The 72,089-nt window shown below is 45.9% G+C and overlaps 1 protein-coding gene across 1 annotated transcript; it reads right to left on the reverse strand.

Annotated features, from left to right (window-relative positions):
• Positions 1–15,174: 15,174 nt before the first annotated feature.
• Positions 15,175–17,778, reverse strand: LOC139831828 (uncharacterized). Its single transcript, XM_071821175.1, has 3 exons — positions 16,665–17,778; positions 15,961–16,226; positions 15,175–15,561 (listed from the first exon to the last, which is right to left on the reverse strand). Exons 1-3 carry the CDS (start codon positions 17,776–17,778, stop codon positions 15,175–15,177), a joined length of 1,767 nt encoding a protein of 588 aa, XP_071677276.1.
• Between the last annotated feature and the right edge of the window lie 54,311 nt (positions 17,779–72,089).

A 72,089-nucleotide genomic window follows, 5' to 3' on the forward strand; every position in this document is an offset into this window, starting at 1 on the left:
TTCGGTAACAAAGGAATGTGATGCACCGGAATCAAAAAGAACTTTGGCGGGGGTGGAGTGGACTAGGAACGTACCCAGCACAATATCAGGAGATTCTTCAGCTTCTTCGGCATTGGCATGATTCAGGTGTCCTCTAGCAGTATTAGCCTGCTTCTTAGGTGGGGGCTTCCTCCCGGTTGTAGCACGAGCTTGGCCTTGATTTGGTCTTGGTGCATTGGGGCGTTGAGCCGGGTTCATCTTGGTGGGGCATTCAAGAGAGAAATGTCCAGGCTATCCACAAGCGAAACATCCTTCTCCTTGAGGGCGAGCATTCGGGTTGTTGCGGGGGTTGTTGTTGAAGTTTCCTCCTCCAGAACGAGGCTGCACAGTCTGGCGGTTGGTGTTGTTGTTGGAGGGGCGATAAGCGGGGGTTGGTGCTCGCTGAGGCTGGGGCGCCGGCCTTGGTGGAGGCTGGCCGCGGAACCTAGCATTGCTGGGTCCACTCTGCTGCTGCTGCTGCATCTTGCGCTTGCGGGTCTCATAGGCTGCCTTGCGCTTTGACTCCACCATGATGGCGGCATCCACCAGAGATTCCAGATCAGGGTAAGGAACGGCCACGAGAATACTCTGAATCTCCTCATGAAGACCATTAAGGAAACGGTCCCTCTTCTTCTCATCAGTGTCTGTGTCCTGAGGTGCATATCTAGCCAAGGTGTTGAACTTGTCCAGGTAGTCGATCACACTACCATTGTTCTGCTTAAGGTTGAAGAACTCATCTCTCTTGATCTTGATTAAACCGGAAGGGATATGGGCTTTGCGGAACTTAGCAGTAAACTCCTCCCAAGTGATCACATGATCTTCAGCTTGCATTGCCTTGATATTCTCCCAACAAGCTCTTGCAGGTCCGGCGAGAAAGTGAGTTGCAAGAACCACCTTCTCATTCTCGCCTACAGCCGCGACTTCCAAATTGTTCTCGATTGTACGGAGCCAATCGTCCGCATCAAGAGGGGCGGTGCACTTGGTGAATACTGGTGGATTAGTATTCTGGAAGTCCCTAAGCTTGGATCTTGGGCCGTCTTCACCATCACCTCCATTGTTGTTGTTTCCTGCGGCAAGCTGCGCAATATTCTGCAGAGCCGCAATGTTTGCTTGACTTTCAGCGCGGGCGGCCTGGCGGTCTTCCATAAGGATACGAAGGATTTGAGCCATGTTGGGTTCAGGTGGGGGTGGAGGGTCATTCTGGTGCGCTCCGCGGCGAGTGTCAACCATCTGATGAGATGAAGACATGAGACAAAAGGGAACAATTTTGATAGGCGAGTTCTTTCTAAGGGGGAGGGGTGTCATGATGCATAAAAACTTGTTGAAAAACTCGAAAGATAAAGAAAGCATGAAACCAAAAGCAACCATCATCATAACATAGTCATCACCAAAAGATCAAAGTTCACCACATCAAGGTCACCATAGGACCAACATCGTTCTACACGATTACATAAGGGACATCATACATAACTAGCGATGGTGCAAGCGCTCAAACTAGTCGTCGTCAAGGATGATGGTGTCATCCTTGGTCGGCGGCTCCTCAAATGGCGGCTCCTCGGGGTCTTCCTCCTCGGACGACTCGCGAGGGGTAGAGGGTGCTGGCTCTTCTGGCTCATCATTGATGAAGTTCTGGTCATCCTCATCTTCCTCGCTCGGGTTGTTCCAATCATAACCTTCTTCGTCCATATAGTCATCATCGTCACTAAGGAGGGCAGCATTCTCCTTACGAAGGTCCTCGCCATCATCCTCCAGCTCCTCTATCTTAGTTTCAGCCTCGCGGAGTGCCTTCTTAAGGTGTGCCACCTTCACCTTAAGCATGTACTTGGCCTCTCTTGCCTGAAGCTTGAGCTTCCGCTGGCGACGAGCTCTCCTCCTCATCTCCTCAAGGTCCGTCTTGGTCTCGTCCAGCTCATGCTTCAGCATCTCCTGTTCCATCCGGCTGATATCGAGACTGTTCTGGGTCTTGCCGAGGATGAACTCCATTTGGGCAGCGTGGCGTCCGAGGGGGCAGACGTACGGCACAATGGTGGGAAGGCCCTCCTCGTCACGCCGCCCAAAGTGAGCATAAGGGAGGTTCTTCTCCTCGAGCTCGGCGCGGTGGTGGTAGGTGAGGCGTGCAAGAGCCGCCTGGAGCGCACGGATCAAACCGTCCTCCCACGTGCGCTCGAACAGCTGGATCTCGAACTCCGGGAGCTACTTGACGTGGGAGCCCCGGATGATGCAGACGATCATCCAGGACAAGTCCCCGTCATGAGGCTCCATCTGCCCGCCCTTCACCTCGGGGCGGAGGCGACCGACGGCGTGACATACGTCGATCAGGGCAGTCTCAAAGAGGAACAAGGGCTGCGACTCTCCCACCTGACGGCTCCGAGTGTACATAACTTCCTCCATCTACACAAAATTTTAGGGTTAATACTGGTAGTAATATGATAAGTGTGCAAAATTTTAAGGTACATAATATAAAACAATTAAGATTAATGCAAGTAGTTTATCTCTAAGGAGAAAAATTTAGGGGAGAGACTAGGCATTCTTTCAGCTTAGAGTCATCTCGTTTTTGATATTGAAAAATAGTTTTGTCCTAACATTAACGTCCATGCTAACTAAGGCTTTCCCTAGAGTCAGGATGGCTCTGATACCAGCTCTGTGGCACCCCGGACCAACTGTCCGAAATACCCGTTATGCATTCACTCATGATCCCATGATCAGTGTAACATGAGCACATAACCGAACTGATAATCAGAGTTACAACATCCATTACATAGTACCGAAATAATAAATAGTCTTACAAACGGTCTCATGACCAAGTCTTACACAAATGGCCACATCGGGCTGAATTCAAACATCCAAAAGCAGCGGATACAACCAACTTCGTCGGGCCCAAGTCATGCCTTAAACCCTACAGGAAGCTGACCGAAAAACGTCCTAAGTCGCATAGTCGTCCTGATAACCTCCATCATCTTCAAACTCCTCTTCTTAGTCTGGCCAAGTAAATAGCCAGGGACAAAGCCGTGAGTACATTTTGAATTGTACTCGCAAACCATTTACAAAGTAACATATCAAGGAGAACAAGGTACCGAGGACTAACTAGGAGATCAAGAGGGAATGACCACTTATACAACAAGAATAAGTTATGGGGAAGAGAAGAAGTGTTTTGAGTGGAGTTAGCATCTCAACTTCATGGGTGAAGGAGATGAGAGATTATATCTAGGACATCACTACTAGACTCATTTTAGGAAGATCTTTCACGACATAAACACTTAGGAAGGGTAGGCCCAATTTTTATCAATTCCTCTCCGACCACCTCATTGTGGTCATCAACCATTTTTCCAGTACTCCAAGTACTCCAACACAAATCCCGTTTCTGCTCTTTGTCAAACATTTTCATAAACAAAACACATCAGGCTAAGCAACAGCCAATCCAACCGTCCATGACCGCGGACACGGCTATTCGAATAGATTTAACTCTGCAGAGTGTGCGCACTTTCCCCACAAGATCTGATAAATCCGCCGGGATCATCCCCGGGCCATCATACGAAAGTATGTGGGTATCGGATAACCAGTCGAAGCCTTTCGCCCATTGTAATTAGCAAGAGGTCCTACCCTATGGAGTATGTACCTCCCCGGCACCGTGACATCGCACCTCCTTTTGAGCGTGGCTCCACCGCCAAGCCAGGAGACCCATAGTGTCTTCCGGACGGGTCAGCCCCGAAGGCCTCCCGTTATACTATTGTCCCAACCTCGACAACCCGGACTCGGGGGTAACCGTACCCTTGTATAGTTATGCGGTGCCTCATGCTAAAGAGAACAAACGTCGAGCTAAGCCCCGTGCCCATGTTGGAGTAATGTGGTTGCGCTAGTTTGTTGTCATGGGTGAGTACTTAGGCGCCAAAGTTTTCGTAATATCCCAACCACTTTCCCATCCCCATCGTTTTTACCAAATCATTTCCTTTCTCAAATTCTCACTTGGGCTTAACGTTATACCCAAGGTTTTAATAAAAACTTTTACAACAAGGTAAAACCTTGAGGGTTTTCCCAACCTAAAGTTTATGTGTGAACTAAGATGTATAATAGCATAATGATTGCCATCATAACATGAGGGGGTGTCAAGGTCGTCCATACTCCAATTGAGCATGAATGGAGATGATCAAAAGGTAGAGCAATTTTAATGATATTATCCCAAGTGTTTACTAGAATTAGGGTGTCAAAAGGTGGTGAAACGTGATTCACATACTTAGAGTAAGTACGCAAAATATCGAGAGGGGACATTACACACTTGGTGGCAAGTATGTAAAAGAATCAAATTAAGCAAACCCAAGGAGACGCAATAAATCAAGAGACTGTTGACTGCCAAAACCCACCGGCGGGCAGCGACGGTCAACACGGTAGAGCCGGGAAGAGCCTAGAGCTGCGGCTGGCTGAGACCCCTCCGAGCGACGGCCCGCAATGCTCTTCTGGTCACACGTCCGATGCGAAGTGCAAGGGCGTGCCACCTGACCTATACCTGGTCAGGAAGGTGATGGGGATGCCTCGCTTAGTTTCCTGCATGGCATACACGTAAACATTAAATACGAGCCTCGATCGGCTCTCAGGTTATCCTGTGAATCGGCTCAAAGAGCCGATTCACCCATGATTCGTACGGGGTGCACGAATATATGGTGATCCTGCTTGATCAAGATAAAGCTAATGAGATCTAAGACGATTTAGGGTTTTCACCGCATAATCGGATCATCCTACTCCAGGTTGGGCCTCGCGGCCACGCACGGTGATCGTAAGCCGACCCTAAACAAGGCCTAAAAACCAACATGAAGTTGATCCTCGGAACATCCTGTTTAGGACTTGCGAACGCCACCCTACGTGCCGCTGGATCCTCCACCCCTTTGTAAGGCCTAACTATTGCAGATGTTAAACTAATCCTTGCAGAACAAGGAGCAATCGTAACGGATCAGATCTACTAAATAATGACCAAGCGGGGCGCCGCCCCCACACCTGAGATAGATGTGAGGGCGGCTAGACATGCAAGGGTTGCACTACGTAAGCATATTATACGAAGAACTATGCTAACCCTAACACATCTATGATAACTACGTTGCTCGCCATCAAAGACGCTTCAGTACGAGCAACGCATGAACAACGTGGGGCTTGTGCTGCCTAGATCGCAAGATGCGATCTAGGCAGCATGTCGCTTACCTGGTAGAAACCCTCGAGACGAAGGAGTTGGCGATGCGCCGAGATTGGTTTGTTTTGGGTTGAACGTGAGTTGTTGTTTATTTCATAAACCCTAGATACATATTTATAGTCCGTAGACTCTCTAATTGTGGGAATAGTCCCAACCGGGCACGGGCCCAAATCTAACTACATCGACACGTATCCTACCAAGTTACAGATACACGGGCAAACTAGCCCAAAGCTGATATAAAGGCCGATTCACGTATATTCTTCAATATATAATCTTCAAGTCCACCTTGATCGCGGCCCACCTCTGACTTGGTCAAATTCTGATGATAACACATGCCCCCCTGGTTTTGGAAATGACATTTCCAAAATCATTACGCCTTTCTTTCGTCGGGTCATGTCGTGGCAGAGCAAAACCATCGCAGCAGCTTTCATCATGACAATTTACCTTCCCAACTTCTCTGCACGATTGACAGTTTTGGCACCACCTCCTCGGAAATCACCACAGCATTAAACTTCCCCGTCCCCTTTATTTTTAACCGCGTCGAGCGGTTTGCTTCTTCATCCTCTTGTTCCGCAGTAGCCGTCGGCCAAGAAATCTTCTCCTTTCATAGCCATGTCATCCTCTTCCTCCTCTTCCGTTTCTCCCCAATCTTCTTCTTCAAGCGAGTCGATCCCAGAGCACAACCAGATTGAGGCGTACAACCGGCGCGCTCCCAAGCATTGGGACCAGCGGGAGTGGGACTTCGATTTCGTGCCAGAGGGCGAGGACCTCGTCTGGTCAGATGGGGACATGCCCCTAACTGACGGGGAGGATGACCTCCGTTTCCTGATTGATGGAGAACTGGGGGCGGAGAGCAACAACGACGACCCTCCCTTCCGGGGTAAATTCACCTCCGTCACCAAAGAAGAAGAAGAGGATGATGAAGACGAAGACATCTCCTCCAACATGAAGAAAGAACAGGCGAACGACACCTCCTCCGACGAGCCGCCGCCAAAGCGCATCCGAGGCTGGGCTTGGTCAGACGAGGACGATGATGATGACGGGGAGGAAGAGGAGGAGGATGAATCCTCCTCCTCCATCGGGTATCCGCCGACCAAGCGCTTCCGCTCTTGGGCGGACAGCGAGGATGATGATGATGACGAGGAAGGCGAGGCTCCGGCCAAGGGCTGGGGCAGTAGCGACGAGGAGCTTCCTGGGAGCAGCGCCGACGACATCGACGGCGGTGATGACGAGGACATCGACGACTAGTAGAATAGGACCAGTAGTAGCAGTGCACTAGGCACCAGATCCCTCTTTTGAGAGCCATCGGCTCTTTCTTGCAAAGCCGCTCCTTTGAATTAATGGAAATGGTTCTTTCAATTCCCCTTTTAATCCAATCTCATTCCTTCCGCCTATCACGCCGAGACCGATAGCAATGTATCGGATTTCTTTTCTTTTGGACGCCCATGAAGCCGGACTCTCATGTCGATTAGCTCGTAGGTCAAGAACGCCTCAACTTCAGGCTGCGATTTGGTATCTGACCATAATTTTTCGCAATCCATTAGCCGATGATGGCTCATCGGCTATTTTGAGAATCCAACCCCTTTGCAGCGACAGGACAATCCAAAATCTGCAAAAGCCGACGGCCTCCTTTCCTGATTCCTCTCCATAGCTTCAGCAATCTTCTTTCACAACCGGAACTGCTTCCAGAGAGGATCACGACGCAGGATCAACCGATGCAACTCCAATCGGTTTCTTAAGAACCAAATATCCATGTGGCCCGTTGCCCCCCGAGCCTTTCTCAAGGCAAGAACAGTAGTGAGCCAACCACATGTGCCACCATTGGCCTCTAAAGTGTAATGCAGAAACAGCCGATTCTATCAAAATCGGCTTCCCAGAGAATTTTCAAAGGCGAGCTTCCTTCCACTGAACGCCGATGTCGTAGATGAAACACCAAACTGAAAACCATCCTGGCGAAAACGTGAGCCTTGAGCACATAGCCAGTAGGTCTTGGTCTTGTGTAACTGTACTAGAGTCGATGGCAGCGCATCGGCTTTGTTAAATTTTTTTGTTATTGGCCGATTTTTTCCTATCGGCCCCCAGTATTTTACTGCACACATGTTCACTGCACATGTTCATCTGATTAGGTGCCCCCCGAGCCGAATCTGTCAGAGAACGGCAGATATCGGCTCTGTAACTTGCGCGTCGGCTCCTGATGAGATCAAGGACGAACACAAACAGAACATGTGGTGAGGATAATTTTGGCCGATTGCCGGAATCGGCCTCCATGTCGATTGAAGCGCTCCGTGAAGGTTCTGTAATGTCCCTTCATAGATTTCTTGGGGCCGATCCCAGGGATCAGCCTCGCCTTGTTTGCTCATTGGTTTAATCTTGCTATTCGGTCAGGCTGGATAAAACCAACCCAACCTCTGACTTGATGCGCCTGCTGTCGTCCACCTTGAGTGCATCGTATAATCGTGGAGCACTAAGCTCTGTCGGCAAGACGAGCACCATGTTTGTGCCAGCCGATGTTTCATCATCGGCCTTCTTTTGCTTGGGACGCCACTCCATTTTCCGTGGACGACCCTCTTCGTCCAGGGTTCGCTGAACTTTTGCAGCCAGATCAGGTCGTGCCTTCCTTAGCGTATGCAGGTATAACCTTTCGGCTTCCTCCAGGCCGCGCAACCGCTGAACCCTGCGTTTTTGTGAACGGCTGAGTCCGTCAGGGCACCACCTTGGACGGTGGTACCTGTCTTCTTCTTCTTCTAACCCCTCGTCCTCGGAATCTTCAAGATCTGCCCATCGAGGGGACTCAGCACGTTTGCTCTGTGGCGGGAGAGGCCCTAAACGCTCGAACACAGACACGTTGGCTGCCACCTTCTTCTTCTTGTTGCATTCTGGGCAATTGCCGATTGTGGGCAAACGGCTAATTCCTGAATCCCAGCAGTGTCTGAAGAAAGGGCAGTCCCAGTGTCTGGCGTTGTCATCTTGCTCCCTTGACCTGTCCGTGGCACGGCGCTCGTGCTCCTCCTCATCGCGATCATGCCGACGATGTCTTCTGGCTTCTCTAGTCAGACGATCTCTTTCATCATCATAGTTGGACCGTCGGCGTTGGTCGTACTGACTCACATATTTGTTGAGGAGGTGATCAGAGAGAGGTCGTTGGTATCTTATATTCTTCACCTCTCCCTCTGTGATGTAGCGCTTGCCATCATGATGGAGCCGATCGCGTGGAGCGGCCTCTTCTGTGTCCTTGTTATGAGAGCAGCTGCCCTCATCTCCATCCTTGCCAGAGTGGTTCCCAGGTCCTACCATGTTGATGCTGAACGAGGGACCTGGCTGGCAACCCTTAGGGTAGGTGACTTCCACCATGTTAACGGCGGGGAAGGGTTGGGTGTCGACCTTCATGGCGTACTGGTTGAAAATTAGACGCCCCTTCTCTATCGCCGCTTGGATGTGCTGACGCCACACCCTGCAGTCGTTGGTGGCATGGGAGAGCGAGTTGTGGTATTTGCAGTACGGCTTTCCGTTCAGCTCTTGCGCCGTGGGGAACTTGAGACCTTCAGGAATCGTCAACTGTTTCTCCTTGAGCAGGAGGTCGAAGATTTGTTCAGTTTTGGTCACGTCAAAATCAAATCCCCTGGGCGGCCCTGGTGGCTTTACCCATTTGCAGGACACGGGGGTTCCTCCCCGAGTCCACTCAGCCACTGCTACTTCTTGGTCTCCCGCAGGAACTTCGTCTTCCTCTGCATCGACCAGGACTACTGCACGCTTGAACTTGTCTTGGTACAGGTCCGGGTGGCGCTGTTCATATGCTGATAGTTTCTGAACCATGTGCGCCAGCGAGGGATAATCTGCTTGGGAGGCCATGTCCTTGATTTGTGAGGCAAGGCCCGCTGCTGCCAACTCGACTGCTTCTTTTTCAGTTACACGAACCGAATAACATCGGTTCCTCAGATTTCTGAAGCGCTGGATGTATTCTGCTACGGCTTCTCCACGCTTCTGACGTACTTGGGCTAGATCGGCAAGGCCAGACTCGGCAGCGTCTGAGTGATACTGCATGTGGAACTGCTCTTCCAACTGCTTCCAAGTCTGGATCGAGTTTGGTGGCAACGAGGTGTACCACCCGAAAGCCGATCCCGTGAGGGACTGTGAGAAGTACCTCACGCGTAGTGGATCCGACACTGACGCCGTTCCAAGCTGTGCCAAGTATCGGCTTACATACTCGATGGAGCTGGAGCCATCCGTTCCGCTGAATTTGGAGAAATCAGGGAGCCGATACTTAGGTGGTAGTGGGACCAATTCGTAGTCGTCGGGATACGGCTTGGAATAGCCGATCGTCCTTCTTTTCGGCACCATGCCGAACTGGTCCCTCAGGATCGTGCTGATCTGATCCACGGTGCTGGCTGTGGGAGTGGAACTCTGAAGATTTGCCGGAGTGGCGTACTTAGCCAGCCATGCTTGCTTTTCTGATTCTGAGCCAACTGCAGGAGCTGCGCTCTGGAGGCTCGTCGGGGTGGCGTATTTTGTTAGCCACGTCTGCTTCTCGAGCTCTATCGCTGACGTTCCTCCTGTCTTCCCGGAAACCCCTGATGTCGCGGCCTGGTTTGTGAGAGCCCAGTTACCGCAATCTGGCACATACGTGCACATGTACCCGTGAGGGATCTCCTTGGGTGCCTCCTGCAAGAACTGGCAGTCGCTAGGGTCGCCGCCGATCTTGTATACGACGAATGCCGGTGAAGCCGGCACCTCAGCTGGTGCTGCCAACGCATATGGCAGCGGCGGACGGGACTGGAGTGGCAACTCTCCTTGATGCGTCCCGAGAGCTGGTCCTGACGGCGAGTACTGGTGGCTCATGATCTCCTGGATCACGCGCAGAGCGACGCGCTCCAACACGTTAACCAAGTTTTCAGAGTGGCGGTATAGCGAGTGAGCCACCAAGTAGTTGATCTCCTGCCGCAGGCCCCTGGTGCGTTCCTCCGACGGGGCAGAGAGGTCTACCCCATCTAGTGCACCGTTAGGTGAGAACCCCTTCCATCTGATGCCATGGGAACGGGTCCTGTGGAAGGAGCCGATGAGGTCGGCTTCGAGGAGTGCTTTGATTTCGTCATGCTTCTTCTTGAGCTCCTCGGTCAAGTCATCGTACGTGACTGGCGTGCCGTCCGCCATCTCAGATGTAGATGGCGATGTGGTTGATGTAGAAGTGTGTCCCACCGGGCGTGCCAGAATGTGTTGACTGCCAAAACCCACCGGCGGGCAGCGACGGTCAACACGGTAGAGCCGGGAAGAGCCTAGAGCTGCGGCTGGCTGAGACCCCTCCGAGCGACGGCCCGCAATGCTCTTCTGGTCACACGTCCGATGCGAAGTGCAAGGGCGTGCCACCTGACCTATACCTGGCCAGGAAGGTGATGGGGATGCCTCGCTTAGTTTCCTGCATGGCATACACGTAAACATTAAATACGAGCCTCGATCGGCTCTCAGGTTATCCTGTGAATCGGCTCAAAGAGCCGATTCACCCATGATTCGTACGGGGTGCACGAATATATGGTGATCCTGCTTGATCAAGATAAAGCTAATGAGATCTACGACGATTTAGGGTTTTCACCGCATAATCGGATCATCCTACTCCAGGTTGGGCCTCGCGGCCACGCACGGTGATCGTAAGCCGACCCTAAACAAGGCCTAAAAACCAACATGAAGTTGATCCTCGGAACATCCTGTTTAGGACTTGCGAACGCCACCCTACGTGCCGCTGGATCCTCCACCCCTTTGTAAGGCCTAACTATTGCAGATGTTAAACTAATCCTTGCAGAACAAGGAGCAATCGTAACGGATCAGATCTACTAAATAATGACCAAGCGGGGCACCGCCCCCACACCTGAGATAGATGTGAGGGCGGCTAGACATGCAAGGGTTGCACTACGTAAGCATATTATACGAAGAACTATGCTAACCCTAACACATCTATGATAACTACGTTGCTCGCCATCAAAGACGCTTCAGTACGAGCAACGCATGAACAACGTGGGGCTTGTGCTGCCTAGATCGCAAGATGCGATCTAGGCAGCATGTCGCTTACCTGGTAGAAACCCTCGAGACGAAGGAGTTGGCGATGCGCCGAGATTGGTTTGTTTTGGGTTGAACGTGAGTTGTTGTTTATTTCATAAACCCTAGATACATATTTATAGTCCGTAGACTCTCTAATTGTGGGAATAGTCCCAACCGGGCACGGGCCCAAATCTAACTACATCGACACGTATCCTACCAAGTTACAGATACACGGGCAAACTAGCCCAAAGCTGATATAAAGGCCGATTCACGTATATTCTTCAATATATAATCTTCAAGTCCACCTTGATCGCGGCCCACCTCTGACTTGGTCAAATTCTGGTGATAACAGAGACCAAGGATGGCAAGATCTCAATCAATAACATAGAGAACAAGGGATCAAAGTAAATGGCTTGCCTTGGCTGGCTAGTCCCTGGTCTTCTTCAATACCTTCTCCAAAATCTTCTCCTTCGGCTTCTCCCACGTTCGTATCTAACGTCGCGAAAAATAAAAGGGCAACATACAATCAACACATAACTCAAGAATCAAGTTTTAAAAGTATAAGGTAAAGCATGCAGGGGTGTATGTTGTATCAAAGTAAAAACATGCATTGGCCAAATTTATAGGAAAAAGGGTTGGGGGGGGGGGAATTAAATAACAACAAATTTTTAATGAACAACATTTCATGTGACACACCATTTTTACAAACGAACCAGAATTATTTCTTACAGGGACCCATATTATTTTTTTGAGATGGACAACATTAAAACAAGATCATCACAATTGGAATCAGTCAAAAATATTAATTCTATGATTTTAGGACTTTTGTGGAGTATGCAGAATACATAGAGCAAGTTTAATACACTAAAATTCGTATAAAAATCCTAAAAATATGAGGTCAGTGGCATGTGAAAGGTCTTGAAAATATCTTTCTAACTTCACTGGTTTCATTTGATTTCGAATTTTAGATCACAAGTTATAAGCAATTTGGTTCACAGGTTTTAAATTCAAAAACAGAAATGTTAACTTTATTTTCAAACTGGAAATGGGCGGGAAGGGGTTTTTGGGCCGTGCTGCGTGCGAAACGGGCCGGCCCAGGAGAATTTGCCACGTCGGCAGGAGGAAATAAAGAAGAAAATTAAAAGAAAAAGGGGGAGGCCCGCAGCGGGCCAGGCCTGCATGGCCACGCTGGCCTGCATGGCCCATGCAGCCGTGGGATGGAGATCGGATGGCCTAGGGCCATCGTCTCCATCTCGCGGTGCTGGGCACGCACAGGCGGCCGGCAGAGGCGGGGCAGGGATGGCCAGGCTTACCGGCGACGGCGGAGGCACGGTGGCGGGGTCGAGGCGGGTCGGGGTCGTCGCGGAACGGGGCGGGGTCGGCTTGGGCGGCGTCCTGCTCCTCCTCCCTGCTTCTTCCCGACGGCGACGCTCCCGCGGTGCTCCACGGGCAGGGCTTCGCGGCGACGTCCTCGGGCAGGTCTGGGGAGAAAAAGAAGGGCAGGGTGAGGTGCTGCTTGGCCAGGGGTGAGTGAAGAAAAAGGAGGGAGAGAGGGGTGTCGACGGCGGCGGCTCGGTGACCTTGGCGGTGATCGGGCGGGGCTCCGCCGTGCAGTAGCGAGCAGCAGCCCAGAGCAGCGCCCTGGGCGCTCTCTGGAGCATCTGTGGAGGTGGGGGAAGGGAGTGGGGAGTGTGTGAGGGTGGAGGAGGGGCGCGACACCCTTTTTATAGGCGAGGCAGGGCAACGGGCGGGCGTCAGGCGGTGGCGCCGGCCAACCAGCGCGCGAGGGCTGGCGTCATCGCGTGGGGCCGTGATGATGTCCGCGCGGTGGCGTCAGCATGCGGGGGAGTCGAGGCGGTCGCGCGGTTTCCGAGGCGCGAGGGAGGCGATCGAGGCGACGCCCTGTCGCGTCGTCTGCGTGCGTGCGCGCGTTCCAGAGTGGGGGCGTGGGCTAGGGTTTTGGGGCGAGCTGGGCTGCTCGGTTTTGGGCCAGAGAGGTAGCAATGTATGAAAAGTTTTTGTTGGCCCATATTTTTTTTAAAACTAGAAAATATGCAGGGTTTGAAAAGTGGGTTGTGACAGACCTTCCCCCCTTAAAAGAATCTCGTCCCGAGATTCCGGATCTAAGAGCTAAAGAGATATGGGAACTCGCTCCTAAGATAATCCTCCCGTTCCCAGGTGGCTTCCTCCTCAGAATGGTTACTCCATTGCACCTTGAAGAACTTGATCTTTCTTCTCCGAGTGACCCTTACGGCTTCTTCCAGGATTCGAAGTGGTTTCTCGCGGTATGTTAAATCCTGGTTTAGGTCGATAGAGCGGTGGTCGATGTTCTTGAAGACCTCGGGCTTGTCAGGTACTTGGAGGCATTTCCGGAGTTGGGAGACATGGAAGACATCGTGAAACTCAGACAGTTCTGCGGGTAGCTCCAGTTGATATGAGACTTCTCCGCGGCAACCAAGGACCTTGAAAGGACCAATGTACCTTGGTGCCAACTTGCCCTTGACATGGAAACGTTGCATTCCTTTGAGAGGGGTGACACGGAGGTACGCAAAGTCTCCGCTGTTGAATGTCACTTCTCGGCGTTTGGGGTCAGCGTAGCTCTTCTGGCGAGATTGAGCAGCCTTCAAGCGATCTTGGATGAGTTGTACTTGTTCCTCCGCTTCTCGAAGTATATCAGGCCCGAACACTTGACTTTCTCCAGTCTCGGGCCAATTGAGAGGGGTGCGACACTTGCGCCCATAGAGTGCTTCAAACGGTGCCATCTGGAGGCTGGCCTGGTAGCTGTTATTATAAGAGAACTCCGGAAAGGGGAGACAGTCTTCCCATTTTGTCCCATAGGCTAGAACACATGCGCGGAGAATATCCTCTAAAATCTGGTTTACTCTCTCAGTCTGTCCTCCGGTTTGTGGGTGGTAAGCTGTGCTGAAAGAGAGCCTGGTCCCTAAGGCCTCGTGTAACTTGCTCCAGAATCTAGAGGTGAACTGTGTGCCGCGATCGGATACAATTCTCTTGGGAACTCCATGGAGACTGACAATCCGAGAGATATAAAGGTCTGCCAAGAGATGTCCATTGAAAGTAGTCTTGACGGGAAGGAAATGAGCGACTTTAGTCAGTCGATCCACTATGACCCAAATAGAGTCATGTCCGCGGCTGGATCGGGGAAGTCCAGTGATGAAATCCATTCCTACTTCTTCCCACTTCCACACAGGGACCTCTAATGGCTGAAGCAAACCTGCCGGGCGTTGGTGTTCTGCCTTGATTCGCTGACATACGTCACACCTAGCGATGAAAAAGGCAATGTCGCGCTTCATCCCATGCCACCAGAAAATCTCCTTGAGATCCTGGTACATCTTTGATCCGCCAGGGTGAATGGAGTAAGGAGTATTATGAGCTTCCTCCAAAATCAGGTTCTTCAGTTCAGGGATAGTTGGTACACAAAGACGTCCATTGTACCACAAGATTCCTTCTCCGTCCACGGAAAATCCAGCCACTTCCTCTTTGTCCATACGGCGTTTGATACCTTCAATACTCTCATGACCTTTCTGAGCTTCCCTGATTTGATCCCGGAGGGTCGGCTTAACTTCCAATGTGGCTAGAAAACCATGGCTAACGAGTTCCAGGCCGAACTCTTCAAACTCTTGGTATAGCATAGGTTGTTCAACTTTGAGACGGGCATTCAGCGAACATGGTTCTCGACTAAGGGCGTCGGCGACTACATTCGCCTTCCCAGGGTGATAGTGAATACTCAGATCATAGTCCTTTATCAGCTCTATCCATCTCCTTTGTCGCATATTCAGCTCCCTCTGAGTGAATATATACTTGAGACTCTTGTGGTCGGTGTAAATGTCACACCGATTTCCGATGAGATAATGACGCCAAGTCTTGAGTGCATGGACTACGGCGGCTAATTCCAGATCATGGGTTGGGTAGTTCATTTCATGTGGCCGCAGCTGTCAGGAGAGGTAGGCAATAACCTTCCCTTCTTGCATCAGAATGCTACCAAGTCCGAGCTTGGAAGCGTCGCAATAAATTACAAAGTCCTTGGTGACATCAGGCATGGTGAGGATAGGGGCAGACACAAGACGCTTCTTGAGTTCTTGAAAGCTGGCTTCGCATTGTTCTGTCCATTCAAATTTCTTACCCTTCTTGAGCAACATGGTCATGGGCTTGGCGATACTTGAGAACCCTTCGACAAACTTGCGGTAGTAGCCTGCCAATCCGAGGAAGGATCTCACCTCGGTTGGGTTAGTTGGCGGCTTCCGATCCATGATAGACTTGATGAGAGAGGGGTCGATGGAGACTCCTCCAGCGGACAGGACATGGCCAAGAAATCCAACTTCCTTGAGACAAAACTGACATTTGCTGAATTTAGCATAGAGTTGGTGCTTTCTCAAGGTTCCCAAAACGAGTCTTAGATGCTCTTCATGTTCTTCTTCACTCTTGGAGTAGACTAAGATGTCATCGATAAATACTACGACGAACTTATCGAGATAATCCATGAAGACTTTGTTCATGAGATTCATGAAGTAGGCTGGAGCATTGGTTAAGCCGAAGGACATTACGGTGTACTCAAACAATCCGTAACGGGTGGTGAAGGCTGTTTTGGGGATATCCGACTCTCGTACTTTGAGCTGATGGTAACCAGTACGGAGGTCAATCTTGGAGAAAACTCGGGCTCCATTCATTTGATCAAACAAATCTTCGATCTTGGGAAGGGGATATTTATTTTTGATGGTCACCTCATTGAGTTTTTGGTAATCCACGCACAGGCGGATGGTACCGTCGCGCTTGTCCACAAATATCACGGGAGATCCCCATGGCGAGGCACTAGGTCGTATTAGACCTTTACTCAACATATCATCCAATTGTTTCTTGAGTTCAATCAGCTCTTGGGGGTTCATGCGGTAAGGCCTCTGTGCTATGGGTGCTGTTCCAGGGATAAGTTCGATGATGAACTCGATATCCCTGTCAGGGGGCATACCGGGCAACTCTTCTGGGAAAACATCTGGATACTCACAAACGATTGGGACAAGATCGATGGGGGTTCAGCGACACTTTGCTTCTGAGAAGGCTTTAGATGAAGGCATAGTGGCGGTGTATTTTATTTGGATCCCTTCACTATTGGTTAAGGTGATAGACTTATGGGCACAGTCAATGTGGCCTTGGTATTTAGTCATCCAATCCATTCCCAGAATTACTTCCAATCCTTGGGCTCCTAGGACGATGAGGTCGGCTTGGAAGGGGACACCTAAGATTTCTACCGGAACTTGTTTACAAGATAAGCGAGTTTTAGCGGTGGATCCAGGTATTTGAACTAACATGAGTCTATCCATTAGGGTGGGTGTCATCTTACTTTTCTTGACAAAGGGTTCGGTAACAAAGGAATGTGATGCACCGGAATCAAAAAGAACTTTGGCGGGGGTGGAGTGGACTAGGAACGTACCCAGCACAATATCAGGAGATTCTTCAGCTTCTTCGGCATTGGCATGATTCAGGTGTCCTCTAGCAGTATTAGCCTGCTTCTTAGGTGGGGGCTTCCTCCCGGTTGCAGCACGAGCTTGGCCTTGATTTGGTCTTGGTGCATTGGGGCGTTGAGCCGGGTTCATCTTGGTGGGGCATTCACGAGAGAAATGTCCAGGCTGTCCACAAGCGAAACATCCTTCTCCTTGAGGGCGAGCATTCGGGTTGTTGCAGGGGTTGTTGTTGAAGTTTCCTCCTCCAGAACGAGGCTGCACAGTCTGGCAGTTGGTGTTGTTGTTGGAGGGGCGATAAGCGGGGGTTGGTGCTCGCTGAGGCTGGGGCGCCGGCCTTGGTGGAGGCTGGCCGCGGAACCTAGCATTGCTGGGTCCACTCTGCTGCTGCTGCTGCATCTTGCGCTTGCGGGTCTCATAGGCTGCCTTGCGCTTTGACTCCACCATGATGGCGGCATCCACCAGAGATTCCAGATCAGGGTAAGGAACGGCCATGAGAATACTCTGAATCTCCTCATGAAGACCATTAAGGAAACGGTCCCTCTTCTTCTCATCAGTGTCTGTGTCCTGAGGTGCATATCTAGCCAAGGTGTTGAACTTGTCCAGGTAGTCGATCACACTACCATTGTTCTGCTTAAGGTTGAAGAACTCATCTCTCTTGATCTTGATTAAACCGGAAGGGATATGGGCTTTGCGGAACTTAGCAGTAAACTCCTCCCAAGTGATCACATGATCTTCAGCTTGCATTGCCTTGATATTCTCCCAGCAAGCTCTTGCAGGTCCGGCGAGAAAGTGAGTTGCAAGAACCACCTTCTCATTCTCGCCTACAGCCGCGACTTCCAAATTGTTCTCGATTGTACGGAGCCAATCGTCCGCATCAAGAGGGGCGGTGCACTTGGTGAATACTGGTGGATTAGTATTCTGGAAGTCCCTAAGCTTGGATCTTGGGCCGTCTTCACCATCACCTCCATTGTTGTTGTTTCCTGCGGCAAGCTGCGCAATATTCTGCAGAGCCGCAATGTTTGCTTGACTTTCAGCGCGGGCGGCCTGGCGGTCTTCCATAAGGATACGAAGGATTTGAGCCATGTTGGGTTCAGGTGGGGGTGGAGGGTCATTCTGGTGCGCTCTGGGGCGAGTGTCAACCATCTGATGAGATGAAGACATGAGACAAAAGGGAACAATTTTGATAGGCGAGTTCTTTCTAAGGGGGAGGGGTGTCATGATGCATAAAAACTTGTTGAAAAACTCGAAAGATAAAGAAAGCATGAAACCAAAAGCAACCATCATCATAACATAGTCATCACCAAAAGATCAAAGTTCACCACATCAAGGTCACCATAGGACCAACATCGTTCTACACGATTACATAAGGGACATCATACATAACTAGCGATGGTGCAAGCGCTCAAACTAGTCGTCGTCAAGGATGATGGTGTCATCCTTGGTCGGCGGCTCCTCAAACGGCGGCTCCTCGGGGTCTTCCTCCTCGGACGACTCGCGAGGGGTAGAGGGTGCTGGCTCTTCTGGCTCATCATTGATGAAGTTCTGGTCATCCTCATCTTCCTCGCTCGGGTTGTTCCAATCATAACCTTCTTCGTCCATATAGTCATCATCGTCACTAAGGAGGGCAGCATTCTCCTTACGAAGGTCCTCGCCATCATCCTCCAGCTCCTCTATCTTAGTTTCAGCCTCGCGGAGTGCCTTCTTAAGGTGTGCCACCTTCACCTTAAGCATGTACTTGGCCTCTCTTGCCCGAAGCTTGAGCTTCCGCTGGCGACGAGCTCTCCTCCTCATCTCCTCAAGGTCCGTCTTGGTCTCGTCCAGCTCATGCTTCAGCATCTCCTGTTCCATCCGGCTGATATCGAGACTGTTCTGGGTCTTGCCGAGGATGAACTCCATTTGGGCAGCGTGGCGTCCGAGGGGGCAGACGTACGGCACGATGGTGGGAAGGCCCTCCTCGTCACGCCGCCCAAAGTGAGCATAAGGGAGGTTATTCTCCTCGAGCTCGGCGCGGTGGTGGTAGGTGAGGCGTGCAAGAGCCGCCTGGAGCGCACGGATCAAACCGTCCTCCCACGTGCGCTCGAACAGCTGGATCTCGAACTCCGGGAGCTGCTTGACGTGGGAGCCCCGGATGGTGCAGACGATCATCCAGGACAAGTCCCCGTCATGAGGCTCCATCTGCCCGCCCTTCACCTCGGGGTGGAGGCGACCGACGGCGTGACATACGTCGATCAGGGCAGTCTCAAAGAGGAACAAGGGCTGCGACTCTCCCACCTGACGGCTCCGAGTGTACATAACTTCCTCCATCTACACAAAATTTTAGGGTTAATACTGGTAGTAATATGATAAGTGTGCAAAATTTTAAGGTACATAATATAAAACAATTAAGATTAATGCAAGTAGTTTATCTCTAAGGAGAAAATTTAGGGGAGAGACTAGGCATTCTTTCAGCTTAGAGTCATCTCGTTTTTGATATTGAAAAATAGTTTTGTCCTAACATTAACGTCCATGCTAACTAAGGCTTTCCCTAGAGTCAGGATGGCTCTGATACCAGCTCTGTGGCACCCCGGACCAACTGTCCGAAATACCCGTTATGCATTCACTCATGATCCCATGATCAGTGTAACATGAGCACATAACCGAACTGATAATCAGAGTTACAACATCCATTACATAGTACCGAAATAATAAATAGTCTTACAAATGGTCTCATGACCAAGTCTTACACAAATGGCCACATCGGGCTGAAGTCAAACATCCAAAAGCAGCGGATACAACCAACTTCGTCGGGCCCAAGTCATGCCTTAAACCCTACAGGCAGCTGACCGGAAAACGTCCTAAGTCGCATAGTCGTCCTGATAACCTCCATCATCTTCAAAATCCTCTTCATAGTCTGGCCAAGTAAATAGCCAGGGACAAAGCCGTGAGTACATTTTGAATTGTACTCGCAAACCATTTACAAAGTAACATATCAAGGAGAACAAGGTACCGAGGACTAACTAGGAGATCAAGAGGGAATGACCACTTATACAACAAGAATAAGTTATGGGGAAGAGAAGAAGTGTTTTGAGTGGAGTTAGCATCTCAACTTCATGGGTGAAGGAGATGAGAGATTATATCTAGGACATCACTACTAGACTCATTTTAGGAAGATCTTTCACGACATAAACACTTAGGAAGGGTAGGCCCAATTTTTATCAATTCCTCTCCGACCACCTCATTGTGGTCATCAACCATTTTTCCAGTACTCCAAGTACTCCAACACAAATCCCGTTTCTGCTCTTTGTCAAACATTTTCATAAACAAAACACATCAGGCTAAGCAACAGCCAATCCAACCGTCCATGACCGCGGACACGGCTATTCGAATAGATTTAACTCTGCAGAGTGTGCGCACTTTCCCCACAAGATCTGATAAATCCGCCAGGATCATCCCCGGGCCATCATACGAAAGTATGTGGGTATCAGATAACCAGTCGAAGCCTTTCGCCCATTCTAATTAGCAAGAGGTCCTACCCTATGGAGTATGTACCTCCCCGGCACCGTGACAGCGCACCTCCTTTTGAGCGTGGCTCCACCGCCAAGCCAGGAGACCCATTATACTATTGTCCCAACCTCGACAACCCGGACTCGGGGGTAACCGTACCCTTGTATAGTTATGCGGTGCCTCATGCTAAAGAGAACAAACGTCGAGCTAAGCCCCGTGCCCATGTTGGAGTAATGTGGTTGCGCTAGTTTGTTGTCATGGGTGAGTACTTAGGCGCCAAAGTTTTCGTAATATCCCAACCACTTTCCCATCCCCATCATTTTTACCAAATCCTTTCCTTTCTCAAATTCTCACTTGGGCTTAACGTTATACCCAAGGTTTTAATAAAAACTTTTACAACAAGGTAAAACCTTGAGGGTTTTCCCAACCTAAAGTTTATGTGTGAACTAAGATGTATAATAGCATAATGATTGCCATCATAACATGAGGGGGTGTCAAGGTCGTCCATACTCCAATTGAGCATGAATGGAGATGATCAAAAGGTAGAGCAATTTTAATGATATTATCCCAAGTGTTTACTAGAATTAGGGTGTCAAAAGGTGGTGAAACGTGATTCACATACTTAGAGTAAGTACGCAAAATATCGAGAGGGGACATTACACACTTGGTGGCAAGTATGTAAAAGAATCAAATTAAGCAAACCCAAGGAGACGCAATAAATCAAGAGACCAAGGATGGCAAGATCTCAATCAATAACATAGAGAACAAGGGATCAAAGTAAATGGCTTGCCTTGGCTGGCTAGTCCCTGGTCTTCTTCAATACCTTCTCCAAAATCTTCTCCTTCGGCTTCTCCCACGTTCGTATCTAACGTCGCGAAAAATAAAAGGGCAACATACAATCAACACATAACTCAAGAATCAAGTTTTAAAAGTATAAGGTAAAGCATGCAGGGGTGTATGTTGTATCAAAGTAAAAACATGCATTGGCCAAATTTATAGGAAAAAGGGTTGGGGGGGGGGAATTAAATAACAACAAATTTTTAATGAACAACATTTCATGTGACACACTATTTTTACAAACGAACCAGAATTATTTCTTACAGGGACCCATATTATTTTTCTGAGATGGACAACATTAAAACAAGATCATCACAATTGGAATCAGTCAAAAATATTAATTCTATGATTTTAGGACTTTTGTGGAGTATGCAGAATACATAGAGCAAGTTTAATACACTAAAATTCGTACAAAAATCCTAAAAATATGAGGTCAGTGGCATGTGAAAGGTCTTGAAAATATCTTTCTAACGTCACTGGTTTCATTTGATTTCGAATTTTAGATCACAAGTTATAAGCAATTTAGTTCACAGGTTTTAAATTCAAAAACAGAAATGTTAAATTTATTTTCAAACTGGAAATGGGCGGGAAGGGGTTTTTGGGCCGTGCTGCGTGCGAAACGGGCCGGCCCAGGAGAATTTGCCACGCGGGCAGGAGGAAATAAAGAAGAAAATTAAAAGAAAAAGGGGGAGGCCCGCAGCGGGCCAGGCCTGCATGGCCACGCTGGCCTGCATGGCCCATGCAGCCGTGGGATGGAGATCGGATGGCCTAGGGCCATCGTCTCCATCTCGCGGTGCTGGGCACGCACAGGCGGGCGGCAGAGGCGGGGCAGGGACGGCCAGGCTTACCGGCGACGGCGGAGGCACGGTGGCGGGGTCGAGGCGGGTCGGGGTCATCGCGGAACGGGGCGGGGTCGGCTTGGGCGGCGTCCTGCTCCTCCTCCCTGCTTCTTCCCGACGGCGACGCTCCCGCGGTGCTCCACGGGCAGGGCTTCGCGGCGGCGTCCTCGGGCAGGTCTGGGGAGAAAAAGAAGGGCAGGGTGAGGTGCTGCTTGGCCAGGGGTGAGTGAAGAAAAAGGAGGGAGAGAGGGGTGTCGACGGCGGCGGCTCGGCGACCTTGGCGGTGATCGGGCGGGGCTCCGCCGTGCGATGTGCGAGCAGCAGCCAGAGCACCGCCACAGGGCGCTCTCGGAGCGTCTGTGGAGGTGGGGGAAGGGAGTGGTGAGTGTGTGAGGGTGGAGGAGGGGCGCGACACCCTTTTTATAGGCGAGGCAGGGCAACGGGCGGGCGTCAGGCGGTGGCGCCGGCCAACCAGCGCGCGAGGGCTGGCGTCATCACGTGGGGCCGCGATGACGTCCGCGCGGTGGCGTCAGCATGCGGGGGAGTCGAGGCGGTCGCGCGGTTTCCGAGGCACGAGGGAGGCGATCGAGGCGACGCCCTGTCGCGTCGTCTGCGTGCGTGCGCGCGTTCCAGAGTGGGGGCGTGGGCTAGGGTTTTGGGGCGAGCTGGGCTGCTCGGTTTTGGGCCAGAGAGGGGGTGAAGAGAGGGGAGAGGACTCCAGGGGTCCAGGAGAGGGGTGGGTGCGGGCCAGATGAGTTGGGCTAGGGTGGTGGTGCAAGGGCACCAAGTTTGAGAGGGAAAAAGAATAAAGGAAGAAGGGGGGGTAGTGTACCCCTAGGGTTTGGCAAAAAACAGAGGTGGAGGGGAGAGGGGAGTACAAAGTGAGGGTGTCACTTGTCCGGCCATAAGAGAGAAAAGAGAGAGAAAAGTTGCAAAGAAAAGAGAGGGGGAAGTGTCCCTCCTTCCTCGGGTTTGCTCTAAAAGAGAGAAAAAGAGAGGGGTATGGTGAGTGAAGAGGAAAAAGTGGCATGCCAAGGCATGTACACTTGTGTGCTCCAATATGAGGTGAAGAAGGAAAAACTTATAAGCTGTCACACTAGTGGTGCAAAGAAAGAAAATTCCCTCATTTAATTTTGGTACAAAAATTTGATACTAAGGGTTTTAGTGTGAGAAGTGAATCATGAACACATACTTCCAACATATTTTAAGCAACACAACATGCTATGCAACACTAGGTAGCAATGTATGAAAAGTTTTTGTTGGCCCATATTTTTTTTAAAACTAGAAAATATGCAGGGTTTGAAAAGTGGGTTGTGACAGACCTTCCCCCCTTAAAAGAATCTCGTCCCGAGATTCCGGATCTAAGAGCTGAAGAGATATGGGAACTCGCTCCTAAGATAATCCTCCCGTTCCCAGGTGGCTTCCTCCTCAGAATGGTTACTCCATTGCACCTTGAAGAACTTGATCTTTCTTCTCCGAGTGACCCTTACGGCTTCTTCCAGGATTCGAAGTGGTTTCTCGCGGTATGTTAAATCCTGGTTTAGGTCGATAGAGCGGTGGTCGATGTTCTTGAAGACCTCGGGCTTGTCAGGTACTTGGAGGCATTTCCGGAGTTGGGAGACATGGAAGACATCATGAAACTCAGACAGTTCTGCGGGTAGCTCCAGTTGATATGAGACTTCTCCGCGGCGACCAAGGACCTTGAAAGGACCAATGTACCTTGGTGCCAACTTGCCCTTGACATGGAAACGTTGCATTCCTTTGAGAGGGGTGACACGGAGGTACGCAAAGTCTCCGCTGTTGAATGTCACTTCTCGGCGTTTGGGGTCAGCGTAGCTCTTCTGGCGAGATTGAGCAGCCTTCAAGCGATCTCGGATGAGTTGGACTTGTTCCTCCGCTTCTCGAAGTATATCAGGCCCGAACACTTGACTTTCTCCAGTCTCGGACCAATTGAGAGGGGTGCGACACTTGCGCCCATAGAGTGCTTCAAACGGTGCCATCTGGAGGCTGGCCTGGTAGCTGTTATTATAAGAGAACTCCGCAAAGGGGAGACAGTCTTCCCATTTTGTCCCATAGGCTAGAACACATGCGCGGAGCATATCCTCTAAAATCTGGTTTACTCTCTCAGTCTATCCTCCGGTTTGTGGGTGGTAAGCTGTGCTGAAAGAGAGCCTGGTCCCTAAGGCCTCGTGTAACTTGCTCCAGAATCTAGAGGTGAACTGTGTGCCGCGATCGGATACAATTCTCTTGGGAACTCCATGGAGACTGACAATCCGAGAGATATAAAGGTCTGCCAAGCGATGTCCATTGAAAGTAGTCTTGACGGGAAGGAAATGAGCGACTTTAGTCAGTCGATCCACTATGACCCAAATAGAGTCGTGTCCGCGGCTGGATCGGGGAAGTCCAGTGATGAAATCCATTCCTACTTCTTCCCACTTCCACACAGGGACCTTTAATGGCTGAAGCAAACCTGCCGGGCGTTGGTGTTCTGCCTTGATTCGCTGACATACGTCACACCTAGCGATGAAAAAGGCAATGTCGCGCTTCATCCCATGCCACCAGAAAATCTCCTTGAGATCCTGGTACATCTTTGATCCGCCAGGGTGAATGGAGTAAGGAGTATTATGAGCTTCCTCCAAAATCAGGTTCTTCAGTTCAGGGATAGTTGGTACACAAAGACGTCCATTGTACCACAAGATTCCTTCTCCGTCCACGGAAAATCCAGCCACTTCCTCTTTGTCCATACGGCGTTTGATACCTTCAATACTCTCATGACCTTTCTGAGCTTCCCTGATTTGATCCCGGAGGGTCGGCTTAACTTCCAATGTGGCTAGAAAACCATGGCTAACGAGTTCCAGGCCGAACTCTTCAAACTCTTGGTATAGCATAGGTTGTTCAACTTTGAGACGGGCATTCAGCGAACATGGTTCTCGACTAAGGGCGTCGGCGACTACATTCGCCTTCCCAGGGTGATAGTGAATACTCAGATCATAGTCCTTTGTCAGCTCTATCCATCTCCTTTGTCGCATATTCAGCTCCCTCTGAGTGAATATATACTTGAGACTCTTGTGGTCGGTGTAAATGTCACACCGATTTCCGATGAGATAATGACGCCAAGTCTTGAGTGCATGGACTACGGCGGCTAATTCCAGATCATGGGTTGGGTAGTTCATTTCATGTGGCCGCAGCTGTCGGGAGAGGTAGGCAATAACCTTCCCTTCTTGCATCAGAACGCTACCAAGTCCGAGCTTGGAAGCGTCGCAATAAATTACAAAGTCCTTGGTGACATTAGGCATGGTGAGGATAGGGGCAGACACAAGACGCTTCTTGAGTTCTTGAAAGCTGGCTTCGCATTGTTCTGTCCATTCAAATTTCTTACCCTTCTTGAGCAACATGGTCATGGGCTTGGCGATACTTGAGAACCCTTCGACAAACTTGCGGTAGTAGCTTGCCAATCCGAGGAAGGATCTCACCTCGGTTGGGTTAGTTGGCGGCTTCCGATCCATGATAGACTTGATGAGAGAGGGGTCGACGGAGACTCCTCCAGTGGACAGGACATGGCCAAGAAATCCAACTTCCTTGAGACAAAACTGACATTTGCTGAATTTAGCATAGAGTTGGTGCTTTCTCAAGGTTCCCAAAACGAGTCTTAGATGCTCTTCATGTTCTTCTTCACTCTTGGAGTAGACTAAGATGTCATCGATAAATACTACGACGAACTTATCGAGATAATCCATGAAGACTTTGTTCATGAGATTCATGAAGTAGGCTGGAGCATTGGTTAAGCCGAAGGACATTACGGTGTACTCAAACAATCCGTAACGGGTGGTGAAGGCTGTTTTGGGGATATCCGACTCTCGTACTTTGAGCTGATGGTAACCAGTACGGAGGTCAATCTTGGAGAAAACTCGGGCTCCATTCATTTGATCAAACAAATCTTCGATCTTGGGAAGGGGATATTTATTTTTGATGGTCACCTCATTGAGTTTTTGGTAATCCACGCACAGGCAGATGGTACCGTCGCGCTTGTCCACAAATATCACGGGAGATCCCCATGGCGAGGCACTAGGTCGTATTAGACCTTTACTCAACATATCATCCAATTGTTTCTTGAGTTCAATCAGCTCTTGGGGGTTCATGCGGTAAGGCCTCTGTGCTATGGGTGCTGTTCCAGGGACAAGTTCGATGATGAACTCGATATCCCTGTCAGGGGGCATACCGGGCAACTCTTCTGGGAAAACATCTGGATACTCACAAACGATTGGGACAAGATCGATGGGGGTTCCAGCGACACTTTGCTTACAGAAGGCTTTAGATGAAGGCATAGTGGCGGTGTATTTTATTTGGATCCCTTCACTATTGGTTAAGGTGATAGACTTATGGGCACAGTCAATGTGGCCTTGGTATTTAGTCATCCAATCCATTCCCAGAATTACTTCCAATCCTTGGGCTCCTAGGACGATGAGGTCGGCTTGGAAGGGGACACCTAAGATTTCTACCGGAACTTGTTTACAAGATAAGCGAGTTTTAGCGGTGGATCCAGGTATTTGAACTAACATGAGTCTATCCATTAGGGTGGGTGTCATCTTACTTTTCTTGACAAAGGGTTCGGTAACAAAGGAATGTGATGCACCGGAATCAAAAAGAACTTTGGCGGGGGTGGAGTGGACTAGGAACGTACCCAGCACAATATCAGGAGATTCTTCAGCTTCTTCGGCATTGGCATGATTCAGGTGTCCTCTAGCAGTATTAGCCTGCTTCTTAGGTGGGGGCTTCCTCCCGGTTGCAGCACGAGCTTGGCCTTGATTTGGTCTTGGTGCATTGGGGCGTTGAGCCGGGTTCATCTTGGTGGGGCATTCACGAGAGAAATGTCCAGGCTATCCACAAGCGAAACATCCTTCTCCTTGAGGGCGAGCATTCGGGTTGTTGCGGGGGTTGTTGTTGAAGTTTCCTCCTCCAGAACGAGGCTGCACAGTCTGGCGGTTGGTGTTGTTGTTGGAGGGGCGATAAGCGGGGGTTGGTGCTCGCTGAGGCTGGGGCGCCGGCCTTGGTGGAGGCTGGCCGCGGAACCTAGCATTGCTGGGTCCACTCTGCTGCTGCTGCTGCATCTTGCACTTGCAGGTCTCATAGGCTGCCTTGCGCTTTGACTCCACCATGATGGCGGCATTCACCAGAGATTCCAGATCAGGGTAAGGAACGGCCACGAGAATACTCTGAATCTCCTCATGAAGACCATTAAGGAAACGGTCCCTCTTCTTCTCATCAGTGTCTGTGTCCTGAGGTGCATATCTAGCCAAGGTGTTGAACTTGTCCAGGTAGTCGATCACACTACCATTGTTCTGCTTAAGGTTGAAGAACTCATCTCTCTTGATCTTGATTAAACCGGAAGGGATATGGGCTTTGCGGAACTTAGCAGTAAACTCCTCCCAAGTGATCACATGATCTTCAGCTTGCATTGCCTTGATATTCTCCCACCAAGCTCTTGCAGGTCCGGCGAGAAAGTGAGTTGCAAGAACCACCTTCTCATTCTCGCCTACAGCCGCGACTTCCAAATTGTTCTCGATTGTACGGAGCCAATCGTCCGCATCAAGAGGGGCGGTGCACTTGGTGAATACTGGTGGATTAGTATTCTGGAAGTCCCTAAGCTTGGATCTTGGGCCGTCTTCACCATCACCTCCATTGTTGTTGTTTCCTGCGGCAAGCTGCGCAATATTCTGCAGAGCCGCAATGTTTGCTTGACTTTCAGCGCGGGCGGCCTGGCGGTCTTCCATAAGGATACGAAGGATTTGAGCCATGTTGGGTTCAGGTGGGGGTGGAGGGTCATTCTGGTGCGCTCTGGGGCGAGTGTCAACCATCTGATGAGATGAAGACATGAGACAAAAGGGAACAATTTTGATAGGCGAGTTCTTTCTAAGGGGGAGGGGTGTCATGATGCATAAAAACTTGTTGAAAAACTCGAAAGATAAAGAAAGCATGAAACCAAAAGCAACCATCATCATAACATAGTCATCACCAAAAGATCAAAGTTCACCACATCAAGGTCACCATAGGACCAACATCGTTCTACACGATTACATAAGGGACATCATACATAACTAGCGATGGTGCAAGCGCTCAAACTAGTCGTCGTCAAGGATGATGGTGTCATCCTTGGTCGGCGGCTCCTCAAACGGCGGCTCCTCGGGGTCTTCCTCCTCGGACGACTCGCGAGGGGTAGAGGGTGCTGGCTCTTCTGGCTCATCATTGATGAAGTTCTGGTCATCCTCATCTTCCTCGCTCGGGTTGTTCCAATCATAACCTTCTTCGTCCATATAGTCATCATCGTCACTAAGGAGGGCAGCATTCTCCTTACGAAGGTCCTCGCCATCATCCTCCAGCTCCTCTATCTTAGTTTCAGCCTCGCGGAGTGCCTTCTTAAGGTGTGCCACCTTCACCTTAAGCATGTACTTGGCCTCTCTTGCCCGAAGCTTGAGCTTCCGCTGGCGACGAGCTCTCCTCCTCATCTCCTCAAGGTCCGTCTTGGTCTCGTCCAGCTCATGCTTCAGCATCTCCTGTTCCATCCGGCTGATATCGAGACTGTTCTGGGTCTTGCCGAGGATGAACTCCATTTGGGCAGCGTGGCGTCCGAGGGGGCAGACGTACGGCACGATGGTGGGAAGGCCCTCCTCGTCACGCCGCCCAAAGTGAGCATAAGGGAGGTTCTTCTCCTCGAGCTCGGCGCGGTGGTGGTAGGTGAGGCGTGCAAGAGCCACCTGGAGCGCATGGATCAAACCGTCCTCCCACGTGCGCTCGAACAGCTGGATCTCGAACTCCGGGAGCTGCTTGACGTGGGAGCCCCGGATGGTGCAGACGATCATCCAGGACAAGTCCCCGTCATGAGGCTCCATCTTCCCGCCCTTCACCTCGGGGCGGAGGTGACCGACGGCGTGACATACATCGATCAGGGCAGTCTCAAAGAGGAACAAGGGCTGCGACTCTCCCACCTGACGGCTCCGAGTGTACATAACTTCCTCCATCTACACAAAATTTTAGGGTTAATACTGGTAGTAATATGATAAGTGTGCAAAATTTTAAGGTACATAATATAAAACAATTAAGATTAATGCAAGTAGTTTATCTCTAAGGAGAAAAATTTAGGGGAGAGACTAGGCATTCTTTCAGCTTAGAGTCATCTCGTTTTTGATATTGAAAAATAGTTTTGTCCTAACATTAACGTCCATGCTAACTAAGGCTTTCCCTAGAGTCAGGATGGCTCTGATACCAGCTCTGTGGCACCCCGGACCAACTGTCCGAAATACCCGTTATGCATTCACTCATGATCTCATGATCAGTGTAACATGAGGACATAACCGAACTGATAATCAGAGTTACAACATCCATTACATAGTACCGAAATAATAAATAGTCTTACAAACGGTCTCATGACCAAGTCTTACACAAATGGCCACATCGGGCTGAATTCAAACATCCAAAAGCAGTGGATACAACCAACTTCGTCGGGCCCAAGTCATGCCTTAAACCCTACATGCAGCTGACCGGAAAACGTCCTAAGTCGCATAGTCATCCTGATAACCTCCATCATCTTCAAAATCCTCTTCATAGTCTGGCCAAGTAAATAGCCAGGGACAAAGCCGTGAGTACATTTTGAATTGTACTCGCAAACCATTTACAAAGTAACATATCAAGGAGAACAAGGTACCGAGGACTAACTAGGAGATCAAGAGGGAATGACCACTTATACAACAAGAATAAGTTATGGGGAAGAGAAGAAGTGTTTTGAGTGGAGTTAGCATCTCAACTTCATGGGTGAAGGAGATGAGAGATTATATCTAGGACATCACTACTAGACTCATTTTAGGAAGATCTTTCACGACATAAACACTTAGGAAGGGTAGGCCCAATTTTTATCAATTCCTCTCCGACCACCTCATTGTGGTCATCAACCATTTTTCCAGTACTCCAAGTACTCCAACACAAATCCCGTTTCTGCTCTTTGTCAAACATTTTCATAAACAAAACACATCAGGCTAAGCAACAGCCAATCCAACCGTCCATGATCGCGGACACGGCTATTCGAATAGATTTAACTCTGTAGAGTGTGCGCACTTTCCCCACAAGATCTGATAAATCCGCCGGGATCATCCCCGGGCCATCATACGAAAGTATGTGGGTATCGGATAACCAGTCGAAGCCTTTCGCCCATTCTAATTAGCAAGAGGTCCTACCCTATGGAGTATGTACCTCCCCGGCACCGTGACAGCGCACCTCCTTTTGAGCGTGGCTCCACCGCCAAGCCAGGAGACCCATAGTGTCTTCCGGACGGGTCAGCCCCGAAGGCCTCCCGTTATACTATTGTCCCAACCTCGACAACCCGGACTCGGGAGTAACCGTACCCTTGTATAGTTATGCGGTGCCTCATGCTAAAGAGAACAAACGTCGAGCTAAGCCCCGTGCCCATGTTGGAGTAATGTGGTTGCGCTAGTTTGTTGTCATGGGTGAGTTCTTAGGCGCCAAAGTTTTCGTAATATCCCAACCACTTTCCCATCCCCATCATTTTTACCAAATCCTTTCCTTTCTCAAATTCTCACTTGGGCTTAACGTTATACCCAAGGTTTTAATAAAAACTTTTACAACAAGGTAAAACCTTGAGGGTTTTCCCAACCTAAAGTTTATGTGTGAACTAAGATGTATAATAGCATAATGATTGCCATCATAACATGAGGGGGTGTCAAGGTCGTCCATACTCCAATTGAGCATGAATGGAGATGATCAAAAGGTAGAGCAATTTTAATGATATTATCCCAAGTGTTTACTAGAATTAGGGTGTCAAAAGGTGGTGAAACGTGATTCACATACTTAGAGTAAGTACGCAAAATATCGAGAGGGGACATTACACACTTGGTGGCAAGTATGTAAAAGAATCAAATTAAGCAAACCCAAGGAGACGCAATAAATCAAGAGACCAAGGATGGCAAGATCTCAATCAATAACATAGAGAACAAGGGATCAAAGTAAATGGCTTGCCTTGGCTGGCTAGTCCCTGGTCTTCTTCAATACCTTCTCCAAAATCTTCTCCTTCGGCTTCTCCCACGTTCGTATCTAACGTCGCGAAAAATAAAAGGGCAACATACAATCAACACATAACTCAAGAATCAAGTTTTAAAAGTATAAGGTAAAGCATGCAGGGGTGTATGTTGTATCAAAGTAAAAACATGCATTGGCCAAATTTATAGGAAAAAGGGTTGGGGGGGGGGGGAATTAAATAACAACAAATTTTTAATGAACAACATTTCATGTGACACACCATTTTTACAAACGAACCAGAATTATTTCTTACAGGGACCCATATTGTTTTTCTGAGATGGACAACATTAAAACAAGATCATCACAATTGGAATCAGTCAAAAATATTAATTCTATGATTTTAGGACTTTTGTGGAGTATGCAGAATACATAGAGCAAGTTTAATACACTAAAATTCATATAAAAATCCTAAAAATATGAGGTCAGTGGCATGTGAAAGGTCTTGAAAATATCTTTCTAACGTCACTGGTTTCATTTGATTTCGAATTTTAGATCACAAGTTATAAGCAATTTGGTTCACAGGTTTTAAATTCAAAAACAGAAATGTTAAATTTATTTTCAAACTGGAAATGGGCGGGAAGGGGTTTTTGGGCCGTGCTGCGTGCGAAACGGGCCGGCCCAGGAGAATTTGCCACGCGGGCAGGAGGAAATAAAGAAGAAAATTAAAAGAAAAAGGGGGAGGCCCGCAGCGGGCCAGGCCTGCATGGCCACGCTGGCCTGCATGGCCCATGCAGCCGTGGGATGGAGATCGGATGGCCTAGGGCCATCTTCTCCATCTCGCGGTGCTGGGCACGCACAGGCGGCTGGCAGAGGCGGGGCAGGGACGGCCAGGCTTACCGGCGACGGCGGAGGCACGGTGGCGGGGTCGAGGCGGGTCGGGGTCGTCGCGGAACGGGGCGGGGTCGGCTTGGGTGGCGTCCTGCTCCTCCTCCCTGCTTCTCCCCGACGGCGACGCTCCCGCGGTGCTCCACGGGCAGGGCTTCGCGGCGGCGTCCTCGGGCAGGTCTGGGGAGAAAAAGAAGGGCAGGGTGAGGTGCTGCTTGGCCAGGGGTGAGTGAAGAAAAAGGAGGGAGAGAGGGGTGTCGACGGCGGCGGCTCGGCGACCTTGGCGGTGATCGGGCGGGGCTCCGCCATGCAGTAGCGAGCAGCAGCCCAGAGCAGCGCCCTGGGCGCTCTCTGGAGCGTCTGTGGAGGTGGGGGAAGGGAGTGGGGAGTGTGTGAGGGTGGAGGAGGGGCGCGGCACCCTTTTTATAGGCGAGGCAGGGCAACGGGCGGGCGTCAGGCGGTGGCGCCGGCCAACCAGCGCGTGAGGGCTGGCGTCATCACGTGGGGCCGCGATGACGTCCGCGCGGTGGCGTCAGCATGTGGGGTAGTCGAGGCGGTCGCGTGGTTTCCGAGGCGCGAGGGAGGCGATCGAGGCGACGCCCTGTCGCGTCGTCTGCGTGCGTGCGCGCGTTCCAGAGTGGGGGCGTGGGCTAGGGTTTTGGGGCGAGCTGGGCTGCTCGGTTTTGGGCCAGAGAGGGGGTGAAGAGAGGGGAGAGGACTCCAGGGGTCCAGGAGAGGGGTGGGTGCGGGCCAGATGAGCTGGGCTAGGGTGGTGGTGCAAGGGCACCAAGTTTGAGAGGGAAAAAGAATAAAGGAAGAAGGGGGGTAGTGTACCCCTAGGGTTTGGCAAAAACCAGAGGTGGAGGGGAGAGGGGAGTACAAAGTGAGGGTGTCACTTGTCCGGCCATAAGAGAGAAAAGAGAGAGAAAAGTTGCAAAGAAAAGAGAGGGGGAAGTGTCCCTCCTTCCTCGGGTTTGCTCTAAAAGAGAGAAAAAGAGAGGGGTATGGTGAGTGAAGAGGAAAAAGTGGCATGCCAAGGCATGTACACTTGTGTGCTCCAATATGAGGTGAAGAAGGAAAAACTTATAAGCTGTCACACTAGTGGTGCAAAGAAAGAAAATTCCCTCATTTAATTTTGGTACAAAAATTTGATACTAAGGGTTTTAGTGCGAGAAGTGAATCATGAACACATACTTCCAACATATTTTAAGCAACACAACATGCTATGAAACACTAGGTAGCAACGTATGAAAAGTTTTTGTTGGCCCATATTTTTTTTAAAACTAGAAAATATGCAGGGTTTGAAAAGTGGGTTGTGACACTCATCATACCTTCCTCTTGGGATTTCCCAACTGTATCACCCTGCACAACATCAAGCTTTTCTGGAGCCGTTACCGGGGAGAAAGATGAGTCTCTCATCTCCAATCTCTTTACTTTGTTATTGTTTTGCTTAGTTTATTTTAATTTGTCTTGTTTTCTTCTTTTTGTCAAAAACACACAAAACATTAGTTCCTACTTTAAGTTGCTTTTATGTCCAGTCCTATGTCATATGAGGAAATGATATTCAGTTTCAAACAAGGGAGTGAGGAGAGTTTTAAAGAAGCTTGGTCTAGAATTAACAATTCTTATGATAAAACTTAACCTAAAATGACTCTAGGCCTGCTTCTTAGTAGCTTTTACTTTAGTCTTGTTCTTTGTTATAGATATTCTTTGGACGATGTAGTAGGAGGAGATTTTCTTCATTGTGATGGATATCAAGCTTTTAATGCCATAAAAAAGTTGACTACAACATATAGCTCACCTAGTAAATTTGATTCATCCCTTGTGAGCATTTATGCTAGATTAAACACTCTTGAGACAAGTACAACTTGTTTAAAGAATGTTATAATCTGCTTCGTGAAAATAATGATTATGTTCCAATAAATTATGAACCCTCAAGTTGGCTCCCTACAGTAAAAGTTGTTATAAATGGTAAAACTTTTCATGCTCGTTGCGATATTATGTTTGATTTTTTGTCTGATGCCTAAAGATATTTATGAGTCTTTAAGTCTTTGGGGACTTTCTGAGGGTGGAGAAGGAATATATCTTATCAATAATGCCATTATATTACCCATTGGAGTAGCTTAAGGAGTGTATACAAGAATCCTAGGAAGAATGCTATCTACTGATTATCTTGTCATTGAATGTGCAGGAAAGGGACAAATCACACTCGGAAGATCTCTGCTAAAGCTCGTGGGAGCAAAAATAGATGTGCGGAAAGGCACCATGACTTTCACTTCCTCACCAGGCGGTTCTCATGTTTTCCCTAAGGGGAAGAGTAAAGGTAAGACAGGTAGACATAAGGCTTCTACCATTTATGTGATGCTTCTTCACTTGAAAATACGTGATTCAAGCTTTCTGCGCCTAGCTGAAAGGCGTTAAAGAAAAGCACTCTTGGGAGGTAACCCATGTTTTATTTCTGTAATTTTTCTTTTGTTGTGTCTTGGAAGTTGTTACCTCTGTAACAACCTCTTCTTATCCTTTTTATTTCATTTTTGTGCCAAGGATAGCCTCTAATAGGAAGAAGGTAAGATTTGGGGAAGTTGCTGTCCCGAAACAGATTATGTGCTACCACCAAAATAATTATTACTCTCATCTAGGATGTCGGATTGATCTAAAATTGGTTTAGCACCTGCCCTGGGTTATTATCTAACTTTCATTAGTTTTGCACTTTTTGATTTGAGCAACAGAGGGTTTTCGAAAAAATCTATCTTTATCTGTTGTTCTGTTTTGACAGATTTCTGCTACTATTTGCATTTGCCTCTTAATCTTTTTGTTTTTGAGTTCTTTTGAGAGAAAGATCTTTTAAAATAAGTTGCTATAATAGCTAATGTTTTAATGGATGTTTGACTTATATTAGAACTGAACCAAAGTGGATTTATTATTTTGATTGCACTAATGTTGCTAATGAAAATTGTGTGAAGTTTTGTATGAAGGAAGTTTTCAAGTGCATGAAGAGAAGAATGATGTGATGAGATGAAGGATGGATAAAAGCTCAATCTTAGGGATGCCCATGTCACCCCAAAAAATATCCAATAGGTACAAGCGTCAAAGTTTGGGGAAGCCCAAGGCATCCCCTTCTTCATCAAGAAGAATATCAGGTCATCTTTCAAGACACTATATTTTTATTACTTTATATGCTATGTGTTGGTCTTGGAGCGTCTTTATTTTTGTTTTCATTTTCTTTGTTTTGTTTTCTGTAGTATATGGTTGGATCCCAGCATAATTTTTTTTTGGAGAAAGACACGCTCCGTTTTCATTGCATAGAACACTCTAGTTTTCACTCTTATTGTTTCATGAGTGTTCTCTTTTGCTAGTACTGCGTTTAGCTCTGTTCATAGTTTGTTAGTTTTCTTTAGTTAGGTATGATTAGCTCTCTGGTCTTTGTTGATTATTATCGATGAGAGTTGTTTCAAATAAATTGATTTGTGTTGGAGAAGAGTAAAATATTTCATGCTTATAGTGGTGCAAAAGGAAGCTTGTTTAGAATGTGGCTTAGACTTTAGCATGTCATGTTAGATGTTATTTTAATTGTATGCTTAGTAGTTATTGTTGTAGCATGACTTGTTTCAAATAGCTGATAGTGCTTAATGTGCCATTGAAATAATCATGTGCTGTTTTCATCATACAAAAGCATAATATGGTGGTATTCTCCTTTGATGCTTTATTTGGGTTGACTTGGCACATGCTTACACCATGTTATGACTACAAACTATTCACCTCAAGTCTCTATGATCATTTAGTTTTTGACTTGTAATATCACTTGATGCTTTGATTAATAATGTTTTGTCGCTATGCATGATTATAGCTATTATTTATCTTTAAATTGGTCGCCCCTAATCTTTTGCTAGCCTTCACCTGTACTGAGTATGATCTATACTCGTGCATCCAACTCCCAAAAAAACCAAGGTATGCCAATTGTGTCCACCATACCTACCTATATGTGGTATTTCACTGCCACTCCAGAGTAAATTGCTTATGTGCTATCTTTAAAACCTTCAAAAACTATTATCGGTTTTGTGTTCCTGTTTTAGCTCAGAGTAAGTATTGAATGCATTATCGTCTTTTCATGACTTTACATCTTGACTAGCTAGAATAATGTGCTAGTCTTTAGTATTGCAAAAAGAGCAAGACAACTGGGTGCATAGCTAGCCCACCTAAAATAAACAAATAAAAAAATAAAGCTCCACACACTATGTAGTGAAGAGATCCTAAATAATGGTGTGCAAAAGAATAACTATATTGGAACCGCTCTTGAAGTCACTATATGAAAGTATGATAGACCATTTGATACCAGCCATTGATATAGACAAACATACCTCTCAAAATACATTTTCAACACCTCTGTTTTATCCCAAATAAAAAGTTCTAGCACTTAAGGCACATAAATAAGACATTCTGTGGCGCACTGGCCCTGGTGCGCCACAGAAAATACACATTTCTGTGGCGCACATGAGTTGGTGCGCAACAGAAGATTTTTTTGCTCCCCACGCAACTCCACCCCCATGTGGATCGCCCTTTTAGCACTGTAAAATACAAAAGAAATATAGAAATTTCAAAAATAAAATCCTTCGGAGATGCCCATGTATTATGTCATCTAGTACCACTGAAAATTAACAATTATGAATTTTGACTTTTTTGCAAAATTGCGTTGGAAAATCATCAAACTGGATTCCTGGTTGCATACGAACTCGATAAAAACGCACAATATATCAAAATATTCCCACGGAAATTCTACATCCGAATTCACCCGGGCATGTCCGGTTGGATAATTTTTAGAATCGCCAAATTCGAAAATAGTAAAAAATAATGGCAAAGTCAAGATTTTTTCCTCCAAAAATAGAAAATTTGAAAAACATCTGTGACGCACCATAAGCCCATGCGCCACAGAATTCTAGTGCTGAATTTTCAATTTCGGGGGCCTCCTCCTCCACTTCCCCTTCTTCTCTTCTCCATTCTCCTCCTCCTCCACTTCTCCTCTTTCTCCCTTCTCCTCTTTCTCCTCCCTTCCTCTCCCTTCTCCTCCTCTACCCACACCCGGCAACCTCCTCCTACTCCGGCGACCACCTTCTCCTCCGGCGACCTCCTCCTCCTACTCCGGTGACAACTCCTCCTCCGGTGACCTCCTCCTCCTCCGGCGACCTCCTCTGGTGACCACGACCACCACCACCTTCTCCTCCTACTCCGGCGACCACCTCCTCCTCCTCCACCACCACCTCCTCCTACTCCACCACCACCACCACCACCTCCTCCTACTCCACCACCACCACCACCTTCGGCCAGCCTCCTCCACCACCCACCCACTCACCCAACCCACCCAACCACCCACCTCCGGCGACCTACCGGGGAAATTTAAAAAAAAAAATTAAAAAAACTCAGCGGCCCCAAATCTAGATCTATATCTGACCGCCATTTTTTTGAAATTTAGAAAAAAATTCGGTGGCGCATGATACGCGTACAGCACGCGTCCGTTGGGAACCCCAAGAGGAAGGTGTGATGCGTATAGCGGCAAGTTTTCCCTCAGTATGAAACCAAGGTTTATCGAACCAGTAGGAGCCAAGAAGCACGTTGAAGGTTGATGGCGGCGAGATGTAGTACGGCGCAACACCAGGGATTCCGGCGCCAATGTGGAACCTGCACAACACAAACCAAGTACTTTGCCCCAACGAAACGGCGTGGTTGTCAATCTCACCGGCTTGCTGTAACAAAGGATTAGATGTATAGTGTGGATGATGATTGTTTGCAGAAAATAGTAGAACAAGTATTGCAGTAGATTGTATTTCAGTAAAGAGAATTGGACCGGGGTCCACAGTTCACTAGAGGTGTCTCTCCCATAAGATAAACAGCATGTTGGGTGAACAAATTACAGTTGGGCAATTGACAAATAAAGAGGGCATGACCATGCACATACATATTATGATGAGTATTGTGAGATTTAATTGGGCATTACGACAAAGTACATAGACCGCTATCCAGCATGCATCTATGCCTAAAAAGTCCACCTTCAGGTTATCATCCGAACCCCCTCCAGTATTAAGTTGCTAACAACAGACAATTGCATTAAGTATTGCGCGTAATGTAATCAGTAACTACATCCTCGAACATAGCACCAATGTTTTATCCCTAGTGGCAACATCACATCCATAATCTTAGAGATTTCTGTCACTTCCCCAGATTCACGGAGACATGAACCCACTATCGAGCATAAATACTCCCTCTTGGAGTTACAAGCATCTACTTGGCCAGAGCATCTACTAGTAACGGAGAGCATGCAAGATCATAAACAACACATAGATATAAATTGATAATCAACATAACATGGTATTCTCTATTCATCGGATCCCAACAAACGCAACATATAGAATTACAGATAGATGATCTTGATCATGTTCGGCAGCTCACAAGACCCGACAATTAAGCACAATGAGGAGAAGACAACCATCTAGCTACTGCTATGGACCCATAGTCCAGGGGTAGACTACTCACACATCACTCCGGAGGCGACCATGGCGGCGTAGAGTCCTCCGGGAGATGATTCCCCTCTCCGGCAGGGTGCCGGAGGCGATCTCCTGAATCCCCCGAGATGGGATTGGCGGAGGCGGCGTCTCTGGAAGGTTTTCCGTATCGTGGCTCTCGGTACTGGGGGTTTCGCGACGAAGGCTATTTGTAGGCGGAAGGGCAGGTCAAGGGGCGTCACGAGGGGCCCAGATGACAGGGCCGCGCGGCCAAGACCTGGGCCGCGCCGCCCTGTGGTTTGGCCACCTCGTGGCCCCACTTCGTTGACTCTTCGGTCTTCTGGAAGCTTCGTGGCAAAATAGGACCCTGGGCGTTGATTTCGTCCAATTCCGAGAATATTTCCTTACTAGGATTTCTGAAACCAAAAACAGCTGAAAACAGCAACTGGCACTTCGGCATCTTGTTAATAGGTTAGTTCCAGAAAATGCACAAATATGACATAAAGTGTGCATAAAACATGTAGATAACATCAATAATGTGGCATGGAACATAAGAAATTATCGATACGTCGGAGACGTATCAGCATCCCCAAGCTTAGTTCCTGCTCGTCCCGAGCAGGTAAACGATAAACAAAGATAATTTCTGGAGTGACATGCCATCATAATCTTGATCATACTATTTGTAAGCATATGTAGTGAATGCAGCGATCAAAACAACGTATATGACATGAGTAAACAACTGAATCATATAGCAAAGACTTTTCATGAATAGTACTTCAAGACAAGCATCAATAAGTCTTGCATAAGAGTTAACTCATAAAGCAATAATTCATAGTAAAAGCATTGAAGCAACACAAAGGAAGATTAAGTTTCAGCGGTTGCTTTCAACTTGTAACATGTATATCTCATGGATATTGTCAACATAGAGTAATATAACAAGTGCAATATGCAAGTATGTAGGATTCAATGCACAGTTCACACAAGTGTTTGCTTCTTGAGGTGGAGAGAAATAGGTGAACTGACTCAACAATAAAAGTAAAAGAATGGTCCTTCAAAGAGGAAAAGCATCGATTGCTATATTTGTGCTAGATTTTTGATTTTGAAAACATATAGAGAGCAATAAAAGTAAAATTTTGAGAGGTGTTTGTTGTTGTCAACGAATGGTAGTGGGCACTCTAACCCCCTTGCTAGACAAACCTTCAAAGAGCGGCTCCCATTTTATTTTATTTTTGTGTGGCACTCCTTCCAACCTTTCTTTCACAAACCATGGCTAACCGAATCCTTCGGGTGCCTGCCAACAATCTCATACCATGAAGGAGTGCCTTTTTATTTTTAGTTTTATTATGATGACAGTCCTCCCCACCTTTGCTTTCTCAAGCCATGGCTAACCGAATCCTTCGGGTGCCGTCCAACAATCATATACCATGGAGGAGTGTCTATTTTTATTAATTAATTTGGGACTGGAAATCCCATTGCCAGCTCTTTTTGCAAAATTATTGGATAAGCGGATGAAGCCACTAGTCCATTGGTGAAAGTTGCCCAACAAGATTGAAAGATAAACACCACATACTTCCTCATGAGCTATAAAACATTGACACAAATCAGAGGTGATAAATTTTGAATTGTTTAAAGGTAGCACTCAAGCAATATACTTTGGAATGGCGTAGAAATACCATGTAGTAGGTAGGTATGGTGGACACAAATGGCATAGTGGTTGGCTCAAGTATTTTGGATGCATGAGAAGTATTCCCTCTCGATAGAAGGTTTAGGCTAGCAAGGCTATTTGAAACAAACACAAGGATGAACCGGTGCAGCAAAACTCACATAAAAGACATATTGAAAACATTATAAGACTCTACACCGTCTTCCTTGTTGTTCAAACTCAATACTAGAAATTATCTAGACCTTAGAGAGACCAAATATGCAAACCAAATTTTAGCATGCTCTATGTATTTCTTCATTAATAGGTGCAAAGTATATGATGCAAGAGCTTAAGCATGAGCACAACAATTGCCAAGTATCACATTATCCAAGACATTATAGCAAATTACTACATGTATCATTTTCCAATTCCAACCATATAACAATTTAACGAAGAAGAAACTTCGCCATGAATATTATGAGTAAAGCCTAAGGACATACTTGTCCATATGCTACAGCGGAGCGTGTCTCTCTCCCACAAGTGAATGCTAGGATCCATTTTATTCAAACAAAACAAAAACAAAAACAAACCGACTCTCCAAGAAAAGCACATAAGTTGTGATGGAATAAAAATATAGTTTCAGGGGAGGAACCTGATAATGTTGTCGATGAAGAAGGGGATGCCTTGGGCATCCCCAAGCTTAGACGCTTGAGTCTTCTTGATATATGCAGGGGTGAACCACCGGGGCATCCCCAAGCTTAGAGCTTTCACTCTCCTTGATTATGTTGTATCATCTCCCTCTCTTGATCCTTGAAAACTTCCTCCACACCAAACTTAGAACAACTCATTAGAGGGTTAGTGCACAATCAAAATATACATGTTCAGAGGTGACATAATCATTCTTAACACTTCTGGACATTGCACAAAGCTACTGAAAGTCAATGGAATCGAAATATCCATCGAACATAACAAAACTGGCAATGCGAAATAAAAGGCAGAATCTGTCAAAACAGAACAGTTCGTATTGACGAATTTCATCGAGGCACCAGACTTGCTCAAATGAAAATGCTCAAATTGAATGAAAGTTGCGTACATATCTGAGGATCACTCATGTAAATTGGCATAATTTTCTGAGTTACCTACAGAAAATTTTGCCCAGATTCGTGACAGCAAAGAAATCTGTTTCTGCGCAGTAATCCAAATCTAGTATGAACTTTACTATCAACGACTTTACTTGGCACAACAAAACACTAAACTAAGATAAGGAGAGGTTGCTACAGTAGTAAACAACTTCCAAGACACAAAATAAAAACAAAGTACTGTAGTAAAAACTTTGGGTTGTCTCCCATAAGCGCTTTTCTTTAACGCCTTTCAGCTAGGCGCAGAAAGTGTGTATCAAGTATTATCAAGAGACGAAGTGTCAACATCATACTTTGTTCTAATAATAGAATCAAAAAGTAACTTCATTCTATTTCTAGGGAAGTGTTCCATACCTTTCTTGAGAGGAAATTGATATTTAATATTACCTTCCTTCATATCAATGATAGCACCAACAGTTCGAAGAAAAGGTCTTCCCAATATGATGGGACAAGATGCATTGCATTCAATATCCAAGACAACAAAATCAACGGGGACAAGGTTATTGTTAACGGTAATGCGAACATTATCAACTTTCCCCAAAGGTTTCTTTGTAGAATGATCAGCAAGATTAACATCCAAATAACAATTTTTCAGCGGTGGCAAGTCAAGCATATTATAGATTTTCTTAGGCATAACGGAAATACTTGCACCAAGATCACATAAAGCATTACAATCAAAGTCTTTAACCTTCATATTAAAGATGGGCTCCCAACCATCCTCTAGCTTTCTAGGAATAGAAGCTTCGCGCTCTAATTTCTCTTCTCTAGCTTTTATGAGAGCATTTGTAATATGTTTCGTGAAAGCCAAATTTATAGCACTAGCATTAGGACTTTTAGCAAGTTTTTGCAAGAACTTTATAACTTCAGAGATGTGACAATCATCAAAATTCAAACCATTATAATCTAAAGCAATGGGATCATCATCCCCAATGTTGGAAAAAATTTCAGCAGTTTTATCACGAGTGATTTCAAGTTTTAGCGATTTGAGCAGTTTCTCGCGCTTTGCATTAGAAGTGGAAACATTGCCAACACCAATTATTTTACCATTAATAGTAGGAGGTGCAGCAACTTGTGTAGCATTAGCATTACTAGTGGTGGTAATAGTCCAAACTTTAGATATATTATCTTCTTTTTCATTTTCTTCTCTTTCCCACCTAGCACGCAATTCGGCCATCAATCTTATATTCTCATTAATTACAACTTGGATGGCATTTGCTGTAGTAACAATTTTATTATGATGATTTTCATTAGGCATAACTTTTGATTTCAAAAGATCAACATCAGCAGCAAGACTATCGACTTTAGAAGCAAGTATATCAATTTTCTCAAGCTTTTCTTCAACAGATTTGTTAAAGCAGTTTGTGTACTAATAAATTCTTTAAGCATGGCTTCAAGTCCAGGGGGTGTGTTCCTATTATTGTTGTAAGAATTCCCATAAGAATTACCATAGCCGTTGCCATTATTATAAGGATATGGCCTATAGTTGTTACTAGAATTGTTCCTGTAAGCATTGTTGTTGAAATTATTATTTTTATTGAAGTTGACATCAACATGTTCTTCTTGTGCAACCAATGAAGCTAACGGAACATTATTAAGATCAACATTTGTCCTATCATTCACAAGCATAGACATTATAGCATCAATCTTATCACTCAAGGAAGAGGTTTCTTCGACAGAATTTACCTTCTTACCTTGTGGAGCTCTTTCCGTGTGCCATTCAGAGTAATTAATCATCATATTATCAAGAAGCTTTGTTGCTTCACCAAGAGTGATGGACATAAAGGTACCTCCAGCATCTGAATCCAATAGGTTCCGCAAAGAAAAATTCAGTCCTGCATAAAAGGTTTGGATGATCATCCAAGTAGTCAGTCCATGGGTTGGGCAATTTTTAACCAAAGATTTCATTCTTCCCCATGCTTGTTCAACATGTTCAGTATCCAATTGTTTAAAATTCATTATGCTACTCCTCAAAGATATAATTTTAGCAGGGGGATAATATCTACCAATAAAAGCATCCTTGCATTTAGTCCATGAATCAATACTATTCTTAGGCAGAGATAGCAACCAATATTTAGCTCTTCCTCTTAATGAGAAAGGGAACAATTTTAATTTTATAATGTCACCATCTACATCTTTATATTTTTTCATTTCACAAAGTTCAACAAAATTATTAAGATGGGCAGCAGCATCATCAGAACTAACACCAGAAAATTGCTCTCGCATAACAAGATTCAGTAAAGCAGGTTTAATTTCAAAGAATTCTGCTGTAGTAGCAGGTGGAGCAATAGGTGTGCATAAGAAATCATTATTATTTGTGGTTGTGAAGTCACACAACTTAGTATTTTCAGGAGTACCCATTTTAGCAATAGTAAATAAAGCAAACTAGATAAAGTAAATGCAAGTAACTAATTTTTTTGTGTGTTTTGATATAGCAAACAAGATAGCAAATAAAGTAAAACTAGCAACTAATTTTTTTGTATTTTGATTTAGTGCAGCAAACAAAGTAGTAAATAAAACTAAGCAAGACAAAAACAAAGTAAAGAGATTGGGATGTGGAGACTCCCCTTGCAGCGTGTCTTGATCTCCCCGGCAACGGCGCCAGAAAAAGAGCTTGATACGCGTACATCACGCGTCCGTTGGGAACCCCAAGAGGAAGGTGTGATGCGTACAGCGGCAAGTTTTCCCTCAGTATGAAACCAAGGTTTATCGAACCAGTAGGAGCCAAGAAGCACGTTGAAGGTTGATGGCGGCGAGATGTAGTGCGGCGCAACACCAGGGATTCCGGCGCCAACGTGGAACCTGCACAACACAAACCAAGTACTTTGCCCCAATGAAACAGCGTGGTTGTCAATCTCACCGGCTTGCTGTAACAAAGGATTAGATGTATAGTGTGGATGATGATTGTTTGCAGAAAATAGTAGAACAAGTATTGCAGTAGATTGTATTTCAGTAAAGAGAATTGGACCGGGGTCCACAGTTCACTAGAGGTGTCTCTCCCATAAGATAAACAGCATGTTGGGTGAACAAATTACAGTTGGGCAATTGACAAATAAAGAGGGCATGACCATGCACATACATATTATGATGAGTATTGTGAGATTTAATTGGGCATTACGACAAAGTACATAGACCGCTATCCAGCATGCATCTATGCCTAAAAAGTCCACCTTCAGGTTATCATCCGAACCCCCTCCAGTATTAAGTTGCTAACAACAGACAATTGCATTAAGTATTGCGCGTAATGTAATCAGTAACTACATCCTCGAACATAGCACCAATGTTTTATCCCTAGTGGCAACAGCACATCCATAATCTTAGAGATTTCTGTCACTTCCCCAGATTCACGGAGACATGAACCCACTATCGAGCATAAATACTCCCTCTTGGAGTTACAAGCATCTACTTGGCCAGAGCATCTACTAGTAATGGAGAGCATGCAAGATCATAAACAACACATAGATATAAATTGATAATCAACATAACATGGTATTCTCTATTCATCGGATCCCAACAAACGCAACATATAGAATTACAGATAGATGATCTTGATCATGTTCGGCAGCTCACAAGACCCGACAATTAAGCACAATGAGGAGAAGACAACCATCTAGCTACTGCTATGGACCCATAGTCCAGGGGTAGACTACTCACACATCACTCCGGAGGCGACCATGGCGGCGTAGAGTCCTCCGGGAGATGATTCCCCTCTCCGGCAGGGTGCCGGAGGCGATCTCCTGAATCCCCCGAGTTGGGATTGGCGGCGGCGGCGTCTCCGGAAGGTTTTCCGTATGGTGGCTCTCGGTACTGGGGGTTTCGCGTCGAAGGCTATTTGTAGGCGGAAGGGCAGGTCAAGGGGCGTCACGAGGGGCCCAGATGACAGGGCCGCACGGCCAAGACCTGGGTCGCGCCGCCCTGTGGTTTGGCCACCTCGTGGCCCCACTTCGTTGACTCTTCGGTCTTCTGGAAGCTTCGTGGCAAAATAGGACCCTGGGCGTTGATTTCGTCCAATTCCGAGAATATTTCCTTACTAGGATTTCTGAAACCAAAAACAGTAGAAAACAGCAACTGGCACTTCGGCATCTTGTTAATAGGTTAGTTCCAGAAAATGCACAAATATGACATAAAGTGTGCATAAAACATGTAGATAACATCAATAATGTGGCATGGAACATAAGAAATTATCGATACGTCGGAGACGTATCAGCGCACCACCGCCGATGCGCCCCAGAAATAAGATTTTCTCTTTCTGTGGCGCATGGGTAGGTGCGCCACCGAATTCTTATTTTTATGGCGACAATTATGTGGTGCACCGCCCATGCGCCACAGAATGTGGTTTTTGGTGCGCCACTAATGATCCTTTTCCTACTAGTGGGATGGATTATTAGTCATAGATGCAGTTGGATTACTGTTGCGGTCAGAAACCCACCGGCGAGCAGCGACGGGCAACACGGTAGAGCCGGGAGGCTCCCAGGACTGCGGCTGGCCCTGGTCCCTCCGAGCGACGACCCGCAAAGGCTCTGCACGCACGCCCGATTATGGTGCAAGGGCGTGCCACCTGACCTATACCTGGTCAGGAAGGTGATGGATGTGCCTCGCTTAGTTTCCTGCATGGCATACACGTAAACATTAAATACGAGCCTCGATCGGCTCTCATGTTGTCCTGTGAATCGGCTCAAAGAGCCGATCCACCCATGATTCGTACGAGGTGTACGAATATATGGTGGTCCTGCTTGATCAATATAAAGCTAAAACGACCTACTACGATTTAGGGTTTTCACCACATAATCGGAACATCCTACTCGTGATTGAGCCTGGCGGCCACGCACGGTGATCGTAAACCGACCCTAGGCAAGGCCTAAAAACCAACACGAAGTTGATCCTCGGAACATCCTGTCTAGGGCTAGCAAACTACAACCTACGCGCCACTGGATCCTTCAACCCGTTTGTAAGGCCTAACTATGCAGATATTAAACTAATCATTGAAGAATAAGGAGCAACCATAACGGATCGGATCTACTAAATAATGATCAAGCGGGGTGCCGCCCTTACACCTAAGATAGGTGTAAGGGAGGCTAGACGTCTAAGGGTTGCACGACGACAGCATATGATACGATGAACAATGCTAACCCTAATACATCTAAGATAACTACGTTGCCCGCCATCAAAAAGGCTTCAGCACGAGCAACGCATGAACGGCGAATAAACATGTACTGCCTAGATCGCAAGATGCAATCTAGGCAGCATGATGCTTACCCGGAAGAAACCCTCGAGACAAGGGAGTTGGCGATACGCCTAGATTGGTTTGTGGTGAACGTGATTGTTGTTTATTCCATAAACCCTAGATACATATTTATAGTCCGTAGACTTTCTAACGTGGGAATAATCCCAACTGGGCACGAGCCAAACTCTATCTAATCGACACGTATCCTACTATATTACAGATACACGGGCAAACTAGCCCAAACTTTGCATATCAGGCCGATTCATGTATTCCTTCCATGTATATTCTTCAAGCCCATCTCCAATCGCGGCCCACCTCTGATCCGGTCAAATTCTGGTGATAACACATGCCCCCTGGTTTTGGAAATGACAATTCCAAAATCACTCTGCTCAAATCGTCGCCCAAGCAGCTCCACGAATCTCAGATCTCAACCGCGCCGTCCCAATTCCTCAACGCATCAAATGGCGGAATCATCCAATGCCAACGCCATGGTCTCCGGTCTGAAGGTAATCCTCAACCGCCTCCTTGCCATTCGAATCAATGTTAGGAGTAAACAGCGAACACCTGAATTAATGTCCTATTCCGTTATCAATTTTAGGTTTCAGACATCCTGCTGCCGCACCCTTCTCTCCCAAACTCTATGTGTCTTGGCCCCCGTTCTTCCGAGAGTTCCGCTCTCTTAATTTCATGCGAGGCTAACAGAATCCCCTTCGTGAACCAGAACTTAGATCTGTCTTCCTGGGCCGACTGCCTGCGAGCCTGGCCTAATCCTCCTGAGGGTTGGGTGGCAAGGTATAATAGAGTATCCAAAACCTACTATGCCACCTGGGAAGCCATAGGGATAGCCGATGCCTTGTCATTATCATTGTCTCCCCTTGAAAAGAATGAAAATATTCTGAAAACCATCGGCTACTTCTGGTCTGATGCACTGAACTACTTCATGTTTGGCCATGGCCCTATGACACCAACTCTGCTGGATGTGGCCATGATCACAGGCCTAGACATTGCATCCCCAAGCCCTTCTGCATTCAAGCTGCCGAAAGTTCCTTTCACCCTTTCCTCTAAAAAAGAATGTACCAGCTGGGGTGCCTACCTCAATCGTTATATGAAAACCAAATGCCCTGTGACAGAGAGAGAACACACAGCCTTCCTGAACTTCTGGTTGGAGCACTTCATATTCTGTGGCCCATCACTTGCCCCTACCAAGAATTACCTTTCCCTGGCCTATGAACTTGCCAAAGGCACCCAACTTGGCCTCGGCAAACTGTTTCTTGGAGAGGTCTATCGATCCCTTCAACTGATGTCTGTCAAACTATTCTCTCAAAAGACAGTTAAAACTGGAGGCCCCTGGTGGTTTATTCAGTTATGGGCTCAGCTGTACTTTCAGAACCAGATCCCAGACTTCCCACCTTTGGCCACCTGCACCTTCCCAGATGCTAATGGAAAGGAGATCCGATGCACCAGCTATGGCCAAGCTTTGTATGGTCTCCCAGGCAGCAGGCTGATCCCTAAGGAAGCAGCAGGGTGGTTCAAGATTTTCTTCCAAGGTTTGGACAACCCCCTGTTCTTTCCTTATACTGAATCGGAGAACTTTGAGAACCCAGTCTCCTTCCGATTGGATAACTTTGCCGATGACGCTAGCACCCGGCATTTGTACTCTATCATGATTCGCCCTTGCTTTCTCCCAGTTGGCATGAGTACTTCAAACCGGATCATCAAGCCTGGTTATGAGTCTTACCAACCGGTAGTAGTAGCCCGACAGCTTGGTCTCGGGCAGGTGCCTCCACACTTCTTCCTACACCACCTGACAGTAAGCAGAGCTGAACTGCCTGACATCCTCACTGGCCAAAGGTGCTATACCTTCTTTGATGCTCTGGCCATTCCAATTCCCCACAACCTCCGTTTCACCTTCACTACCGATGGTTTCGAGACTTGGTGGTCCATGTGGAAGACCCATGCCTTCAGAAGAGCTCTAGGACCGCTGCTGAGACAACTTGATGCCGAATATGACGTTCCTGCAGACCAGGTACCATTACCTATAAATTTCTTGCAACGGCTTATGGTGATTGTCTGTAACCTGACTCCATCTCCTGGCAGCAACAAGATGGCCCAGCTCCCACGCAAACCGATGGCTCCCCCTTCGAATTCCTTCCTCTGGCCCCAGTGGTTCTCTTCTGCCAGAGCTCGCCTCCCCTGAAGAAAGTCATAATGCAGAGTCAGCCGATTTCACCGAAATCGGCTCCCAAGAGTAAAGCATCTTCGGGGCCAGTTGCCCCCCGAGCCTCAACTCAGGCGAGGACGACAGTGAGGAAGGTGGCTGCCAGAAAGACCCTGAAGCGCAAAGCTCCTGCCCAAGAAATCTTGCACGTAAGTTGACTTGTGCCCTGTCCACATTTATCTGCTTTCCCAGTCTTTTGCAACATGCTTGTACTTCTTTCTACAGACTTCCACCGAAGAGAACTCCAGCGGGGACGCAGAGTCCAGCCAGAGGGATTCGAGCTCGGGCAACTCCGAGAGGTCCTCCACACAGAGCCAGACTGCCTCGCCAGCGCCGACTTCTAAGAAAAGGTCGATTCCCGAGCCTCCTGCTCCCAAGCCCCGATCAAATCAGGGTCACGCGTGAAGCGTCGATGCGTCAAAAGGGCTCGCAAAGACCCACGAGCTTCTCCATCAAGCCAGGAGGTCTCAAATGTAATTATCTCACTGGTTTACATTTCATGCTAACCCATTGCCACTTGGATCGGCTAATTACTTCCTTTTGCAGACCAATGGTACCTCTAGCGGAGACGTCGAGGAGGTACTGATGCCGTCTGCTACGCTAGACCTAGCCACCTCGACGATCGTGGCTGACCAAGTGGCTAACCTAGCCAAGTCCACGGAAAAGCCGATTATCACAACATCGGCTGCTCCTCCAACCTTGGGAGAGGTACACCCCACTTCCTTGGCTCCATCACTTTCTTCGTTGTATACTGATACGTCCCCGACGTATCCATAATTTCTATCGTTCCATGCTTGTTTTATGACAATACTTACATGTTTTGCTTGCACTTTGTAATGTTTTTATGCGTTTTCCGGAACTAACCTATTAACAAGATGCCACAGTGCCAGTTCCTATTTTCTGCTGTTTTTGGTTCCAGAAAGGCTGTTCGGGCAATATTCTCGGAATTGGACGAAATCAACGCCAAACCTCCTATTTTTCCCGGAAGGCTCCAGAACACCGAAGAAGAGTCGGAGAGGGGCCAGAGGGCCACCAGACCATAGGGCGGCGCGGCCTGGCCTGGGCCCGCGCCACCCTATGGTGTGGAGCCCCCAGGTGCCCCCCTGCGCCGCCTCTTCGCCTATAAAATCCCTTTCGACCTAAAAGCACCGTACCAATTGACGAAACTCCAGAAAGACTCCAGGGGCGCCGCCACCGTCGCGAAACTCCAATTTGGGGGACAGAACTCTCTGTTCCGGCACCCTGCCGGGACGGGGAAGTGCCCCCGGAAGCTATCTCCATCGACGCCACCGCCTCCATCATGCTCCGTGAGTAGTTCCCCCATGGACTACGGGTTCTAGCAGTAGCTAGTTGGTATTCTCTCCTCCATGTACTTCAATACAATGATCTCACGAGCTGCCTTACATGATTGAGATCCATCTGATGTAATCGGTGTTGTGTTTGTTGGGATCCGATGGATGATACATTATGATTAGTCTATCTATAAAGTTTGTGAAGTTATTGTTGCTGCAATCTTGTTATGCTTAATGCTTGTCACTAGGGCCCGAGTGGCATGATCTTAGATTTGAGCTCTATAATTATTGCTTAGATTGTATCTACAAGTTGTATGCACATGTCACTGTCCGGAACCAATGGCCCCGAAGTGACAGAAATCGGGACAACCGGAGGGGGTGGCGGTGATGTGAGGATCACATGTTTTCACGGTGTGTTAATGCTTTGCTCCGGTACTCTATTAAAAGGAGTACCTTAATATCCAGTAGTTTCCCTTGAGGCCCGGCTGCCACCGGCTGGTAGGACAAAAGATGTTGTGCAAGTTTCTCATTGCGAGCACGTACGACTATATACGGAAAACATGCCTACATAATTAATAAGCCTGATGTTCTTTCTTAATGCTTTGATTCCTGTCAATTGCCCAACTGTAATTTGTTCACCCAACACTTATCACTTGTTATTGGAGACTTACCACTAGTGTAGATCGCTGGGAACCCCGGTCCATCTCTCATCATAATATACTTGTTCTACATGTCATTGGAAGTAGTATCAACTATCTTCTGGTGCCATCGCTCATATTGTTATTACTGCTGCTGTGTTACTATTACTATTGCTCTCATATTACTGTTACTTTCACATCACCCCTGTTGCTAGTGCTTTTCCAGGTGCAGCTGAATTGACAACTCAGTTGTTAAGGCTTATAGGTATTCTTTACCTCCCCTTGTGTCGAATCAATAAATTTGGGTTTTACTTCCCTCGAAGACTATCGCGATCCCCTATACTTGCGGGTCATATCAAGACTATTTTCTGACGCCGTTGCCGGGGAGGCATAGCTCTACTCATAAGTTCACCTGGGGAGTACACTCTACCTCTCTCTCTGTTTTATTTTATTTTGTTTTGCTTAGTTTACTTTTGTCTAGTTTATTTTTGCTTAGTTTATTTCTGTCTAGTATTGGTTTGCGTAGTTTACTTCTGCTTAGTTTATTTTTGTCTTGTTTTATTTGTCTCATATACCCAAAAATCCATAAAAATTTAAAAAAACCAAAAAATTAAAAACCGCTATTATGGGAGAACCAACAACCTACTTGGAGCTTATAGAATGTTATAATAATTATAGAGAATCAAGAACTGGTAAAATAATGAGTGCTATGATAGAGAAATTAAATACAATTGCTAGAATCTTGCTTAGACGCCATGATATAAACTGTTGCTCTCAACAGGATACTAAACATCTTAAATTTCAATGTGGCTTTAGTGAGGAATTTTTTATTAAGAACTATAACCGGAATTGCTATATTCATTATGGGTTCGAAGAGGTAGAACAATTTGTCTTATCTTATGGGAGCCTCCGAGATAGAATCCTTCATGGTTGAGAATTATGAAACTTGTGCTATTTGTAAGGACCTTAAAGATTATGTCTCTACTATCCTTAATTCTTGCATAGAATGCTACAGTAGGAATCCTTATATCCTTGATTATAAAGAGAGACACATTAATGCACAAGAATGCACTCACAATTTGCATGAACCGGTGGAAGAAGAAATTGATGAACCTGAAAGTGCATTGGATGAAAAAGAGGAGGAAATTGATGAACCTGAAAGCTCATTGGATGAAAAAGAAGAGGAGAGCGACGAACAAAAGGAGGAAGAATGGATTAGCTACCCATGCCAACCTTCTAATGAGAGTAACTCTTTATCTCTTACACTATTTGATTGTCCTCCATGCTTACCGAAAGAGGTTGAATGTGATGTTCCTGTGGATTCTCTTGAAATATTACCTATGAGTAAAACTTGCGAGAATAATTATGCTACTGTTATTTATGATAATCCATGCTACTTTGATAAATCTTATGATAATGATTTGTTTGTGCCTGATGTCGAAATGCATGGTACTAAAGAATTTTGCTTGGCAAATGTTTATGATAAAACTCTAGATGATGGTCCTATGTTACTAGATAATATTAATTGTACTACTAATGAAAATGGGATTGGAGAGTCCTTGACTTATTCTATGAGTCCCATATCTCTTGAGATTGATCAACTACCTTCTTATATTATTAATAAAAGTAAGTTTGAAAGTTTTTATTCCACTATTCTTGAACTTGATAAAAATTATGTGTTTGGAAATCATGAGAAGCATGCTGCATGTGATAGTTATATTGTTGAGTTTGCTCATGAAGCTACTGAAAATTATTATGAGAGGGGAAAATATGGTAGTAGAAATTTTCATGGTACTAATACACCTCTCTATATGCTGAAATTGTTGAAATTACACTTGTTCTATCTTCCTATGCTTGTTACTTTGCTTTTCATGAACTTGTTTATTTACAAGATTCCTTTGCATAGGAAGCATGTTAGACTTAAATGTGTTTTGGATTTGCCTCTTGATGCTCTCTTTTGATTCAAATACTATTTCTTGCGAGTGCATCATTAAAACTGCTGAGCCCATCTTAATGGCTATAAAGAAAGAACTTCTTGGGAGATAACCCATGTGTTATTTTGCTACAGTACTTTGTTTTATACTAGCAAAAAATACCCGTGCGTTGCACGGAAGAAACAAAAACTCAGAAAAAAATACTCACCTCTTGGTTGGTTACCGTTGATCATATTTTCTCCTAATCATGAGAAACATGACCAATTCTAAGAGCCTATCGTTGCACCGGCTTGTAATACTGCAGATTTGTAATAATGGTGGATGACATCCCTACATAAATTTTACTAAGATATGAATACGAATGAATTTATAGCTACAGTTTTTCGTTTTACCGGCAATGAAGAGTATCACTATATTTTTTTAGCACATGAAAAATATCATTACTTAAAATTATATCTTATTGATGGGGATGCTGCTACTCTCTCAAATTATTGTTTTTTGGCCATGCTAAGGTCATAAATAAATTTTAAAAACATCAAAACCAAATTCCTACATGCAGAACTGTCTCCGTTTGATCATGAATACAACCTCTCTTTTTTTTTAGAGAATGAACATTGTATGTGGTAAACTCGGCGGAGGCGACATCAAGGTTTTCCCCCTTCATAAACCGATCAGCAACACAACTTGGTTTAAACTGCGATTTTTCCACTTCATAGGTCGTAGCATCCGGCCGGTCAACGGATAAGTATGGATGGGCACACCCAGCTGTCGCCGCCGTGAGAGCGTTTTTGTCGAAGCCCATGACTTAGGTACCGGCTAGGTCTGTGTTGAGTTGTTGCTGCTACACATGCGCTGACGGACAGCTGCTGACGGGGCCTGGATTGTCAAGCGGATGGGGCCAGCGGCGAATGCGCAAGAAATATAATAGATTTTTGTAACATTTCAAAATACATTTCCTGTGTAGCAGGAGCATATTCAAAAGGTCTTCATCTCTCCCTCTTTGTATAAATATTTCACATTTCGGATGCAAGAAAGATTGCCCGGCTTTTCATTTTTCTACACAAAAAAGCCCCATCCCTCCTAATTCACTAATTTGTAGGAAGATTTTTGGATTTGAAAAAAGTTCAGAAGATATATCTAAAGTAGATGGTGATTGATAGAGCAATTCTTGTTCATAAGTTCCAGTATGAGTACTGCGCCTAACATAAAGCTTGTGACTGGTAGTAGCAAACGGCCTACTTATAGCCCTATGTATACCCTTTCCCTGGGACTTCAACAGGCCTTACAAGCTCAATAAATTGCAATTCTTCGGAGTTATGAGCCCATACGGCAGCTCTGGACTCCGGTGACGTGACCCCTGCGATGGTGCTAGCTGCCAGCGAGGAGGTCATCCTCAAGATGCCGCGAGCTGCTCCGCCGCGCCCTCGCGGGGTGGAGTGGGATGGTGGTAGAGCACGACCCAGGCCCAGCACCGCAGAGGGGATTTGGGAAAGAATTAAGAGCTGCTTGTCCTTGGTTGCTAGATCGGAGCTCGAGCTCATCTTGGGGATCGGGCACAAGGTGTCTCTTGCTTCGAGCACCAGCTCCTTTTTTGGTCGCGGTCCGTGGCTCACTGTTGTCGCCGCCGTCCAGGCCCAGCCCGGCCAGGCTCTCGCCGCCGTACTTTCTTTTCCGCTGGCTGGCCTTGCCATCCATGCTCCCGTCCGCGCGAATCATTCCTCCATCGCCCCTACCTCCCTCTCCCGCCATCTACATATAATCAACACAACAAACATACAACAATTATTGTCAAATAATCAGCACAAAAACACAACAGTGAGTACCAAATATATTAGCAGTAATTTTTCTATCTCTCACTCATTTTTCTCGAGTCGGTAAATGCAAAGAAATATATGAAATCTCTCATTTTCAACCCCACGTCGGTAGAGGTAAACAATCAGTATCAAATGAGTGGATGCAAAGAATAAGTGGAAATGCGTTGCAATTCCGGAGATGCAATTTAGTAGTTGTCTTTTTCTCTAGCTCCAATCCCATGTACTCCACAAGACGCAATAGCGGTGGGGATCTCTTGGAGGAAATAATAGAAAGCTCTTGGAGGCGCCGGCGAAGCGGTGGTAATCTACATGGCATGAAGAATTTGACACATAACATTGCATATTACAAACATCCACGCAATCACATCCAATTTTCTTGAAATAAAAATGGAATGAACTTGCAAACGGTATAAAAAAACTCTTTACAAAGAAACAATAATGAACTTCTGAATTAAACAAACCTGAAATTTTTGGATTGACGGGTGAAGTAGCAAACTTACGTCAGACCTTCTTTTTGCGAGCACTTCTTTTTGTCGAGTAGTATTGTTCAACACCCGACAAAGAACGTGTGACAGATTTTTGCCAATTCCTTTATTGCGGATTGAGTACTCGGGAAAAAAATTTGCCATGTATTTTTCATATCCATAAATTTTGTGATTTCCTGCAGGAAACGAACTGCCAATTTTTCACATGCAGACTTCTAAAATGTAGTACAATTAACATGCCCATTGAACTATCTGTACCTGTGTACCAGAAAAAACGGAAAACCCTAAGGAGATACGTGATAGTTTCAGTAGAAGGTTAGAACCACTCACCTAGATTCAGTAGAACCAACAGCCGCGAGGGCCAACTTGACAGGTCAAGCAGCTACCGTAGTGCCAATCCAGAGAACAGAAAGCAATAGGTCAAATTAATTCACTCTAATGAGCCTACCGCTGGCATGCGAGAAGCAGGCCCTGCGTGGCTGCTTGAACAGATTTTGCCCTGGGGAAGAAGCAGAGTATCACTGAAGGTTCGCTTCCGCTGCAAAATCACCTGGAACTGGCGTCGCCGGTAGGAGGTCACACCACGCGTTGCCGCTGAACTCTAGCCTCCACCCGTTGTCTCCAGCACAAGTTTCAGAGCAGAGCGGCAAGCGATGTCTTCTTTGAGGCAGCGGCCTCGCACTCGTCTACCTCTTGTACTACCATGGCTATCCGTCGGGTCGCCTTATGTATGCGGTGGTTCTTCTTCTGATCTTCTCCACTCGGATTTCTCGTTGTTTATTTTTATATCTCCGACCCGTATCGCATCGAATCAGTAGGGTTCCACGATCGTCAAGCGTTTCCCCCGCGGAGCGGCGACCACCTCGCGGGCGCGCTACCCGCTGTGAAGCCTGTCTCGGAGGTCAGGCCACCCCCCCCCCCCCCCCTCTGCTTGGCCTTGTCTGTTCTCCTCGTTGAAAATCGACGGTCTCCATTGTGATTTCTTGAGGAGGCCACCTGGACTTCGCCCCGGTGCTCGGACCCGCCGCCGCGGTAGATCGATCTGAAGGCGTCTACGCTGGTGTGGATGGAAAAAGAAAGGAGAGGGATACCGGTATTTGAGTAAGGCGGTGGCACTTGCTGTAATTTTGACCGAAAATTAAGGGTATTAAAAAAACGGACGAAAAAATTGGGGAGAAACCTTCCTTCCTTTATTAGTAGGTAAAGATTTGTGTCTTGAAAGTTGTTTACTACTGTAGCAACCTCTCCTTATCTTAGTTTTGTGTTTTGTTGTGCCAAGTGAAGCCTCTAATCGAAGGTTGATACTAGATTTGGATTTCTGCGTAGAAACAGATTTCTATCTGTCACAAATTTGGGTCTAATTCTCTGTAGGAAACTCAGAAAATTATGCCAATTTACGTGCGTGTTCCTCAGATATGTACGCAACTTTCATTAGTTTTGAGTTTTCTGATTTGAGCAACGGAAGTATTTTATTAAAATTCGTCTTTACTGGCTGTTCTGTTTTGGCAGATTCTGTCTCTGTTTTTTGCATTGTCTCTTGTGGACTTTAAGCGAGCTTTTCTAGACATAGAGAGCTGTAGCTAATGTTTTATTGAGTTCTTGCAATGTGCCACTACAGGACCAAGGTGGATTCAATTTTTTTGAGTACTAACCCCTCTAATGAAGTTTATGAGAAATTTGTTGTGAAGGAAGTTTTCAAGGGTCAAGAGAGGAGGATGATATATGATCAAGAAGAGTGAAAAGTCTGAGCTTGGGGATGCCCCCGTGGTTCATCCCTGCATATTTCAAGAAGACTCAAGCGTCTAAGCTTGGGGATGCCCAAGGCATCCCCTTCTTCATCAACTTATCAGGTTCCTCCCCTGAAACTATATTTTTATTCGGTCACATCATATGTGCTTTACTTGGAGCGTCTGTATGTTTTATTTTTGTTTGAGTTTGAATAAATTCGGATCCTAGCAATCCTTGTTTGGGAGAGACACACGCTCCGCTTTTTCATATGAACACTTGTTCTTCGTTTTACTTTTAATGTTCAATGATAAAAGTTGGAAGCTACATCACTTATTCTTATTTGGTTGGAAACAGAAAATGCCTCATATGTCTTGGATAGTTTGACACTTGGCAATTGTTTTGAGCTCTCAAGTAGATCATAAGTTTTTGCATGTAGTTTAAACCTATTAGTGGAGAACTACCGTAAAGCTTGTTAAAATTGGTTTGCATAATTGATCTCTCTTAAGGTCTAGATATTTTCTGGTAAAAGTGTTTGAGCAACAAGGAAGACAGTGTAGAGTATTATAATGCTTGCGATATGTTCTTATGTAAGTTTTGCTGTACCGGTTCATACTTGTGTTTGCTTCAAACAACCTTGCTAGCCTAAGCCTTGTATCGAGAGGGAATACTTCTCATGCATCCAAAATCCTTGAGCCAACTACTATGCCAATTGTGTCCACCATACCTACCTACTATGTGGTATTTCCTGCCATTCCAAAGTAAATTGCTTGAGTGCTACCTTTAAACAATTCAAAATGCTTCTCAATTTGTGTTAATGTTTTATAGCTCATGAGTAAGTATGTGGTGTTTAGCTTTCAACCTTGTCATTTACTTTTGACGGACTCTCATATGGACTAGTGGCACATCCGCTTATCCAATAATTTTGCAAAAAGAGCTGGCAACGGAATTCCCAGTCCCAAATTAATTAACCTAAATAGACACTCCTCCATGGTTTGTTATTGTTGGACGGCACCCGAAGGATTCGGTTAGCCATGACTTGTGTAAGCAAAGGTTGGGGGAAGTGTCATCATCATAATAAAACTAAAATAAAAAGGCACTCCTTCATGGTATGAGATTGTTGGCAGGCACCCGAGTATTCGGTTAGCCATGGTTTGTGTAAGAAAGGTTGGAAGGAGTGCCACATAAACAAGCAAATAATTCATGGGAGCCGCTCTTGGAAGTCCGGTTGGCGAGGTAGTTAGTGTACCCATTACCATTCGTTGACAACAACAAACACCTCTCAAAATTTTACTTTTGTGCTCTCTTTATGTTTTCAAAACCAAAGCTCTAGCACAAATATAGCAATCAATGCTTCCCTCTGCGAAGGGCCATTCTTTTACTTTTATGTTGAGTCAGTTTACCTACTTCCTTCCATCTTAGAAGCAAACACTTGTGTCAACTGTGCATTGATTCTTACATACTTGCTTATTTGCATTCATCATATTACTTTATGTTGACAATTATCCATGAGATATGCATGTTGAAAGTTGAAAGCAACCGCTGAAACTTATATCTTCCTTTGTGTTGCTTCGATGCCTTTACTTAGAACTTATTGCTTTATGAGTTAACTCTTGTGCAAGACTTTTGATGCTTGTCTTGAAAGTACTATTCATGAAAAGTTTTGCTATATGTTATTGATGGCGTGTAACTCACACGTTCGTTGGGAACCCCAAGAGGAAGGTATGATGCGCACAGCAGCAAGTTTTCCCTCAGAAAGAAACCAAGGTTTATCGAACCAGGAGGAGCCAAGAAGCACGTTGAAGGTTGATGGCGGCGGGATGTAGTGCGGCGCAACACCAGGGATTCCGGCGCCAACGTGGAACCTGCACAACACAACCAAAGTACTTTGCCCCAACGAAACAGTGAGGTTGTCAATCTCACCGGCTTGCTGTAACAAAGGATTAACCTTATTGTGTGGAAGATGATTGTTTGCAGAAAACAGTAGAACAAGTATTGCAGTAGATTGTATTTCAGTATAGAGAATTGGACCGGGGTCCACAGTTCACTAGAGGTGTCTCTCCCATAAGACAAACAGCATGTTGGGTGAACAAATTACAGTTGGGCAATTGACAAATAAAGAGGGCATGACCATGCACATACATATTATGATGAGTATAGTGAGATTTAATTGGGCATTACGACAAAGTACATAGACCGCCATCCAGCATGCATCTATGCCTAAAAAGTTCACCTTCAGGTTATCATCCGAACCCCTTCCAGTATTAAGTTGCTAACAACAGACAATTGCATTAAGTATTGCGCGTAATGTAACTAGTGACTACATCCTTGAACATAGCACCAATGTTTTATCCCTAGTGGCAACAGCACATCCATAACCTTAGAGGTTCTTGTCACCCCTCCAGATTCACGGAGACATGAACCCACTATCGAGCATAAATACTCCCTCTTGGAGTTACTAGCATCAACTTGGCCAGAGCATCTACTAATAACGGAGAGCATGCAAGATCATAAACAACACATAGACATAGCTTTGATAATCAACATAACAAGTATTCTCTATTCATCGGATCCTAACAAACGCAACATATAGAATTACAGATAGATGATCTTGATCATGTTAGGCAGCTCACAAGATCCGACAATGATAGCACAATGGGGAGAAGACAACCATCTAGCTACTGCTATGGACCCATAGTCCAGGGGTAGACTACTCACACATCACACCGGAGGCGACCATGGCGGCGAAGAGTCCTCCGGGAGATGATTCCCCTCTCCGGCAGGGTGCCGGAGGCGATCTCCTGGATCCCCCGAGATGGGATCGGCGTTGGCGGCGTCTCTGGAAGGTTTTCCGTATCGTGGCTCTCGGTACTGGGGGTTTCGTCACGGAGGCTTTAAGTAGGCGGAAGGGTAGGTCAAGAGGCGGCGCGAGGGGCCCAGACCATAGGGCCGCGCGGCCAGGGCAGGGGCTACGCCGCCCTATGCTCTGGCTGCCTCGTGGCCCCTCTTCGTTTCGTCTTCGGACTTCTGGAAGCTTCGTGGAAAAATAGGCCCCTGGGCGTTGATTTCGTCCAATTCCGAGAATATTTCCTTACTAGGATTTCTGAAACCAAAAACAGCAGAAAACAGCAACTGGCACTTCGGCATCTTGTTAATAGGTTAGTTCCAGAAAATGCACAAATATGACATAAAGTGTGCATAAAACATGTAGATAACATCAATAATGTGGCATGGAACATAAGAAATTATCGATACGTCGGAGACGTATCAGCATCCCCAAGCTTAGTTCCTGCTCGTCCCGAGCAGGTAAACGATAAACAAAGATAATTTCTGGAGTGACATGCCATCATAATCTTGATCATACTATTTGTAAGCATATGTAGTGAATGCAGCGATCAAAACAACGTATATGACATGAGTAAACAACTGAATCATATAGCAAAGACTTTTCATGAATAGTACTTCAAGACAAGCATCAATAAGTCTTGCATAATAGTTAACTCATAAAGCAATAATTCATAGTAAAAGCATTGAAGCAACACAAAGGAAGATTAAGTTTCAGCGGTTGCTTTCAACTTGTAACATGTATATCTCATGGATATTGTCAACATAGAGTAATATAACAAGTGCAATATGCAAGTATGTAGGAATCAATGCACAGTTCACACAAGTGTTTGCTTCTTGAGGTGGAGAGAAATAGGTGAACTGACTCAACAATAAAAGTAAAAGAATGGTCCTTCAAAGAGGAAAAGCATCGATTGCTATATTTGTGCTAGAGCTTTGATTTTGAAAACATATAGAGAGCAATAAAAGTAAAATTTTGAGAGGTGTTTGTTGTTGTCAACGAATGGTAGTGGGCACTCTAACCCCCTTGCTAGACAAACCTTCAAAGAGCGGCTCCCATTTTATTTTATTTTTGTGTGGCACTCCTTCCAACCTTTCTTTCACAAACCATGGCTAACCGAATCCTTCGGGTGCCTGCCAACAATCTCATACCATGAAGGAGTGCCTTTTTATTTTTAATTTTATTATGATGACAGTCCTCCCCACCTTTGCTTTCTCAAGCCATGGCTAACCGAATCCTTCGGGTGCCGTCCAACAATCACATACCATGGAGGAGTGTCTATTTTTATTAATTAATTTGGGACTGGGAATCCCATTGCCAGCTTTTTTTGCAAAATTATTGGATAAGCGGATGAAGCCACTAGTCCATTGGTGAAAGTTGCCCAACAAGATTGAAAGATAAACACCACATACTTCCTCATGAGCTATAAAACATTGACACAAATCAGAGGTGATAAATTTTGAATTGTTTAAAGGTAGCACTCAAGCAATATACTTTGGAATGGCGTAGAAATACCATGTAGTAGGTAGGTATGGTGGACACAAATGGCATAGTGGTTGGCTCAAGTATTTTGGATGCATGAGAAGTATTCCCTCTCGATACAAGGTTTAGGCTAGCAAGGCTATTTGAAACAAACACAAGGATGAACCGGTGCAGCAAAACTCACATAAAAGACATATTGAAAACATTATAAGACTCTACACCGTCTTCCTTGTTGTTCAAACTCAATACTAGAAATTATCTAGACCTTAGAGAGACCAAATATGCAAACCAAATTTTAGCATGCTCTATGTATTTCTTCATTAATAGGTGCAAAGTATATGATGCAAGAGCTTAAGCATGAGCACAACAATTGCCAAGTATCACATTATCCAAGACATTATAGCAAATTACTACATGTATCATTTTCCAATTCCAACCATATAACAATTTAACGAAGAAGAAACTTCGCCATGAATATTATGAGTAAAGCCTAAGGACATACTTGTCCATATGCTACAGCGGAGCGTGTCTCTCTCCCACAAGTGAATGCTAGGATCCATTTTATTCAACCAAAACAAAAACAAAAACAAACCGACTCTCCAAGAAAAGCACATAAGTTGTGATGGAATAAAAATATAGTTTCAGGGGAGGAACCTGATAATGTTGTCGATGAAGAAGGGGATGCCTTGGGCATCCCCAAGCTTAGACGCTTGAGTCTTCTTGATATATGCAGGGGTGAACCACCGGGGCATCCCCAAGCTTAGAGCTTTCACTCTCCTTGATTATGTTGTATCATCTCCCTCTCTTGATCCTTGAAAACTTCCTCCACACCAAACTTAGAACAACTCATTAGAGGGTTAGTGCACAATCAAAATATACATGTTCAGAGGTGACATAATCATTCTTAACACTTCTGGACATTGCACAAAGCTACTGAAAGTCAATGGAATCGAAATATCCATCGAACATAACAAAACTGGCAATGCGAAATAAAAGGCAGAATCTGTCAAAACAGAACAGTTCGTATTGACGAATTTCATCGAGGCACCAGACTTGCTCAAATGAAAATGCTCAAATTGAATGAAAGTTGCGTACATATCTGAGGATCACTCACGTAAATTGGCATAATTTTCTGAGTTACCTACAGAAAATTTTTCCCAGATTCGTGACAGCAAAGAAATCTGTTTCTGCGCAGTAATCCAAATCTAGTATGAACTTTACTATCAACGACTTTACTTGGCACAACAAAACACTAAACTAAGATAAGGAGAGGTTGCTACAGTAGTAAACAACTTCCAAGACACAAAATAAAAACAAAGTACTGTAGTAAAAACTTTGGGTTGTCTCCCATAAGCGCTTTTCTTTAACGCCTTTCAGCTAGGCGCAGAAAGTGTGTATCAAGTATTATCAAGAGACGAAGTGTCAACATCATACTTTGTTCTAATAATAGAATCAAAAAGTAACTTCATTCTATTTCTAGGGAAGTGTTCCATACCTTTCTTGAGAGGAAATTGATATTTAATATTACCTTCCTTCATATCAATGATAGCACCAACAGTTCGAAGAAAAGGTCTTCCCAATATGATGGGACAAGATGCATTGCATTCAATATCCAAGACAACAAATTCAACGGGGACAAGGTTATTGTTAACGGTAATGCGAACATTATCAACTTTCCCCAAAGGTTTCTTTGTAGAATGATCAGCAAGATTAACATCCAAATAACAATTTTTCAGCGGTGGCAAGTCAAGCATATTATAGATTTTCTTAGGCATAACGGAAATACTTGCACCAAGATCACATAAAGCATTACAATCAAAGTCTTTAACCTTCATATTAATGATGGGCTCCCAACCATCCTCTAGCTTTCTAGGAATAGAAGCTTCGCGCTCTAATTTCTCTTCTCTAGCTTTTATGAGAGCATTTGTAATATGTTTCGTGAAAGCCAAATTTATAGCACTAGCATTAGGACTTTTAGCAAGTTTTTGCAAGAACTTTATAACTTCAGAGATGTGGCAATCATCAAAATTTAAACCATTATAATCTAAAGCAATAGGATCATCATCCCCAATGTTGGAAAAAATTTCAGCAGTTTTATCACAGGCAGTTTCAGCAGTTTTAGCAGTTTCAGGCAGTTTCTCGCGCTTTGCATTAGAAGTGGAAACATTGCCAACCCCAATTATTTTACCATTAATAGTAGGAGGTGCAGCAACTTGTGTAGCATTAGCATTACTAGTGGTGGTAATAGTCCAAACTTTAGATATATTATCTTCTTTTTCATTTTCTTCTCTTTCCCACCTAGCACGCAATTCGGCCATCAATCTTATATTCTCATTAATTATAACTTGGATGGCATTTGCTGTAGTAACAATTTTATTATGATGATTTTCATTAGGCATAACTTTTGATTTCAAAAGATCAACATCAGCAGCAAGACTATCGACTTTAGAAGCAAGTATATCAATTTTCTCAAGCTTTTCTTCAACAGATTTGTTAAAAGCAGTTTGTGTACTAATAAATTCTTTAAGCATGGCTTCAAGTCCAGGGGGTGTGTTCCTATTATTGTTGTAAGAATTCCCATAAGAATTACCATAGCCGTTGCCATTATTATAAGGATATGGCCTATAGTTGTTACTAGAATTGTTCCTGTAAGCATTGTTGTTGAAATTATTATTTTTATTGAAGTTGACATCAACATGTTCTTCTTGTGCAACCAATGAAGCTAACGGAACATTATTAGGATCAACATTTGTCCTATCATTCACAAGCATAGACATTATAGCATCAATCTTATCACTCAAGGAAGAGGTTTCTTAATGAATTTACCTTCTTACCTTGTGGAGCTCTTTCCGTGTGCCATTCAGAGTAATTAATCATCATATTATCAAGAAGCTTTGTTGCTTCACCAAGAGTGATGGACATAAAGGTACCTCCAGCATCTGAATCCAATAGGTTCCGCGAAGAAAAATTCAGTCCTGCATAAAAGGTTTGGATGATCATCCAAGTAGTCAGTCCATGGGTTGGGCAATTTTTAACCAAAGATTTCATTCTTTCCCATGCTTGTTCAACATGTTCAGTATCCAATTGTTTAAAATTCATTATGCTACTCCTCAAAGATATAATTTTAGCAGGGGGATAATATCTACCAATAAAAGCATCCTTGCATTTAGTCCATGAATCAATACTATTCTTAGGCAGAGATAGCAACCAATCTTTAGCTCTTCCTCTTAATGAGAAAGGGAACAATTTTAATTTTATAATGTCACCATCTATATCTTTATATTTTTGCATTTCACAAAGTTCAACAAAATTATTAAGATGGGCAGCAGCATCATCAGAACTAACACCAGAAAATTGCTCTCGCATAACAAGATTCAGTAAAGCAGGTTTAATTTCAAAGAATTCTGCTGTAGTAGCAGGTGGAGCAATAGGTGTGCATAAGAAATCATTATTATTTGTGGTTGTGAAGTCACACAACTTAGTATTTTCAGGAGTACCCATTTTAGCAATAGTAAATAAAGCAAACTAGATAAAGTAAATGCAAGTAACTAATTTTTTTGTGTGTTTTGATATAGCAAACAAGATAGCAAATAAAGTAAAACTAGCAACTAATTTTTTTTTATTTTGATTTAGTGCAGCAAACAAAGTAGTAAATAAAACTAAGCAAGACAAAAACAAAGTAAAGATATTGGGATGTGGAGACTCCCCTTGCAGCGTGTCTTGATCTCCCCGGCAACGGCGCCAGAAAAAGAGCTTGATACGCGTACATCACGCGTCCGTTGGGAACCCCAAGAGGAAGGTGTGATGCATACAGCGGCAAGTTTTCCCTCAGTATGAAACCAAGGTTTATCGAACCAGTAGGATCCAAGAAGCAAGTTGAAGGTTGATGGCGGCGAGATGTAGTGCGGCGCAACACCAGGGATTCCGGCGCCAACGTGGAACCTGCACAACACAAACCAAGTACTTTGCCCCAACGAAACATCGTGGTTGTCAATCTCACCGGCTTGCTGTAACAAAGGATTAGATGTATAGTGTGGATGATGATTGTTTGCAGAAAATAGTAGAACAAGTATTGCAATAGATTGTATTTCAGTAAAGAGAATTGGACCGGGGTCCACAGTTCACTAGAGGTGTCTCTCCCATAAGATAAACAGCATGTTGGGTGAACAAATTACAGTTGGGCAATTGACAAATAAAGAGGGCATGACCATGCACATACATATTATGATGAGTATTGTGAGATTTAATTGGGCATTACGACAAAGTACATAGACCGCTATCCAGCATGCATCTATGCCTAAAAAGTCCACCTTCAGGTTATCATCCGAACCCCCTCCAGTATTAAGTTGCTAACAACAGACAATTGCATTAAGTATTGCGCGTAATGTAATCAGTAACTACATCCTCGAACATAGCACCAATGTTTTATCCCTAGTGGCAACATCACATCCATAATCTTAGAGATTTCTGTCACTTCCCCAGATTCACGGAGACATGAACCCACTATCGAGCATAAATACTCCCTCTTGGAGTTACAAGCATCTACTTGGCCAGAGCATCTACTAGTAACGGAGAGCATGCAAGATCATAAACAACACATAGATATAAATTGATAATCAACATAACATGGTATTCTCTATTCATCGGATCCCAACAAACACAACATATAGAATTACAGATAGATGATCTTGATCATGTTCGGCAGCTCACAAGACCCGACAATTAAGCACAATGAGGAGAAGACAACCATCTAGCTACTGCTATGGACCCATAGTCCAGGGGTAGACTACTCACACATCACTCCGGAGGCGACCATGGCGGCGTAGAGTCCTCCGGGAGATGATTCCCCTCTCCGGCAGGGTGCCGGAGGCGATCTCCTGAATCCCCCGAGTTGGGATTGGCGGCGGCGGCGTCTCTGGAAGGTTTTCCGTATCGTGGCTCTCGGTACTGTGGGTTTCGCGACGAAGGCTATTTGTAGGCGGAAGGGCAGGTCAAGGGGCGTCACGAGGGGCCCAGATGACAGGGCCGCGCGGCCAAGACCTGGGTCGCGCCGCCCTGTGGTTTGGCCACCTCGTGGCCCCACTTCGTTGACTCTTCGGTCTTCTGGAAGCTTCGTGGCAAAATAGGACCCTGGGCGTTGATTTCGTCCAATTCCGAGAATATTTCCTTACTAGGATTTCTGAAACCAAAAACAGCAGAAAACAGCAACTGGCACTTCGGCATCTTGTTAATAGGTTAGTTCTAGAAAATGCACAAATATGACATAAAGTGTGCATAAAACATGTAGATAACATCAATAATGTGGCATGGAACATAAGAAATTATTGATACATCGGAGACGTATCAGCGCACCACCGCCGATGCGCCCCAGAAATAAGATTTTCTCTTTCTGTGGCGCATGGGTAGGTGCGCCACCGAATTCTTATTTTTATGGCGACAATTATGTGGTGCACCGCCCATGCGCCACAGAATGTGGTTTTTGGTGCGCCACTAATGATCAAGCGGGGTGCCGCCCTTACACCTAAGATAGGTGTAAGGGAGGCTAGACGTCTAAGGGTTGCACGACGACAGCATATGATACGATGAACAATGCTAACCCTAATACATCTAAGATAACTACGTTGCCCGCCATCAAAAAGGCTTCAGCACGAGCAACGCATGAACGGCGAATAAACATGTACTGCCTAGATCGCAAGATGCAATCTAGGCAGCATGATGCTTACCCGGAAGAAACCCTCGAGACAAGGGAGTTGGCGATGCGCCTAGATTGGTTTGTGGTGAACGTGATTGTTGTTTATTCCATAAACCCTAGATACATATTTATAGTCCGTAGACTTTCTAACGTGGGAATAATCCCAACCGGGCACGAGCCAAACTCTATCTAATCGACACGTATCCTACTATATTACAGATACACGGGCAAACTAGCCCAAACTTTGCATATCAGGCCGATTCATGTATTCCTTCCATGTATATTCTTCAAGCCCATCTCCAATCGCGGCCCACCTCTGATCCGGTCAAATTCTGGTGATAACACATGCCCCCTGGTTTTGGAAATGACAATTCCAAAATCACTCTGCTTTTCTTCATCGGGTCATGTCGTGGCGTCTTGCCTCCTTGATCTCATCACCAATCTAAAAAACCCCTCTTATTAATGGAGGAGTGCTTCTATTTAATTTTACCGATAGTCGAAGTCAAACACTCCCCGAAAGAGCCGATGGCATCACATCAGCCTCTATGATAAAACAAGAGTCAGGCCAACCTAATTGCTCCTCCAAACGGTAACCTGCGACCTCCGTCTGAGAAAGCAAACTCAGATCCCCAAATCGTCGCCCAAGCAGCTCCACGAATCTCAGATCTCAACCGCGCCGTCCCAATTCCTCAGCGCATCAAATGGCGGAATCATCCAATGCCAACGCCATGGTCTCCGGTCTGAAGGTAATCCTCAACCGCCTCCTTGCCATTCGAATCAATGTTAGGAGTAAACAGCGAACACCTGAATTAATGTCCTATTCCGTTATCAATTTTAGGTTTCAGACATCCTACTGTCGCACCCTTCTCTCCCAAACTCTATGTGTCTTGGCCCCCGTTCTTCCGAGAGTTCCGCTCTCTTAATTTGATGCAAGGCTAACAGAATCCCCTTCGTGAACCAGAACTTAGATTTGTCTTCCTGGGCCGACTGCCTGCGAGCCTGGCCTAATCCTCCTGAGGGTTGGGTGGCAAGGTATAATAGAGTATCCAAAACCTACTATGCCACCTGGGAAGCCATAGGGATAGCCGATGCCTTGTCATTATCATTGTCTCCCCTTGAAAAGAATGAAAATATTCTGAAAACCATCGGCTACTTCTGGTCTGATGCACTGAACTGCTTCATGTTTGGCCATGGCCCTATGACACCAACTCTGCTGGATGTGGCCATGATCACAGGCCTAGACATTGCATCCCCAAGCCCTTCTGCATTCAAGCTGCCGAAAGTTCCTTTCACCCTTTCCTCTAAAAAAGAATGTACCAGCTGGGGTGCCTACCTCAATCGTTATATGAAAACCAAAGGCCCTGTGACAGAGAGAGAACACACAGCCTTCCTGAACTTCTGGTTGGAGCACTTCATATTCTGTGGCCCATCACTTGCCCCTACCAAGAATTACCTTTCCCTGGCCTATGAACTTGCCAAAGGCACCCAACTTGGCCTCGGCAAACTGTTTCTTGGAGAGGTCTATCGATCCCTTCAACTGATGTCTGTCAAACTGTTCTCTCAAAAGACAGTTAAAACTGGAGGCCCCTGGTGGTTTATTCAGTTATGGGCTCAGCTGTACTTTCAGAACCAGATCCCAGACTTCCCACCTTTGGCCACCTGCACCTTCCCAGATGCTAATGGAAAGGAGATCCGATGCACCAGCTATGGCCAAGCTTTGTATGGTCTCCCAGGCAGCAGGCTGATCCCTAAGGAAGCAGCAGGGTGGTTCAAGATTTTCTTCCAAGGTTTGGACAACCCCCTGTTCTTTCCTTATACTGAATCGGAGAACTTTGAGAACCCAGTCTCCTTCCGATTGGATAACTTTGCCGATGACGCTAGCACCCGGCATTTGTACTCTATCATGATTCGCCCTTGCTTTCTCCCAGTTGGCATGAGTACTTCAAACCGGATCATCAAGCCTGGTTATGAGTCTTACCAACCGGTAGTAGTAGCCCGACAGCTTGGTCTCGGGCAGGTGCCTCCACACTTCTTCCTACACCACCTGACAGTAAGCAGAGCTGAACTGCCTGACATCCTCACTGGCCAAAGGTTATATACCTTCTTTGATGCTCTGGCCATTCCAATTCCCCACAACCTCCGTTTCACCTTCACTACCGATGGTTTCGAGACTTGGTGGTCCATGTGGAAGACCCATGCCTTCAGAAGAGCTCTAGGACCGCTGCTGAGACAACTTGATGCCGAATATGACGTTCCTGCAGACCAGGTACCATTACCTATAAATTTCTTGCAACGGCTTATGGTGATTGTCTGTAACCTGACTCCATCTCCTAGCAGCAACAAGATGGCCCAGCTCCCACGCAAACCGATGGCTCCCCCTTCGAATTCCTTCCTCCAGCCCCAGTGGTTCTCTTCTGCTAGAGCTCGCCTCCCCTGAAGAAAGTCATAATGCAGAGTCAGCCGATTTCACCGAAATCGGCTCCCAAGAGTAAAGCATCTTCGGGGCCAGTTGCCCCCCGAGCCTCAACTCAGGCGAGGACGACAGTGAGGAAGGTGGCTGCCAGAAAGACCCTGAAGCGCAAAGCTCCTGCCCAAGAAAGGTTGCACGTAAGTTGACTTCTGCCCTGTCCACATTTATCTACTTTCCCAGTCTTTTGCAACATGCTTGTACTTCTTCCTACAGACTTCCACCGAAGAGAACTCCAGCGGGGACGCAGAGTCCAGCCAGAGGGATTCGAGCTCGGGCAACTCCGAGAGGTCCTCCACACAGAGCCAGACGGCCTCGCCAGCGCCGGCTTCTAAGAAAAGGTCGATTCCCGAGCCTCCTGCTCCCCAAGCCCCGATCAAATCAGGGTCACGCGTGAAGCGTCGATGCGTCAAAAGGGCTCGCAAAGACCCACGAGCTTCTCCATCAAGCCAGGAGGTCTCAAATGTAATTATCTCACTGGTTTACATTTCATGCTAACCCATTGCCACTTGGATCGGCTAATTACTTCCTTTTGCAGACCAATGGTACCTCTAGCGGAGACGTCGAGGAGGTACTGATGCCGTCCGCTACGCTAGACCTAGCCACCTCGACGATCGTGGCTGACCAAGTGGCTAACCTAGCCAAGTCCACGGAAAAGCCGATTATCACAACATTGGCTGCTCCTCCAACCTTGGGAGAGGTACACCCCACTTCCTTGGCTCCATCACTTTCTTCGTTGTATACTGATACGTCCCCGACGTATCCATAATTTCTGTCGTTCCATGCTTGTTTTATGACAATACTTACATGTTTTGCTTGCACTTTGTAATGTTTTTATGCGTTTCCGGAACTAACCTATTAACAAGATGCCACAGTGCCAGTTCCTGTTTTCTGCTATTTTTGGTTCCAGAAAGGCTGTTCGGGCAATATTCTCGGAATTGGACGAAATCAACGCCAAACCTCCTATTTTTTCCGGAAGGCTCCAGAACACCGAAGAAGAGTCGGAGAGGGGCCAGAGGGCCACCAGACCATAGGGCGGCGCGGCCTGGCCTGGGCCCGCGCCACCCTATGGTGTGGAGCCCCCAGGTGCCCCCCTGCGCCGCCTCTTCGCCTATAAAATCCCTTTCGACCTAAAAGCACCGTACCAATTGACGAAACTCCAGAAAGACACCAGGGGCGCCGCCACCGTCGCGAAACTCCAATTCGGGGGACAGAACTCTCTGTTCCGGCACCCTGCCGGGACGGGGAAATGCCTCCGGAAGCCATCTCCATCGACGCCACCGCCTCCATCATGCTCCGTGAGTAGTTCCCCCATGGACTACGGGTTCTAGCAGTAGCTAGTTGGTATTCTCTCCTCCATGTACTTCAATACAATGATCTCATGAGCTGCCTTACATGATTGAGATCCATCTGATATAATCGGTGTTGTGTTTGTTGGGATCCGATGGATGATACATTATGATTAGTCTATCTATAAAGTTTGTGAAGTTATTGTTGCTGCAATCTTGTTATGCTTAATGCTTGTCACTAGGGCCCGAGTGGCATGATCTTAGATTTGAGCTCTATAATTATTGCTTAGATTGTATCTACAAGTTGTATGCACATGTCACTGTCCGGAACCAATGGCCCCGAAGTGGCCAAATCGGGACAACCGGAGGGGGTGGCGGTGATGTGAGGATCACATGTTTTCACGGTGTGTTAATGCTTTGCTCCGGTACTCTATTAAAAGGAGTACCTTAATATCCAGTAGTTTCCCTTGAGGCCCGGCTGCCACCGGCTGGTAGGACAAAAGATGTTGTGCAAGTTTCTCATTGCGAGCACGTACGACTATATACGGAAAACATGCCTACATAATTAATAAGCCTGATGTTCTTTCTTAATGCTTTGATTCCTGTCAATTGCCCAACTGTAATTTGTTCACCCAACACTTATCACTTGTTATTGGAGAGTTACCACTAGTGTAGATCGCTGGGAACCCCGGTCCATCTCTCATCATAATATACTTGTTCTACATGTCATTGGAAGTAGTATCAACTATCTTCTGGTGCCATCGCTCTCATATTGTTATTACTGCTGCTGTGTTACTGTTACTATTGCTCTCATATTACTGTTACTTTCACATCACCCCTGTTGCTAGTGCTTTTCCAGGTGCAGCTGAATTGACAACTCAGTTGTTAAGGCTTATAGGTATTCTTTACCTCCCCTTGTGTCGAATCAATAAATTTGGGTTTTACTTCCCTCGAAGACTATCGCGATCCCCTATACTTGCGGGTCATCAAGACTATTTTCTGACGCCGTTGCCGGGGAGGCATAGCTCTACTCATAAGTTCACCTGGGGAGTACACTCTACCTCTCTCTCTGTTTTATTTTATTTTGTTTTGCTTAGTTTACTTTTGTCTAGTTTATTTTTGCTTAGTTTATTTCTGTCTAGTATTGGTTTGCGTAGTTTACTTCTGCTTAGTTTATTTTTGTCTTGTTTTATTTGTCTCATATACCCAAAAATCCATAAAAATTTAAAAAAACCAAAAAATTAAAAACCGCTATTATGGGAGAACCAACAACCTACTTGGAGCTTATAGAATGTTATAATAATTATAGAGAATCAAGAACTGGTAAAATAATGAGTGCTATGATAGAGAAATTAAATACAATTGCTAGAATCTTGCTTAGACGCCATGATATAAACTGTTGCTCTCAACAGGATACTAAACATCTTAAATTTCAATGTGGCTTTAGTGAGGAATTTTTTATTAAGAACTATAACCGGAATTGCTATATTCATTATGGGTTCGAAGAGGTAGAACAATTTGTCTTATTTATGGGAGCCTCCGAGATAGAATCCTTCATGGTTGAGAATTATGAAACTTGTGCTATTTGTAAGGACCTTAAAGATTATGTCTCTACTATCCTTAATTCTTGCATAGAATGCTACAGTAGGAATCCTTATATCCTTGATTATAAAGAGAGACACATTAATGCACAAGAATGCACTCACAATTTGCAGGAACCGGTGGAAGAAGAAATTGATGAACCTGAAAGTGCATTGGATGAAAAAGAGGAGGAAATTGATGAACCTGAAAGCTCATTGGATGAAAAAGAAGAGGAGAGCGACGAACAAAAGGAGGAAGAATGGATTAGCTACCCATGCCAACCTTCTAATGAGAGTAACTCTTTATCTCTTACACTATTTGATTGTCCTCCATGCTTACCGAAAGAGGTTGAATGTGATGTTCCTGTG

Source organism: Lolium perenne, chromosome 5 (genome assembly GCF_019359855.2).
Source record: "Lolium perenne isolate Kyuss_39 chromosome 5, Kyuss_2.0, whole genome shotgun sequence".
Classification (NCBI taxonomy): Eukaryota; Viridiplantae; Streptophyta; class Magnoliopsida; order Poales; family Poaceae; genus Lolium; species Lolium perenne.

What these genes read in the sequence shown, in the direction of transcription:
- LOC139831828 (XM_071821175.1), bottom strand. Translation starts at nt 17,778, where the DNA reads ATGGCTCAAATCCTTCGTATCCTTATGGAAGACCGCCAGGCCGCCCGC. An exon ending in ATCTCCTGATATTGTGCTGG is followed by an intron (nt 16,227 to 16,664) that starts GTACGTTCCTAG and finishes GTGAGTATCCAG; the next exon opens with ATGTTTTCCCAGAAGAGTTG. An exon ending in ATTACCAAAAACTCAATGAG is followed by an intron (nt 15,562 to 15,960) that starts GTGACCATCAAA and finishes TTTTGTCTCAAG; the next exon opens with GAAGTTGGATTTCTTGGCCA.